At 35.4% G+C, this 66,709-nt stretch overlaps 4 protein-coding genes across 9 annotated transcripts; 2 read left to right on the top strand and 2 right to left on the bottom strand.

Annotated features, from left to right (window-relative positions):
- Positions 1–6,717: 6,717 nt before the first annotated feature.
- On the top strand, positions 6,718–12,585 carry LOC122275009 (transcription factor LHW-like). 4 transcript variants are annotated; one of them, XM_043083908.1, is made up of 10 exons: positions 6,719–7,737; positions 8,351–8,563; positions 8,880–8,973; positions 9,086–9,127; positions 9,293–9,352; positions 9,645–10,871; positions 10,962–11,063; positions 11,812–11,958; positions 12,048–12,173; positions 12,254–12,585. In XM_043083908.1, the coding sequence occupies exons 1-10, from the start codon at positions 7,640–7,642 to the stop codon at positions 12,341–12,343; spliced, it is 2,199 nt and encodes a 732-aa protein (XP_042939842.1). In that variant the 5' UTR covers positions 6,719–7,639; the 3' UTR covers positions 12,344–12,585. The 4 variants fall into 4 exon arrangements, with proteins under 4 accessions (XP_042939843.1, XP_042939844.1, XP_042939845.1 ...); XM_043083909.1 differs by lacking the exon at positions 12,254–12,585 and having other exon boundaries at positions 6,718–7,737; positions 11,774–11,958; XM_043083910.1 differs by lacking the exons at positions 12,048–12,173; positions 12,254–12,585 and having other exon boundaries at positions 6,718–7,737; positions 11,802–11,894.
- On the bottom strand, positions 12,516–17,841 carry LOC122275010 (ultraviolet-B receptor UVR8-like). 3 transcript variants are annotated; one of them, XM_043083912.1, is made up of 11 exons: positions 17,581–17,839; positions 17,016–17,089; positions 16,803–16,887; positions 15,492–15,623; positions 15,173–15,403; positions 14,778–14,993; positions 14,399–14,442; positions 13,766–13,948; positions 13,312–13,402; positions 12,898–12,941; positions 12,516–12,813 (listed from the first exon to the last, which is right to left on the bottom strand). In XM_043083912.1, exons 1-11 carry the CDS (start codon positions 17,780–17,782, stop codon positions 12,691–12,693), a joined length of 1,425 nt encoding a protein of 474 aa, XP_042939846.1. In that variant the 5' UTR covers positions 17,783–17,839; the 3' UTR covers positions 12,516–12,690. The 3 variants fall into 3 exon arrangements, 2 of the variants coding, with proteins under 2 accessions (XP_042939846.1, XP_042939847.1); XR_006228477.1 differs by lacking the exon at positions 12,516–12,813 and having other exon boundaries at positions 12,895–12,941; positions 13,312–13,475; positions 17,581–17,841; XM_043083913.1 differs by lacking the exon at positions 12,516–12,813 and having other exon boundaries at positions 12,899–13,475; positions 17,581–17,841.
- A 5,143-nt stretch (positions 17,842–22,984) lies between these two features.
- LOC122275206 (tropinone reductase homolog) lies at positions 22,985–25,301 on the bottom strand. Its single transcript, XM_043084179.1, has 5 exons — positions 25,132–25,301; positions 24,807–25,014; positions 23,843–24,059; positions 23,602–23,708; positions 22,985–23,420 (listed from the first exon to the last, which is right to left on the bottom strand). Exons 1-5 carry the CDS (start codon positions 25,299–25,301, stop codon positions 23,247–23,249), a joined length of 876 nt encoding a protein of 291 aa, XP_042940113.1. The 3' UTR covers positions 22,985–23,246.
- A 39,293-nt stretch (positions 25,302–64,594) lies between these two features.
- Positions 64,595–66,084, top strand: LOC122275686 (zinc finger protein 10). The gene has a single exon (XM_043084840.1). The coding sequence runs from the start codon at positions 64,855–64,857 to the stop codon at positions 65,761–65,763; it is 909 nt and encodes a 302-aa protein (XP_042940774.1). The 5' UTR covers positions 64,595–64,854; the 3' UTR covers positions 65,764–66,084.
- Positions 66,085–66,709: the final 625 nt, after the last annotated feature.

Here is a 66,709-nt window from a genome sequence, read left to right as displayed (position 1 = left end):
TGTGATGCCCGCCTACAATGCTTTGATGGTTTGGTTAATGGACCATTTTTTGAGAAAATGACGAGATTGGATTTTTGAGCCATTATCCGAGGAAATGTTTGGGCCAAAAATGGAATTTTTGGCGTGTGTTGGAAAATGATTATTTTTCGGATCTCATGCATATTGCATCCTGATCATGTATGTTGTTGAGTTTTAATATATTTTTATCTTGTAGGTGTTTGGATTATTACTTACCTGCGGTACCCTTGTTAGTACCGTAGATTTTGATGCAGAGGTTGAGAAAAAGGAGGTTGAGTCTGAGGAGGCAGCTCCCCTAGAGTATTGAGTTGAAGTTGCTTTTATTATCGGAAATCATTTTACTTACCTTTATTTTTTGTAATTTGGATTTGAGACAATGTTGAAACTTGTAGTATTTTATTACGTTTCTTTTAAGCGAGTTTGTATTTAAACAAAATTTTGGTACTTAGTTGAAGACTATATTTATCCATTGCATGGTTTTATTCTACAAGTGTTGCATGTACACACACTTGGCACTTGACGATAGGAAGTGTGACCCATGTTGTCATCATCTCGATGCCTCGATTTCCACGTGTCCATACATGGAAGTTGGGAGCATCACACGTTGGCCTAGAGTGCCTTTAATGTAGTGAAGAACACAGGTGGCGATTGTCATGTGAGGAATCCAAGGAGCATGCACGAATTGGCTGAGAATATTTAATGCAAAAACTTTATCAGGTCTGGTGATAGTGAGATAAATGAGGAGTCCAACTAACCGTCCGTAAGGGGTGGGATCAGGGAGAAGGTCACCATCAGTGTCATTAAGCTTCAAGTTCTGTTTCATAGGAAATGGAGCAGGACAAGAGCCAAGTTGGCCACTATTAGCAAGAATGTCCCAGGCATATTTTTGCTGAGTAAAAAAAATGCCTAAAGGGGATCGAGCAACTTCAAGTCTAAGAAAATATTTGAGAGGTCAAAGATCCTTGGTTTTGAAGTAAGTGGAAATAACAGACTTGAAGTAAGTGACCTGAGAAAGATCATTGCCAATAACCAAGATGTCTTCAACATAAACAAGAATAACTGTAAAACTGGTAGCAATAATCAAGGTAAATAGAGAGTGACCGGCCTAAGATTGAATAAAACTTGCAGTAAAAAGAACAGATGTTAGTTTAAAAATCAAGTTTCAAGAGGGTTGCTTGTGGCCACAGAGTGATTTCCAGAGGCGGCATACATGTGCCTCTCCCTTAATACAATAGCCGGGTGTGAGATCATGTAAACTTCCTCATCAAGTTCACTATGCAAGAAAGTATTGTGAACGTCCATTTGGTGAATAATCCAATTTTTGTGGCAGCATCGGTTAGAACACAGCGAACTGTGGTCATTTTGGCTATTGGAGCAACAGTTTCATGATAGTCTATACCTTCCACTTTGAGTGTAGCCTTTGGCCACGAGCCGGGACTTGTAGCGCTCAACAGTAACATCTGCTCGGAGTTTGGTCTTGAAAATCCACTTGCAACCGATGGATTTCTTACCAAGAGGAAAAGGTTCAAGTGTGCAAATGGAATTGTCCTCAAGTGCACGAAGTTCAGAGGCCATTGCTTCATTCTAGTAAGATTGGCGAGTGGCTTCTGAGTAGTAGGTAGGTTCAACAGATGCAATAAGGGTAGTTAAAAATGAATAATGAGCAAGGGAAAAATGAGAATATGACAGAAAAGTAAATAAGTGGTGAGAAGTACTTGAGGATTGTGTAGCGGTTGAAGAAGCAATGGACTCCGTGGGTATGTAGGATTCTAGGGGTGTCAAATCGTGTTAACGGGTCGTGTTCGTGTCATGTCAAATCGTGTTAACGGGTCATATAGGTCAACCCTAACCCGACCCATTAAGCTTATCGTGTCAAAATCTCAAACCCTAACACGACCCATTAACATAACGGGTCGTGTCGTGTCAACCTGTTTTGACCCATTAATAAATATTACAAAATATATTTTTTTATAAGTAAACAAATAAATTAAGAAAATATTACGAAATAGGTTAATACGACAATTTACAACTCATTTTAAACAATTTATATAAATGGGTTGAATAGGCCTGAAATTAACCTTTTTAACCTGATTAAATTTAGCATAATTTTATATAAATGTTAAAATTACAATATCTATAAAAATGATAAAACTAATTATAAGTCCAAAACTACAATCCAAATAATAAAAATATCGAAATTGAAATTCTAACAACTTTATTTTTAGATATAAGGGTATAATTGTAACTTTAACTTTCTTAACGTGTCATAACGGGTCAAAACGGGTTAACCTGTTATCAACCCGTTAAGCAATCGTGTCTTAACGGGTCAACCCGTTTTGACCCGAACCCATTAAGGCTAAACTCTAACCCGCTATTATCATGTCGTGTTCGTGTTGGGTTAACGGGTCGTGTGATATATTGCCACCCCTATGTAGGACAAACATAATTAAGAAGATATGCTGGAAGAGTAATGTTGTGATGGGGACTAGAAGAAATAGTGGAAGTGGATGCAAGGTCTAGAGGTATGGTTAGAGAGGCGGTGGAAGGAGGATCGGGTTCTGGAATAGGTAAATGAAGAATGATGGAACTAGGTGTATGTGAAGACACAGGATGTTGGAAAAGAAATTGGTCTTCATGAAATGTGACAACACGAGAATGGAAAATGGTGCGGTGTCGAGGTTAAATAACTTATAAGCTTTATGATTGCTAGCGTAATCGAGAAATACATATCGGGATGCTTTGGGTGAAGATTTATCGCGATGAGTGGTAAGAGTCTAAGCATAGCAAAGGCAACCAAACACATGGAGATGGGTGTAGGTGGGTGAAGTGTTGAGAAGAAGATGAAAAGGAGTTTGATTTTGAAGGGAGCGACTAGGAGTCTTATTGATGAGGTATACAACAGTGACAACGCATTCTCGCCAAAATTTAAGGGGTAAATGTGCCTGATATTGAAGGCTCCGAGCAACATTCAGAATGTGTTGTTGTTTACGCTCTACAACACCATTATGTTGAGGAGTTTCAATACAAGTACGCTCATGAATGAAGCCGTGTTTATGAAATAGGTTTGGAGGTTATGAGAAAGAAATTTCATATATATTTAACTGTGGAATTAAATTGATTTTTAACAAGAGCGAAGAAGTGCATCAAATGACTAAAAATTTCTGATTTAAAACGCATTAAATAAATCTATGTGGTGCGTAAAAAATCATCAACAATAATAAAATAATAATGCGTGCCACAAATGGTTCTATCTCAAATATCACAATAAAAGCAATTAAAAGAAACCGTACTTTTATTAGCATAAATTGGAAAAGGTAAGCGGGGGTGTGGTTCAAACGAGCAAAAATATCACAATAAGAAAGAGTATATGTACTATAAAAATATTAGGAATAGTAAAGCTAGAAGGATGACCTAGACATTGATGCCATTGGGTCTTATGATCAAGATGGTGCACTAAGAATGTAGTGGACTATTGGGGTCAAAAGATATAGAGCCCATTGCAAGCTTCACCCGCTTCAAGCAATCTCTTCAATTGAAGGTCCTGGACAAAATAATTAGATGAGGAAATTGCTATTCAAGATAAATGAGTAGTGAGTTGAGGGACAAATAGGAAATTATAACGAAAAGCGGGGACATAAAGGACATTTGGGAGGGTGAGGGTTGTAGATAAGTGGATTGAGCCTATGCCTTCAACAAGAACAATTGCTCTCGTGGGTAGCCAAATGGTGCGAGCCATGGGTGGCCATCGGAGGCTCAAAAAGAAAAATCGATAGTGGCTAGTATGATCACTAACACCACTATCAATGATTGATCCAGTCTGTCTGTGAGTCGAAAGAGCAGGGGATTGTTGAGGAGTTATCCACAAAATTAGCTGTCAAAGAAGATGGATGAAGAAGATATAGAGAGGAAAGTTGGGAAGCATCGGAAGAGGAAGCCATGGATGCTGTGCAAATGTATGCCAGGGTCAATATCTGGTTGATAACATGTTAAGAAAATAAATTGGTAGAATAATATCTTGTATTTCTCATTGATCTTATATACAAATATATAAACATGAGTAGATGATTTAGACATGGAAAAAGAGGCAAATTAGCTATATAGAAATTATGTAATTGTCAAAAGACTAAATTAGTGAGATTGCTAAAATTAAGTGATTTTGGTGCTGTAATGGATCAACTAACTTCAAATCCGTATTCAAGAAAAATAAGAACATAACAAAAAGAAAATGAGATTGGACTGGCCAAATCTTCAATGGCACACATGGTTGTATCGATGCCTAAAGCTTATGTGTTGGTGGTGAAGTGTTGAGGTGCATCCATTCTTAAAGATTTAGGTTGCGTTTGGATGTTGAGCTTACTTAAGCTTAGTTTTCTATGAATAGAGTTTTGTGGGACCCATTTAAGATGAGTTTAAAGTGTGTTTAGATATTAAAATAAGTTTAAATATATTTATAGAAAGTTATAAAATTATTGGGACCCACTATTGTTCACATCACATTTTTGTCCCCGACACCCCAAATCTGCAAGGAGACTTATGAAAAAAATAGTTTTGTCTCCTACTACTGAGCAGAAAACCGATTTTGTCACGAGAGAGAGAGAGAGAGAGAGAGAGAGAGAGAGAGAGAGAGAGAGAGAGAGAGAGAGAGAGAGAGAGAGAGAGAGAGAAGTTGACAACAACAGAAAGGAGAAAAAAAAAAAGCTCTAGAGGAGATAAGCTTTTGTCAACCAACCTAGTCACGTCCATCTATAGGAAATGAACCCACCGAATTCATGTATAATGCTGCTCACCTGAGGTGTTTGGATGGTAGAATGGGTTTAAAAGTGGTGCAGTCAAGGAACCAAATGGGGCTTTAAGTAGAATCTACCTATAGGACACATGTAGTAGTTAGATGTGTGGATTCATAATGGTGTTTAGATCATATAATAGACTCATGTTTTAGTTCAATCGTAGAGTTTATCGATTATATCGATAATTAATTGATAAATTGTAGATCATATTAGAAAGTAACAAATCAGTTATGTTCCAACTTAGAATCAAATAATTTATGCACAATTAAAGAATGAAAGATTAGAGGAGAGCTCCATCCCGTCTTATAGCTAGGGAGTCTTGATTCTTGGCTCAAAAATGACTTTGGGGTGAGAGAAATTAGGAACAACTTCCTTTGAGGCATAATATTGTACTTGTGCTTCAACTTCATATGTATTGAGACCATGCATACATGTTTTTTTTCAAACTTTACATCCAACCCCCCCCCCCCCCCCCCCCCCGCCGAAAACACATACCATTATTAGCATGCCAATATGAGTCAAGATTCCTCCATGCCAGATACTCTCCACCCTCCCCATTTCAAGACTTAAAGAGCCATTTTTGTAAAGCTTTCTTTATTTCCTTTTTTCCTTTTATGACAAAACAAGACTGATCTATCGCCTTCTAGTAATCTCTAAGCAACGCACGTCCTGCACCACTCAACTACACACTGTTCATCTGCAAAGACAAAAAACACTTCGACTCGATTCAAAGGGTGTGCGCGCCTCAACTGACGCTCATCTCTAGGGCTAGCTTCAAGTGCCACATGTTCTGCTAGCTCAAATTCCTAGTTTAGCTTAGAATATTCAAGTTCTTGTAGAAAGTCTAATTAACCATCGCCCACGAATCATTGTCATCCTCATTATAACCTCCAAACTATTTCGTACCTCCGAAATCTATTAGCACTACCTACCTTTATTTATTTATAATTTAAGCCTCAACACGAAAGCTACACAAGACTAGAATTGGGCGATTTATCGACTACTTTTCCCTTTAAAAGAGCACCCAACGTGGAAACCCACACAAGTCTACAAAGTGTAAAGCTTTATGCCATCTCATAGTCGACTAATTTCATTTTCTCTTTATTAAAGTCCTCTAAATTATATATTCTTTGCCCTATTTAAATGTTAAGCTGAGTTAAAATAAGTTAAATTTTTTATGAATAATAATATGTTAATATGGTAAAATAAATTAAAAAAAGTTACGAGTCTCGCATGTAAAAATATATTAAGTTAAAAAAAATTATAGATCTTATTTGTAAAAAAGTTTTAAATTTAATAATTTAAGAATTTAATATTTAAATATTAAACTCAACTTAAAATTAAATTAAATTAAATTTATCTTAATTAAATCTAAATTCCAAACTAGACATAAAGCTAATGGAGTAAGAGATCATCTACCTAAAGCTAATAAAGTTAATGCAATTTTCTCAATTTTAGACTTGCCTACTTATGGTTGCAGCAAATACTCTTCGTTATTCTGTCATGCGGATTGTCAACTCAAGCACCCTTTGATAGCCTTTTTCTCTTTTCAGGTAAAAAGTTTATTACCAAATTTTTAAATAAAATAAAATAAATAATTTAATTTTTAAATTATAAAAATAATAATATTTATTCCATTTTAATATCAATTCAAATTAAATCTTAATTTATTTATAAAAAGGTCAAAAGAAAAAAAAGGAAAAGGTATTCAGATAGATACGTGGGTTCCTCCGGTTGGATTCGTACTTCGTAGTGCCGATCCAAACTTTCAACTACGTTAGTGGGCCCCCAAACCCACTGGAATCCATTGAGATTTATCAAATCCCACCTTTCACCATTTTCAAATCCGCGACCACTTACGATGTGACGGGTTACCGGTGGCTAGAGTTAGCTATGTTAAAGCTATTTTGATTCGTGTTTATCGTTCGTTGGTTTTATCCGGACGAAACGCCACTGAAAACTGAAAAGCTCTGTCTCACTCTCTCTCCCTCGGCTGGTTTTCTTTTACTCCGATCACATCCGTTTTCTACGGACACGAGAAAGAGACATGGAGTCCAACGAATTTGAACATCTTCTTATATCTCTGATTTGACGTTCTGTCTCAGTACTACTTTCTACTAGGTAAGTAAGAGCCATCAAGTTGTCTGACCTTTTGAACCTTTGTCTGTCTGTTTGCAAGAATTCGACTGGAAAAGTTTAGTGTTACCAAGCCCCACGGTTGTGTTAATTTTCTTGCTTTAGTTTCTCAGCATCCAAACGGAGATTCCTCTTTTTTTTACTTGTGTGTTTTGTGACGGGAGCTGGTTTGACTTGGCTCTTCTCGCTTCGTGAGCAGCCGAGTGAATTGCAAAACAAGCTCCACTCTGCTTGTACCACTGACTTCGTGCTTTACTAGACTCAAAAGTTTAGCTTGTGTAAGGTTCTTATTCCCGGATAATCAGGCTCTGTTGAAGCTCTTCCTGTCCTCCTAAAATACCACCACATAGTGAACCATCCGCGTTCTTTGTAAAAAAGTCTGACAAATTTCATGGCACACTTAGTCCAGAAAGTCAATGAATTTGCTCTTGGCGTTTTCCAACCGTCGTAAAATACCAATCACATAAAGTCTGCAACTTGATCTCTGAGAGCGAGAGGGGAGTTTTCGCGATGGGCCTTTTGCTTATTGGGTCAACGGGGCCTCCAATAAAACGACGGGCAGGTTTGAAGATAAAGCAGGCGGGGCGAGGTTCATACAGTGGCAGCTAGGGGGAAGGTTTTCCCATGTGATAATCTGTCTTGAGTTTTCTGTTGGTATTAATTAACCTTTGTAAATTCCTTGAGAGCCAGCCAAAGTAATGGGGACTACTGCTTTGAGACAGTTGTTGAAGAGTCTCTGCAGCAACTCATATTGGAAATATGCGGTATTTTGGAAGCTTGAGCACCGCGGCCAAATGTAAGTTTCTCTTCATCTACTTATTTCTGACTTGGGGTTTTTGAAATTAGGTTCTCTTTAGATTTATGGGGTCTCATCCACCTATCGTAGTGGAGATATTTAAATTGCACGCAATATTGAAATGGAACGACTAGAAATAGTGAGCATAGATGAGGACTTGAATGCAATGGCTATAATTTAGGCGCATGGGACAAGGGTTCTTATTTTTCACACCTTGAGAACAAATGTAAACAGTTGTGGTTAGTCCACTGGACTTCCATTGATTCAAACCTCTAACAGCCGTAGTCATATGAGCATGTGGTCTTTGCAGGCCCAATTTCTTATTATACGTAATTGATTATTTTGAGTAAAATAAGATCTGTAAGACGTCATTTAAATTGATCTTTTGAAGATGAGGAAATTACATTCGTTCTTTGGTTCTGGTTTGTTTGTTCTTTTCATTCTGATGGTACCATGAATCAAGTAGTAAGTTGTTGCTTACCCGTTGCTCCAACTTTCTGAAAAACTTATATTTACTGGGACATTAAGTTGTTTACTGTATGTTTGTGTATGTTATGAATGTAAGAATCTAGTTGATGTCTCCTGTATGATGTTTGTTTCCTTGATATTTCAGGATTTTGAGCTGGGAAGATGGGTATTGTGCTTCTAAAAAAACAAGAGAACCTCTGGAGAATATCTCAGATGGCATTGACTATGAAAATGTGAATGAGATATATTCAAGATGTGAAATGATCATAGGTGATGATGATGGAATCACTGCAATGGGATATCCATTTGGACTAGCTGTAGCTAGTATGCCATCTCGTCGGTATGCCATGGGAGAAGGGTACTAACTTGAGCTTTTCGCTTGCCAGTAAAGAACTACGTCCTTTTTGCCTTACTCTCCAGTGTAATTTAGTCCATATATTTTTACCAAATGTGTCTTCAGGAATATGATATCAAGCATACCCAAAAATTTTTTTCTTGAGAAATACTTCTTGGGTGAAGGTTTCCAGGATGAAGCCTCATTGGTTTGATCCTTCTCTCAACCTGCCGATACTGGACTGATGCGAGAGGGATCAAACCATTGAGGCCTTTTTTATATCAGATGTTGAGTTTTTAAAGTATTTATAATTTACCCTGAATTTATTAAAATTCATCAGGATTGTTGGTGAAGTTGCATATTCAAGGAGCCATTGCTGGGTTCTCTCCGAAAATACTTATACTAGCGAATTCAACTCTAAGTTAGTTCCTGAGGTAAGTTTCTAATAATAATGGTAAATTTAAGGGGAAAAAAATTTGTTGAAGCTTCTGACAATACCGGATGGAATACCCCACAAATGTGTTTTTTTCTTTTTTTTTTTGATAGTATCCGGATGAATGGCTACTTCAATTTGCAGCAGGTATCAAGGTAACGTCATTCTGAATTTGCCAACAAATATGTTCTATGTTTTTTCACCTGGACGGCCTTGAGTGTGCCACTGCACCCATTAAGCCAACTGGCAATTTGGTGTCTCAAATTTCACATATTATTATTTCCGAATGATTGAAGAGTTGATTATTTACATTTGAGCAGACTATTCTGTTGGTACCTGTACTTCCACATGGAGTTCTACAGCTCGGATCATTGGAGTGGGTGCGTATTTATTTTCAACTCATATATAATGGGAGTTTCCTTCACAAAAAAAGTCACTCTAGTACCAACTTTTGTAGTGTTTTCACGTCGTGTTCTATTTGTTAACCTCCATATGAAGTAGTGATGTAAATAATATATAACTTAAGCCTAAGGGGTTCAACCTCCCCAAAATAAAAAAAGAGAAAAAAATAGCATTTCATATTCCTCGGGTGTCTTTTACTTTGTGTTGGTAAATCTGATGCATACCTATGGCTTTGTCAATTTTCATCTCATGTGGGGCATTCTTCTCCAGGTTCCCGAAGACCTGGCCATGGTCGCTTTTGTCAAAGATAGATTCAGCACCCTTCCCAATGTTGCAGGGATTAATGTACTGCTTACTTCAAAGGGAGACATGCAACCTCAAACTTCATCACCACTAATGTCTGGTGTCCTGGAGAACTTAGGGGAGGCCTCAGACTTAACCGTTAACCCTTTGAAGGCTGAAGATTTTAAAGCTTTTGACCACGCTAGACTCAATAAAAACAAATTGTCAACTTTAAATGTAGCGCCAGTGTCGATGGTTCAAGATGCTGTTCAAGTATCCAAAACAAATATTCCAATAATGGTCAGTGCTGCAAGCCAAAATGTGAGTGGTCTTCCACCAAATAGCATCCTTGGTACATCAACTCCTCCATGCCAATCTACAAATGCTAGCCAGTTAGAAATGTCAGAGGCTAAGCTGTTTGGATTCTCTTGTCTGGAAGAATCGGAGGCTTATCCTCAATTTAACAGCTCCAAGTTGGGAGGTTTTGAAGAACCCTCCTGTGGAATCAATCGTTTACGCAACGGATTAAAGACATTTGGAGACACAAGGGCTACCAATACAGATCATGAAAGTGCTATCAGTTTCACTAGCTGCCCCGTAGATTCTGAGCTACACAAAGCACTTCGGCCAGCTTTCCAGAATCATGCCATTGAACACATGCCAAACACATCTTTCTCATTCAGGGATCCATGTAGAAGCACAAGTTTATCTCGCAAAATAGATCTCTTTGATGGTAGCAATCCATCATGGTTTTCTAAAGGTGATGATGCAGATTATCTCTTGGAAGCTGTAGTTGCTAGTGTGTCTAGCTGTTTAGATGATACTTCAACTAATAGATTCAAAAGTGCTAGCTCATCTGCAACGTTGTTGGGACAAGGTGCCAATTCCTTCCAGTCACAGAATCAATCTGATCCAAGAGTCTTAATGAATGATGATTCAACTCCATGGAGCCATTTTAGATCTTCGTTTGTTTCCAGGGACAGAAGTGGCATTTCTGGTTCAGTTTCTTCCAATAACATGAGGAACAAATTGATTAATAAAGAGCAGCAAGAAAAATGCAAGGGCTCCACACAGCCTATGAGGCAAACCAAGCTGTCCAATGCCATCAAAAGACGAGCTAGAATTGGTGAAAACCAAAGGACAAGACCAAGGGACAGGCAGATGATCCAGGATCGGCTGAAGGAGCTCCGACAACTGGTCCCAAATGGTGCAAAGGTGAGTGCAGTCTCAGGCTGAGCATTTGTCACTTGTATGTTTTCTCATCCTGTCTAATTCAAGTGTGAGCTGTATTTTATGTGCATTCAGTGTAGCATTGACAGTCTCTTAGACCGAGCAGCGAAGCATATGCTGCATTTAAGAAGTGTAACCAGCCAGTCTGAGAAATTGAGGCAATTGGCACATCAAAAGGTATGCAAAAGTCTGCTTGTATCTGTCAAATTGTTTATATCAAGTACCCATCTAAACAGTTATTAAAAAAAAGTGAGTTCCAATTATTATATTCAGATAAAAGATGTCATCTAATGGATTTAGTTCATTGGAATCTATTGGAATTGCATATTTTGGGTGGATAGCAAACAATTTGTACTTCCGTAACATATGCAAGCACTAGGAAAAAGGGTGACTTCTCTGAATATGGATCAACGGATTGCTTTTGGGTGGATCTGTAAGGTGTTTCTTGTTCTGATAATGCTCGTCATAGATTAGAATAAAATTTAGAGTAAATAGGCTATGTTTATACTGTTTAACATAGAATAGGAGAGACTCCATGCTTATTTAGTTGACTATGACTGCATTTGAACATGAATGATTTGACAGAATTCGTATAATCCTCGAGTACAATTTTTAGGGGGGTTGGGGGAATTAGGCTGTGAGACAATGGATTGTCAAATAATTTACACCAGATCGATCACACTTGGAAAAGGAAGCTTAGTTGGGATTTGGACTGATGTTGCATATTGCAAATTATAGTGGTGTTTGCAAGCCTCTTGAAACGTTTATCAATGTACACGTACTTTATTACTTATACAAAAAATATATATATTATTTGTTAATCGTCAGAGATTAGAAATTATAGTTAGTTGAATCAGTTATGTAACCAGCCTACTAAGGTCATGTAGAAGCTGGAAGTAAGAAGCAGAATTGAAGTGCCATGCAGGTGGCTGACCAAGAGAACAGGGGATCATCTGAAACGAAAAATGGGTGTCAAAATGGGACCAGCTGGGCTTTTGAATTTGGCGATGGACTTCAATCTTGTCCCATAGTTGTGGAAGACCTTGAATATCCAGGACACTTGCTGATAGAGGTCTTTACCATCATCAGAATGAATATTAATATACCCAAACTTATTGCTTAGATACGAACTTGATTAAAAACATTTTTTGCCAATTGCAGATGCTATGCAATGAACGTGGGCTCTTCCTGGAGATTGCCCAGGTGATTCGAAGTTTGGAGTTCACCATCTTGAAGGGTGCAGTCGACTACCGTTCAAACAATGCCTGGGCACGTTTCATCGTCGAGGTAATTATCTGTATAAATCAGGTCTTAACGACACGAGTGCCACATATTTTTCTCAAACACTACATCTGTAATGTGCACAGGGTCCGAAAGGCTTTCATAGGATGGATATGTTCTGGCCTCTCATGCATCTTTGGCAGTGCAAAGGGAACCCCATCTCGAGCAAGTTTTGATACAATATTTCTTTGATGTAAATTGTGTGTAATGGTTTTATCTTCTAAAGGCCAAACAGTTGCATTGACGCTAGAAATGCTTCATCTTCCAGAGTCCTTGCATTACATGGCAAGTTAGTAATGACAGGTCTAACTCACCCTGTGAAGTATTAAGTGTAGGGATTATTGTACGTGTATGCAAACAAGACTTTTATTATGCAAATCATACATTTGAAAAATAAAAAATCTAGTGTACAACTAAATGAGAGCTCTGACTGATCTACCATCCAAATAAACTGTTTCTTTTTTAATAAGAACCATCCAAACAAAACTGTCAACCATTTGTCCTCAGTTTACAACTTTGATATTTAAAGGGGTCTCTCAGCCAGCAGAAGTGTGTGCCACCATCCACATGCGACATTTTTCGGCCTATAACCAGTGATTGAAACTTGAAAAGGAGCGTTTCGATCAACGGAGTCGCCAAGGCCGAGCTGCAAGCAAGCAGGAAGATAAAGGTCAATGCAACAATAAGATACTGACAGTTTATATGATTCAATACTTCATGAACAACTTGCCTGGCCATATTTATTCCATCCCCAGCTGAATAGTTGGCCGTCCTCTTCAAGAAACACAAACACATATCACAGTATAAGTCTTTTAATATCGGGCTTTGTTTAACCTCATATTTGGCTAGAGAACTTGCATGAGACTAATCGTTCAGGAATCCAGACAGACACTCCAAGTGAGAGATAGCACGTTTATTTATTTTTGACAAGTAAATCTTATGTTTATTTCCAGCTGTCAGCATGATGCTATTCCTATCACTCATTGTGATAACCTATGCATGCAGGAGGACATGGTAACCTTACAGGATATCAGTCTGATTTCCTCTCTAATTTTATTTTCCACTCGATTTCTTTCTTTTATCGATCAAGCATAATATAACTGACTTGTTCAAGCCACTTTGTTGCAGTTGGAAAAAATCAAACCTGTTAGTACAGCACTGTGTCGAGCGCCACAAGATACTATTTTGGCATGCTTACTCTTGAGACTTAGAGCTTCCAAAAGCTTAGGTAGACTCTGAAGCAGAAGAAGGAATCCTTTAGCTTGTTATATGATAATATCCTCTTAAGTGATTCTCGAGAAAGACAACCTAAGCCATAATCATTGGAAATAGATACGAGTTGGACAACGCCACAGCATAGGCTGCCAATATATTACACACATTGGTGCTAAGATAATATGCATTTTAATGTTACATAAATGAAAATGCAACATGGTGATTGGTGTGAATCATTGAATATCACATGAAAGATAGGAAAGAATATGGGCTTAGCTTCTGCATCATATTGCTAATGACCAAGATGGTTCATCGTAGCAGAACCTGACATTCACCTATTAATTGACACCCAACTCAACTGATTAACTGGTTCTAGGAAGTACCTCGTCCTGGTCACCTTCAGTACCCAACTGTCCAAACTGATTCCCACCGAAGGCATATGCACGACCTTCGGCAGAGATACATATGGTATGCCAGAGTCCAGCAGCAACTCTTTCCACTTGGATACCCGATAAAGAAGAGACATAAGTTGGCCTGAGCTGGTCATCTGTACTTCCTTGCCCACACTGAACAAGAAGAATCCACCCACGATGAAGAATTTATATATATATATATATATATATATATTATAAAAAAAAAAAAAAAGAATCCTATTTAAAGTGTTGACATGAAGCAACAATAGAACAAAGCATGTAAGATTTAAAAAAAAAAAAAATGAAAACTCAAAATCTCTAAATTAAGCTGAAGATGAATGTGCATTCAGCAAAAACAAAAACTAGGATAGCTCTCAAGCTAAACTGCAATGCAAAAAATTCTTCCATCGCAATTTCTGAAGCTCACAATTCTATTGTCTGGTACACGTTTCTAAAACATAAAAAGGCCAACAATGATGGCAGACTGGATTGCCATTAACTAAGCCATATCTGCCAAGCCTAATCTAAATGAAAAACTTTCATCAAATTCTTCCACCCAAGACAGTTCACTCAGTTAGGACTTTGGAGCCATAGAAAGCTCACCTGTCCATGAAGCCCCCAGCCAAATGTAAGTAGTCTCCCAGCATCTATGATTGAAAAAGAGGATGAGCGAAGAGACAAAAAGTAAGTCAAAAGTAGCCAAGAAAAAAATGCTTAGCAAATAGTCAGTTAACATATCGACTTAGTACACTGAATCAATATAGCCAATTAAGAATGCAGATGATAGACTATGTTAATAGCTATGTAATGAGATCAACAAGTCCAACAAAAAAATACTGCCTGATTCTCAACTTGAACCGTGTCTAGAATCCAATGAAATTCATGTAGAGAATTACAGTTGAAGAAGTATCTTTGAGATAGGCCATGGAAAAGATGTAAAGCGATTTGACCACTATAAAAAAACTAACCATGGAATTCTGACCTGTTATCACTGCACTATGCCGACCTCCACAAGCAATTCCTTTCACGCAGCTTCCAAGAACCTTAGAAACCTCTGTTGATGAACTCATGCTTTCTTTCCCTGAAGCAGACTGCTCGATACATTTTATGATGTGAGGAGTAGCCACCGTCTTTACCCGAATGCCCAAACCTAGCTGCCCTTCGCCTCCATAGCCCCAACCCCACACCTGTCCCACATCTGAAAAACTTTGGTAAAAACAGGATGCATCAACTGTCTTGCTTTACATCAAAAATCTTCCATAGCTTCGTGCTTCATACAACCTACAAAACTATGTAGTGTGACCACAAAGAACCGACAACCACACCTGAGACCATAAGCAAACTTGTGCTGGTGATCCAAGACGCAAGTGGATTTACCTGACAGAGCTAATGTGTGGCGCCCACCAGCAGCAACAGTGATGATCCTGACTCCATCACCCAAATTCACCAGGCATGGCGATGCTGTGAAAAAATCATCCCCATAGCTATCAGATTCTTGCTTCACTAGTGATATTTTCCTCCGCTTCCCAATTTCCTCTCCCATCTGTTTCTTATCAACATGAGATATTGTGCCACCAGTCATATTTGAGTGTTGATCCTTTGCACTTGCTGCAAAATAGGGCAATTTCCTTATTTACGCTAAAAAAAGGGAAAGGTCCACCGTTTGTTTTGTTACAGTACAAGTAAAAGAAATCACATTGGTCATTTAGTTGTGAATTCTGTTTCCCAGTAGTATCCTTTTGTAAACTTCCCCCAATAACCAAATCATGCACAAATGTTTCAGAGGGAACACACTCCTTCCAGCCCCAAGTGTATACGCCACCTGTTTCTGTACATCAAGAAAAAAAATTCAGGTTAGTAACGCTGTTTGAATTGAAAATGAGATTGTGGGAGATCTGTTCATCCTTGATATTGTGAGATCGCCAAGCCATTATTAAAGAGTGTAACCATGACTAATTCTAGTTCATGTATATTACATTTTCCCTTTAAATGCCATCCAACAACAAAAAGGGCAGCCATTATCCATGAATTTATCTTCAACGCACCTAATTGTTGTTAGGCACATTACTATTGCTAGGTCTTGCCCATATTGAACAGTCATAGCATTTTCCCTCTATGATTCCTGTTTCTATTTCTCAATCACCACACTGAACCTGGCTTTTCTAGAAATATATCAGACAGCCAGTAGTGATGCCAAATATCATCCATAAGACCAGACCCAGACCCAAGCCAGCTTAATAGACGCCAATGACTCAATTTAAGGCGAATACCCACTACCAACAAGGCAACACTGAGCAGGTGTACCTGAGGCATCACAAAAAGGATAAAGAGGACAATGTCCCATATCATGCCGTACCAGGGACATCCAAACCAGAATAACAGAGGATGCATCTAGTCTCCTGGCCCCTAATCAACTCACACGTTCACTCGAACTGCCTGGGAGAAGCTCGTGCATACCATAAATCTGCTGCTTTCCCCGCTTCCCAAGTCTATTGAAGCTCAATGGCAGAAAGGAATATCCACCAAAAGACAGGATAGACAGTCATTGCCTATACGATATCACCTAGCAAGGTAATGACATCTGGTGTATAGCACCTCATAAGGGAAGCAAAAATAAAGAAGGCATATACGGAGTATTCAGGTATCCACAACTTTGTCATTTTACATTTTCTAGTATTTACACTGAGCTATCTATGGCAAAGAGTAAAGAGAACCTCCTAGATCATTGACTGACAGGACAGTCGGAGGACACCCCTGAAATGCCACCAGGGTCGCCTCTTTCGCTATTTCGCAGGACACATCCCAACTTCAGCCCAAGGTTCGTAGACCCATCAGACCAGAAGATTACTAAGTGTTTAGCCAGAAATAGTTATAGAGCTCCATCAGTGCACAGAGGAAGCCGGCGTATACCTATGTATAGTTGTTTGCAATCTCCTCACAATGAATGTTTAAGATAATTTTCTTCTCTCTATGTGCGAATTCCAAAGTACTGGAAGTAAGAGTGTACCTGTGACTGAAACACAATGGGCCCAACCAGCAGCTGCCTTCACCACAGCAGCCTCAGTGGGGAGAGGAAAAGGCTCTGGAGTTTCCTTCACAAGGTGTTTCAGTAGATATTAGATGAAAAATCAATTCGAGAGGGTAAAAACAACACATAATTTCATTAAGTAGAAGATCACAGCATTACATAATTTCATTAAGTAGAAGATCACAGCATTACCCCATGCTTCCCTGAAGTCAAATAGCTTTGAACTTCATCGTTTGCCGAGCCCCACGTTATGAGCTTCCCCGTCTCTGGTACATAACGACATATCCCCCACAATAAAATTGTGAGAAATCCAAAGTAAAATGCAAAATAAGAGCATCCCATAAAGCAAGCAGAACTCAAAGCCGAGACCTTTGCAATAAACAAAATTACAGATACACAATTATCTCCTTCGATGTAATAAATTATCAAAATCATTACAATAAAAAGCAAAGAAGAGCAAGAGAATAGAACTGGAATAAACGGAATCAAATCTAAGATTCCAGTCGGAAATTGCTAAACCAAAACCATAAGCTCTACTTAGTAGAACAGAAGAACAAAAGAAAAAAAAGTACACTTTCCCAGATGCACTTCGGATCGATTTAGAAATTAATTTAAACTTCGGGGGAAGATTTTAGTGTAATCAGATCGTAATGAGATTGCCATTATTGTGTTTTGTGCTTTGATAATACGAACTTGATAAGCGTAATTAGCAAAAACAAAATGACGATATGAAACTCAACGGAGATGGAGATTCAACCAGAGATGGCCATTGAGAATCCACAACCACCACCACAAACATCCTTCCACGCTTCTACACCGCCTTCCGGAAGCCGAACCGGAACCGGAGAAAGTATCGGAGATTTCTCCGGCGAAGCTCCCGGTATATATCCCCACATATACACCATCGCTTCTTTACATTCCTCCATATCCTGACACTCTTCTCTTACACTTCCATTCATTGTGAGGGCTTCAAATTTTCAATCTCTCTCTCTCTCTCTCTCTCTGCTTTTTCTATGCCGGGAGGGTTTGGGGCGTATCATTTCCGAGGACACAGCGTATGCCACGTAGGACGTCCACGTGGTTCTCTGAACCACGTGGAGCGATCGGAGCCGCGAAGAAGGATTATATTTTTTGAAGCTGGAAGTTTCCGGAAGAACTTTCCTTCCTCGCGTTCGAAGCTTTTACATGAAGTGGTTGACACGTGGTGGGCCTATACTTAGTTTTATATTTGATGGGGTTAAATAAAGTATATAGATTTGTTATATAATTAATATATTAATATTAATTTATTTATATTTAAAATTTAAATTAATATTATTTTTAATAAAATTTATTTTTTAATTAATTATATTATATTAATCAGATTAGTATATAATTATATTTATAATTATATTTTTTTTAATAAAGTAATATTTTGTTTAAATCGGTTCTGCGTGGGTTCACGTTGGACACCGAATCTATCGCAGGCTACCGGCCTACTGCGTTGTTGCGTGGCACCACCGTCAAGATTAACATCCTTTTCATGGACGGTCAGGAACTGCCTTTACTTGCTAATGTCTACTACTTCCCTAGTTTTTTAATCAAAATGAAGTTAAACTTTGTTTTGGAAATTCAATTTTTATATTGTTTGGACATGACACCTGTCAAAATTTCTGTTCATACAATGGAAAAAACTAAACCCTTCGCTCTCAGCTCCTACTAAAGGTTACCGTTGCATTTTTTTTTCTAATTATTAAAAAAATATTTTTTAATAATGTTATAAATTCTTTTTTAAAAGAATATTTAAAAGTTTTAAAAAAAATATATATATATATATATATAAATAGATTAAAAAAAAACACACTAACGGTAGCTTCCATTGAGGGCTAGCAATGGTGACCGTAATGCCATCCTTCTAGAATGGTTTCTTTTTAAAATTATTATATTTATTAGTGGGTATAAATAACACATCTAATAAAATGTTTAGTTTGCATAATCTAATTTAAAAGAAAAATTTTAAAATTTAAATTTTATAAATTAAATTTTACTATTTAATTAATAAAATACTTTATACACAGACTTAAGAATATAAACTTTTTTATTTTTAGCTCTATTTCTTCTAATATTAATTTTATGTATGAATGTGAGACTTTTATCATGTAGTTAGAAAGGAAACGTACCTTACAATATTTAATAAGTCTATTCTCAACGAGAACTAAATCCGAATCTACCCTAATTTTAGCTCTGTATACTTTCAAAGCAAAATACAATTTATTAAGCAGCCTGAGTGCAAGTTTGGAATTCTGTTGAAAAATATAATTTATAATTTTAAAGTTTATAACTTATAGTATAAATAATAAGTTTTGTTATTAAAAAATTATTTATTATTTAGTAATTATATATTTAAAATATTTTCAAACACAATATTTGTTTAGAAATAAATTTAAAAAGTATTTTTCGAACAAATGACTTAAAAAAATCAATTTATTTTTAAAAAATTATAACTATACCTTTAAAAGCTTGAAAGTTGTACTTTAATATGCATTACTTAATCAACCTAATTTTTTCATTAAAGAATATTTAAGCCTAATTAATCACTTTTTAATATTGCTATCCTAACCCCAAATATGATCTAAGTGTATGAGCTAGATACACCATAGGAAATGGCTTATTTAATTGTCTCTCCATTGAACGTCTTATTTAATTAACCACACATGCATCTTTCAAACTCATGACCATTGAATGTTTTTGTTTTGAGTCACCAACTCTGTCGGAATCGCTTTCCTTGAACTCGATTATTCAAACGCCCTCTTTTCTATTTTCTTCGTTGAATGTTACATTCATTCAACCATGACTAACGTGGTTAAACACCCTCTTTTTTATTATCTTCGTTGAATGTTACATTATTCATTCAACCATGACTAACGTGGGATATGATCAACCATGACTTTGTTGCATTTTTTTAGTAATATGGTATCAACTTGTTTATAAATAAAATTATCAGCATAAAATAGTTCATCTAATAATTTGTTCTTCCCCACATGGTGACTAGATTATATATATATATATATATATATATATATATATATATATATATATATATATAAATCCACTGGTCAGGATATCAACAATTTCAGTCTGGCTAAGTTTGTTGTTATAGTAAGCCACATCAACCATAGACATATGATTCAGAGTATTGAGGATTTCTTGCTCAGAGAATCCATTAATATTCCATTTATATATTTGGTCAGCAGATACGGAGAATTGAGAGTGAAATCCTCTCTCTTCGTACTATAAATCAGGAGGAGTGGGTCTAAAATACCAGTTATTCGTGAGACCTATTGGCTTAATGTCTCTCGAGTATATCCTGGCAAGTTCGGATTTTTCAACTTGAAGACCCTAAAATTCTTTTTCAAGTAAGTCAATTTTCTGAACTAAGGAATTATCAGACAAAGAAACATCATCATCAGAATTATTCCAAGTATGCACAGAAAAAGAATCATCGAAATTAACCCCTGGGTTGTTTCTGTCTATAGCTGAAACAGATGATTTTTCTTGCTTAACTTCAGCAAGCATTTGATCAAGTCTAGCCATAATAATGGTCTCTCCAAAATGGATTTTTGACCTATCCTCTAGCAAGACAATCAAAGATTTTTCAATCATTTTTAAACTTGTTGAAACAGGTTTTTCAAAAATAAGTTTTTTAACTTTATCCTCTATACGGTCAAGTTGTTGACCTATTGTATGAAGGGTCTGGTTGACGAAATTGATTTGTTCTATGATCTTTTTTGTTTCAGCTAAAACGTTTTCATTCGGACCTAGATCCGAAATTTTAAAAGGTGAAACTTTCACTTTTTTTTCTTTAACTAAAACAAGGATAGTTTCTAAAGGAATATATATATATATCAATTCTTCTGCGGACAGAAAAGTTTGTGTAGGAAATGCGCACGAATAAGTAAATTTGCCACGTCAAGTATAACTTAAAATAACAAACAAAAAAAAAAAGAAAAGAAACAATTGCCCGCATTGCGCGAACTGAACTGGGAAGGCAAACTCACAAACTTGTTCATAGTTTCCTACCTGTAGAAAAACTTCATTTCCTTTCCATTCACATTCGTCTCCTTCACTCCCTTTTATCTCCAAAATACTGATTTTTGCAACCCCTTTTCGAAACCCATTCAAGTTTGTTTTTTCTCCACTACCCGTTCATTGGCTGGGCTGCGTTGCACTCCTCCGCCACCTACCCCACCGCCATCGGATTTTTTGGATCTACCTCCACCAGTTGTCTGCATTGGCATTATCTTTGGCAGCTTTGAACACTTCACCTCTTCCACCAGTCGTCGGCATCATCTGTGGTAAGTGGGTTCATTTCCCCCAAATTTTGCTTTCATGAAGTTGTTATTACTTCTCTGGGAAGTACCCTGTTAAGCCCAGAGAGTTCAATAAAGGTGAAAAGGATCGGTGATTTTGACGATGATGGGAATATCTGTAGTGAGCAAAAGCAGTGATAGTGGTTGGGTTCAAGCAAACTATACATAGCCCATGTACATCATGGGAATACAATGAAACAGAGCTCTCTCTCTCTCTCTCTCTCTCTATATATATATATATATATATATATATAAAGGTTATAATTGGAGCTTAAAATTTTACAAGCAGGTTAAGGTGATAAACCACATTTTTTTATAATTAAAAAGACAAGGTGATAAACAACATTTTAGGTGAATGTTAATTAGCTGAAGTCCAAAGCTTGATTTTAGGACGCGGGTAGATGATGTCTATTTTGGACATAACTGGTTTTATCTTGCTTTTAGGTGCCTCATTCCGGTCATTTCTTGTTTAAGCAAAGGTTTTCTCTATCACTGCCTTCCTTTTTTCCTTGATGAGTAGGTGAAAAAGTTTTTAATAAAACATCCATGGTTTGGTCCCATGGAATTTATTTATATAGCAGATGCATATCCTGGCAGCCACTTCTAAAAAAAAAAAGTATATCCTGGTAGCCAATGACTACTAAATTATGTTTATTGAATTATGGTCATGCATCTTTTCTCTTCTAATAAATTTAGTCTAGGTGCTTAAATGAGGGGAAGAAAAACTCACACAAAGAAAGATGTATAGCAATGAGCTTATTTTGTGGATGAATAGAATACAACATACAGAGGATAGATTATTCAATAAAAGAGAAACTAGTAATGACGTTTTGGATTTATCGATCTTTTCATGTACTTTCTCTTTCTAAAAATTTCCTTACGCGGCTCAATGGAGCTTACTCACTAATGTGCCTCTGTGTTAGAGTTTTTGGATTCATAAACCCATCTTGGGTCTTGGCTGCACTTCGGAGATGGAGGATAACAGTGAGAATGGAGGAGGGAGATGTGTAAAGGTCAGATTTCATAAACCCATATCGGATCTGGGAATAACTAGAGAATGGAGATGAAGGAGGGAGATAGAGGAGACGGAGATTTGAATGGAGGAGAGAGATGGAGGATGGAAACCTACGTGCGAAATGTACCGTTTTATTTTCCACGTAGATGTCTCCTGCGTGATCCCTGCGCGAAGTCTCCTGCGAATATCGTTTTCCATATATATATATCATCATCATCAATTGACAAGATCATCATTTTTCTGAAGAAAATGTTAAAATTATATTCTCTTCCTATTATGATGATGTAAAACGACCTATCATTACTTGTTCTTTCTATTTATTTATTTATTTTTTAACGAGAACTCATTTAAGAGACTCTCAACAGATTATATAAAACCATTGTTTTTATATAATTTGAAGAACTAAAGTCTAAAAGGGGCATTCAATGGATGTTCTCCTTCATTCATAATTTATAATTGGCTACAGTATTACTGCTACACCTAGCGGTAGATGTTCATAGTTGTAAATAATTTTTAGTCATTTTTCTCTCATATGTGTGTATTTTCTAATTCTCCTCTCATATTGTGTAAAGATTAAATCATTTCTCTATTACTTGTAAATAATAAAGATTAAAAATGTATAATATTTAAATAATATTAAAAAATAGATAAATTGATATATGGTATGTTATAAAAGTCAGTATATAAAATAAAATAAAAAATTATATTTTGGTGATGCATACATAAAGGATAGAATGAAAAATCGATTGTGAGTGTTCTAAAGGCTAGAGGATAGTATTACATCATGAGAGTGAATATGACAGAGGAGAAAGTATATATATATATATATATATAAATAGCATTGGCTTTTTCCAAATACACAGTACTTTAAGTGAACTGAAAGCCGTATATGACATTCAACATAAGACTTATAAGCCTTATTAATTACAACAACAGAAAAATAACCAATAATTATTGCTTGTTTGCCCAGTATAGACTACTACGAGCAACTTATTATTACTTTAACAAAGCAAGTAAAAGCTGGCTGCAAGCTGAGGATGCCTGCATACATTGAATTCGCTAGAAACCAGACACGGTGAATCCTCCATCGACACAAATTACTTGGCCGGTGACGTATGAAGCAGCAGGTAGGCAAAGGAATGCCACCACCGATGAAACCTCATTTGGCTCTCCCATACGAAGAAGAGGAGTTCGAGCAATTAGGCTGTCATATCCACCAGAACGAATAGACTCCTGATGCAAAATGGGATCATTTAACACATTAGTACTCCGACATTTATGCTAATTGGTATGATTTTTATGCTGAAAAAGGATCACCTCAAGTTCATGTTTTAATTTAAACAACTTTAAATAAAAAAGATAAACACAATGAAATTCAAATTGAGATAGGGAATGGATGGGAGAGATTGATTACAGGGGTTATATCCTGGGTCCTGACAGCCCACGGTGCAACAGCGTTCGAGCGAATATGGTCCTTTGCCCATTCACAAGCCAAGTTCTTTGTTAATTGGTTGATTGCTCCTGAAAATTAGCAAGGATATATAATAAAATCAAGAACAATTAGAACAAGAACAAGACATGTTTTCTCATCTTTCTTTTCTTTTTATCTTCTTCGATCCTCAATATATATCAAGCAAATTAAGCAAATAACGTGCCTTTGGATGCTGCATAGCCTGAAAGGTTAGGTAGAGCTGTGACACCAGCGACGGAGGATACGAACACAATACTTGCAGCTCCTGATGCTTTCAGAAGTGGGTGTGAAAGTTGGCAAAGATGGTAGGGAGGCTCAACATTGGTACCCATTACAGCCGAGTAATCTTCTAAAGTATACTGTAGAGCGTCTTTGAGCACCCATGTTCCAGCATTGTTTACCTAACGCATGCATGCATGCAGCAAATTTAAATTAAAGGATGAGTGGGAACACAAATCATAACAAGCTAAACAAGGCTACCTAGGTTTAAAACCTGTTATTAAACCCATTTTTACAAGAAAATTCAATTTTTTTTTTCAAAAAATATATTTGTTATCTTTTCTTTGCCTATCAATCACTTAATACCGTATCAGTCATTCCATGATGAAAAAGATAATAGTTGAAAAAATGATAAATAAAATTTTAACATTTTTAATGAGGTAATTATATTATTATGATAATTAGTTGAAAAATTGAATGATGCTACTTATCCTATACCACACATTTTATATATTTTAAAATTATTTTTATTATTTTTATTTGATTCTTGTTAGACTATTGATGTTGTTCTACTTATCATACATACACCACATATTTGTTATAGAAAAAAAAATTAAAGGATAAGAAAATCAAGAAATTTTTTTATAAAATCTCATCCATAGGTTGTCCTGAGCATGTCTGCAATCTTGGAATCTAATCCGGAATTATCTATTTGCTAGTTATTGGAGGAAGGGTTCAAGTGCAGAAGCTAAGATGCAGGGTAAAGACAGTGTTTGCCTCCTCAGAAAACAATTAATGAATTATGCAGACCCAAAAAAATAAAAGAATAAAATAAAAATAAAAAATAAAGAAAAGACAGAAAAGCAAATAAGAGAAGATGGAAAAAAATATAAAGAAAATCGAGAGAAAAGAAAAGGAGGAAAATTTACCAAGATGTCGAGCTTGCCACCAAAAACAGAGGATACAGTCTCGATGAGCTTCTCCCTCTGGGATCTGGAGGTGAGGTCACAAACTGAACTTGTTACTTTGAACCCTTTAAGTTTCCATTCTTTTACTCTTTCATTGAGCTCTGTTTGGTTACGGGAACAAGTATGCACTGCCGCCCCAAGTCTAGCCAGCTCTTCTACTATGACATATCTGAGTAATTCCATCTCCAGATTCAATCAACATATATAATTCGATTGCAGAATACTGAAAAATACAAAAATCTCAGAGAAGAGAGAGAGAGAGAGAGAGATGAATGGAGAAGCTCACCCAATGCCTTTGGTTCCACCAGTGACAAGGGCGGTCTTGCCCTTGAGACACCATCTCTGGTCTCTGAAACTGGGCTCTGCCTGTGCCATTTTTTTGCTTCTGCTATTCTTCTGAGCCTCTAGCTTTGAAGTAGTCAAGAGGTAAATGCGATGGAGTTGAGAGGTGGTCATGAGTTCAAGTCCATTTATAATGCTTTGGCACCCGAATTTGGGTCCCGACACCTTTATTTATTTATTTATTTATTTTTTCAAAGTCGTCTCACATCACATTAATAAATATATACTATCCATAGGGTGTGGCGAATTCTATAACATGCGTTGAAATTCACCATTTTTTTTATTTTTTATTTTTACCACCGTTTCCTCATTCTCTTATGACGGAGTATAGAAGAAAAATGGAAGCCGGCCAGTTTCAGCTACTTCCCGGCCCCGCGACTTATATCAGCCTGGAAAAATAGCTTGGTTTCGATTAAAAAATCCGTAAGATAAGATTGTTTTTGATTAAAAATAAAAGTTAAATAAAATATTATTATTATTATTATTTTAAAATTTAAAAATATTAAATTATTTATTATATTTTGTGTATAAATTTAAAAAAATTATAATAATAAGATGAAATTAGATGAGTTGAGAGAAGATAAGATTATCTTCCAATCTAAACCAGATCTGAATCTGCCTCACATGGATCAGGAATCCCAAACCATGGATAGAAGCCCCTCCTTGTGCAAGCATAGATGATGATGATGATGAAAATGATAATAATAATAATTAAAAAAAGGGCAAACATTTTTATGCAGAGTTTTGTCATGTACAAGTGAATTTACGTATTAATAATAGTGTTGACTTCATATTCAAAATTTAAATTAACACTATTTTTATTAAAGTTTGACTTTCTGACTAATCATATTGGATGGGCACGCGTATTTTTATTTTTTTGAAACAAACCTCTGTTTATCATTGAACTCAACCTCTTTCAGTACAAGCAATATCTTGACCCAAACAATGTACAATGAAGTCTGGGACTTCTTCCACCCATATTCTTTCACCCCCCATCTGTAAAGCAGTCTTTGCTAATGAATGAGCTACTATATTACTATCCCTATATGCAAATTGTATATGCCAATCACTTCTATTTTTAAAAACCTTTCTTATATCAACAATCAAAGGACCAAAAGAACTCATTACATCTTCATCACTATCTACTGCTGTAATAACAGTTTTGGCATCCCCTTCAAAAATCACCTGCTACAGATTCAGATCTCTGCAAATCTCCATAGCCTTCCATAAAGCACAACATTATGCTATATCTGGTTTCTGGACCCATTTTCTATTGTCACACGCTGCCACCATAGCCTCACCTTGATTATTTCTTATGATTATTCCCATTCCCATCACCCCTTGTTTAACATCTAAGGAAGCATCCCAATTAATTTTCAAAAACCTGCTTTTGGTTTCACCCATTTTGATATTCTTATTCTGATCCCTTTACTCCCCTCTATCACTGGGCTCTGCACTTGTCGAGATTGCCTAAAGTCCTCTAAGCTCTCCTTAGCTCCAGCAATTAACTTCCTTGGACATGATGACCTTTTCTCAAAAACAAATTCATTTCGTCTCATCCACACCCTCCTTAACTGCACTGCTATCCCTTCCAATTGTTCTTGAGAAAATTGTTCCATCAGACCTTCCCATAGTTTCATAAAGCCTTCACCTTTTCTTTTACATTTCTGTACTTTGCTCTGTTTCCCCACACATCATTTGCAGCTGCACATTCCCATAGAGCATGCATAACTGTCTCAGTTTCAGTGCTACATATTGGACAATTGGAGTCTTTAACAATCTTTCTCTTGAACAGATTATATTTTGTAGCCAATAACTCATTTCCTGCCCTCCATAAAAAAACCTTCACTGAGTTTGGTACATTCAGACTCCAAATATTCCTCCATCTTTCATCCATATCCCCATCCTTCGAGCCTCCTCCCTTGTATATTTTCAGTCTATCCAATTGAAGGTAATAAGCACTCTTGACAGTAAACACTCCTTTTGTAGATGGGCCCTAAAACATTCTGTCTTCAAGGTTGCTTCTACTTAGTGGCATGCTCAAGATCATCTCAGCCTCTTCTTTTTCAAATATCTTCATGACCAAGTCTGCTTTCCAACATCCTTGCTGATCACAAATCAGTTCTTCCACCTTAGTTTCTTCCCTTAGTACCGAAATAGGAGATTGCACTAAGAAAGAGGAAGGTTTTGGCATCCATTTATCTCTCCATATCTGAATCTTTTTTCCATTTCCCACCCTCCATCTAAGTCTCTCCTTCAATAAACCACTAGCCTCTTTTATACTCCTCCAAATCAAAGAAGGCCCCACCCTTAGTTTAGAGTTAAAAAAATCAGCATCCTTAAAGTATTTTTCTTTAAACACTACAGCAGCAAGAAAGTGTGGATTTTGAATAAACCTTCACCCTTGTTTTGCTAACAAAGCCAGGTTAAAGTTACTCAAATCTCTAAAACCCATACCTCCCATCCCTTTTTGCCCACCCATCTTATCCCATTTTCTCCAATGGTAGCTTCCCTCTTTGTTCTGCCTCCCTCACCAAAACTTAGAAAACATTGTAGTAATCTCATCACATAGATTCAAAGGGAGTTTGAATACACTCATTGTATAAGTTGGAATGGCCTGTAAAACAGCTTTGATCAACACTTCTCTTCCAGCTTGAGACAAAAAATTATTTTTCCAACTAGAGATTTTCTGCCATATCCTTTCCTTCAAAATCCTGAAAGTGTTATATTTAGACCTTCCAACAAAAGCTGGAAGTCCTAAATATTTCCCATACTTTCCACAGACCACAGCCCCACCAGCCTCCTTAATTCTTTTCTTTTCTGTAGCTTGTGTATTGCTACTAAAAAAAATAGAAGTTTTCTCCTTATTCAAGAATTGTCCTGAGGCTTTCTCATATTTTCCCAACACCCTTTGCAAACTATTCCATTCCTCCAGACTAGTTCTCCCAAATAAGATACAATCATCTGCAAATAATAGATGATTTATGCTTACACCCCCTCGAGCCACTTGAACCCCCTTTGTTTCTTTCTTTCTTTCAGCTTCATTCAGCAAACCACTTAGTCCCTCAGCACACAGAATGAACAGGTAGGGAGACAAAGGATCTCCCAGTCTCAAGCCTCTTGAAGGATAGAACTTCTCTTTAGGTTTCCCATTAATCAACATAGAAAAAGATACTGATGAAATACATTTCATAATCAGATAAACCCATCTCTCATAGAAACCCAACTTCCTCAACATAGCTTCTACATAAGCCCATTCTATTCTATCATAAGCCTTAGACATATCCAGTTTTATGGCCATATTCCCCACCTTCCCTTTCCTCCTATTTTTCATAGAGTGTAACAGTTCATATGCCACCAAGATATTATCTGACATCATCCTCCCAGGTATGAAAGCACTCTGAGTAGGAGCAATGATCACAGATAATATTTTCTTAAACCTATTTGAAATGGTTTTTGAAATCAACTTGTATAGCACATTACAAAGGCTTATTGGCCTATAATCACTCACCAACAAAGGCTCTTTTATCTTAGGAATCAAAGCTATAAAAGTGTAGCTTAGAGAAGGATTCCATGAATTACCATTCAGAGCTGTGAGGACAACTTCACACACTTCATCTGCTACTGTGCTCCAGTGGTGTTGATAAAAATATGCTCCAAAGCCATCTGGTCCAGGTGACTTTAGAGGTGCCATTTGATTAAGAGCCTCTTCCACTTCCACCCTAGTGAAAAGGCTTAGACAATTTCTGATTCATCTCACTTGTTACTTTAGGATCAATACATCTCAAACACTCATCCATGTCTTCACTTGTAGGATTGGTAGATGTAAACAAGTTCTCAAAATAGTTGCTGAATGTCCTTTCGATCTCCTTACTCCCTTGAATCCTTCTGTTTTGATCATTAACCACCTGAGTTATATAGTTTCTCTTTTTCCTTTGATTGGCACAAGCATGAAAATATTTAGTGTTTCTATCCTCTAGCTTGTACCAATTACATTTTGTTCTCTGCCTCCATCTCACCTCCTCTTTCTCCAACAGCATTTGTAGCTCCTTTTTAAACCCCCTTATTTCCTCAACATTATTTTTACTTTCAGCTTCTTGTAACTTTTTTAAACTTTCTGTTTTTTCCTTCAAGGCCTTCATATCCCCTCCATTCTTCTGCCTATTCCATTTTTGAAAAGCCTCCTTACTTCTTAACAACAAAACATCCACCTTATTAAGAGAGTCCCTGCTTGCCACCTCCATTCCCCACACATCCCTCAACACACCTGCACATTCTTCCTCTAGGCCCCAGCAAGCTTCATACTTGAAACCTTTATTCCTTGCCCAATTCCTTTCCTTTCCCTTCAAAGCATGAACAACTATGGGTTTATGATCCGAGGTTCTTGCTGTAAGCACCTCAACCCATACTTCATTATAAACCCCTATCAAACTAGGATTAGCAATAGCTCTATCTAATCTTTCCTTAGTAAAAGAGTCATCAACATGCATGTTGCTCCACGTAAATTTATCTCCCTTCCATCCTAGATCATGAAGGCAACCCTCCTCTAACACTTCCCTGAACATAGCCATCTACCTTTCAGCCCTTGGATTGCCCCCAAACTTTTCATCCTCCCTGAGAATTTCATTAAAGTGCCCAACAGAACACCAGCCAAACTTACTTTCTGGTTTTAGTGATTTTAAAAGCTCCCAAGACTCTTTTCTTTTCCTTACCTCAGGATGCCCATAAAACCCCGTGAGCAACCATTTTAAATTTTCACCCTCATCAACCACCCATGCATTAATATGCCTTTGAGAGTAATTCACAATCTCCACCTTAACCAAATCATCCCAAAGCAACAATAGACCCCCACTTCTGCCAACTGACTGCACTAGAAAATAGCTAGCAAGTTTCAATCTCCTTCTCAACCAATCAAAATTAACACTACTACTTTTAGTTTCCATAATGAAAATTATGTTGGGTTTATTCACCTCTACTAAATTGCAAAGGTCTTGAACTGCCCAAGGACTCCCCAATCCTCGGCAGTTCAAGCTTAAGAGTTTCATAATGATTGGTGGGGCTGAATAACAGCCTCCACCAATTCAACAATCTCCACTAATCCAGTTGTCCCTTCCTTCTTACTTTTTACCTTCTTATTCAGCACCCTTTCTCCTAACTCCCCTCCCTTCCTTTTGTTATTTTCCTCTTTTTCCACTTCTACCTCAACCTTCCTCCCTTTTGCTCGAGCCCTTCTCTTCCACTCACCTCTTTTTTTTACCTTCCCTTCAGAAATGTCACTCTCAGCCTGTAAGGAAATCTCTTTTACTATCTCCACCTCTGAATCCCTTCCTTCTTCACAAATCTCAGTCTCTCATTGTCCAATTTTTTGTTCATTTCCTTTCCCCATCAAAATCTCCCCCTCTCCTACATCCCCTACACCACTCTCTTCCCCTATGACAGAACTGGTACCAAATTCCTGCCTCATTTTTATAGCACTGCCTTCCCTTCCCTCTTCTCTTTCCTTTCCAATTTCTGACAAAAACCCCTCCTCCTCCCTTCTACCACTAACACCCTCCCCTATCATAACCACTCTTTCTTTTTTATATCCTGCAAGACCCCTCTCTCTACCACCCCCTCTCTCCTCATCCATTTTACTATTATTTTTCCTCTCATCTACTGTTTGATTGCCCTTATAAAACCTCCCCCGAAAACCTTGACTAGCTCTTAACCATGTTCCAAACTGCTCTTCCCCCTCCTTATTAATACACACTTTCTCTCCATGAACTATGCAACCACATGAAAAACATAAACGTGGCAACTTATCATAGCTGAATGGAATCCACACCCCCTCCCCTTTCACCATAACTGTTCTGCCTCTCGCCAAAGGCTTAGTGAAATCTAAATTTATTTGAACTCTAAGAAAATTGCCCCACCCACTTCCATCCTCCTGAGTTTCCACTGCCTCCACTCTACCCACAGAACCACCAATTTGTTCTCCCCTTACTTTTGTCATATAGGCTAGTGGAAGGTTATGCATTCTCACCCAAAGCTTTCCCTCTCGAATATCATTTTCTGTGGCGGTGTAAATCTATCAAACACCTTCAGTGCAAGTAAGTGACCATCAAACAACCATGGTCTACCCCCCCACACCCTAAGCTTATCTGCGTGTGTGTTGAAAGTGATAACAAACACATTATCACTCACCTCAGTGAATACCGCAGCCTTGCTCACCCTCCAAACTTTAGCCATTGTTGATCCTAGCACTTCCTTACTAATAGTTTTCATCAAACAGATCTTTCCTACCAGACTTCGATCCTCCTTATAGAGTAAATCATTCATCTCATCATTCTCAAACACTAGATTTTCTGCCTCCCCTTCCGATAATCGGAAGCTCTTCCATTTTTCTTCTAGTAAGTTCATCTCCTCCACCGTACTCCACCGTAACTACCTCTTCCCTCCTTCCCTCCTTTCCAGTCTCTGCCGCTACCCACCGCCAAAAGAATCTTTTCTGTTGAAACTAACCTCACGTGTCTTTCACACACTAACAACTTCACCTTTCTTTTTCTAGAGAGAAAAAGGAAGAGAATAATTTAAGAACACAGAAATCATTGATGGGTACGCGTATTAGTGCACATAATCGCTTACAACTATATTTTTGTTTATAATAAAGCCAAACAGGCTTTTAATTAAGATTTTTAAAATTTAGAATTTTTTTTAATACATATGAAGAATAGAGGTTTTGAACTCCAGACCTCCATTTGAAATGATGGTTTCAAATTAAAATCTTGTTTCAAATCTAAATCTAAATTCTTTTATGCAAAGCTCTTTTTATGTATGAGATGTAAATCTTTTATATTATATTTATCTTTTATGAATTGAATTATCTAATTCGTAAGTGATGTTAATCGTCTAAATTAATCTACATCGACATGCTGATCAACGTGGTACATAAAAAAACAATGTTGAATCTCTTTAATTAAATCAGAAAAGATGAGAATTCAAACTATTTGGCTAGACAGGTATGTTCACTTGTTATTATATATAATATATACATATTTATATGTGTTAAGGCATCAGAATTATTAGCACACCTAAGGATTGCTCTGGAGTATTGGAGAACATGGCTGCCGAATCTTCTTACTTGTAACAAATTACTATGACTAGGCTACAATATTGTCAAAAGCTAAATGGTTGTTCTTTGACAATTCTGTTACGTAAAAGTCTATATTTTGTACTGTTATACATTGGGAATGTAACCGGAAAATATTCCGTTGAAATGAGATTATTTAAGAGTAAAATATTCTTTGTTCAAAAAAACAAAAAGAGTAAAATATTCTCAAAGACTTTTTGACAAACGTGCATTTGAATTCTCTTGGTTTTAATAGTATGGTGGTTTGAAGACCTGGTCAACCGATTCTTCGTCCGCTTCCAGATTATCATGCTATATTAGAATATTACAAATCAATTATAATTTTGAGTAACGGTATTTATAATATAAATATTGTATAATTATTTAAAAAAAAAAAGTAAATACGAAACATATATCAAAAGAGAGCAATGTTATATAAGACACCATTATCACACTTACATTCTATTATATATGATGTGACGTATTTATCACTATTTAATAATAAAAAAATATGTAGTAAATGATCTTTCGATAATGATAAATATGTCATATCTAACTTAATGGAATGCAAATAAGATGGTAGTATAGTGTATATAATTTTCCATAAAAAAAACATTACAACTTTTTCAAATTTTCAAACAAAACATAAAAAATAATTTAACTTTTTGAAATACTAAAACAAAAATAATATTAAAAAATTATATTCTAATAATCTTTTAACTTTATAATAATTTTATTTAATTTTTTTCTCTTATTTTTTAAAATTTTAAAAAAATTATAACTCAAACTATTTCATTACAGTTTATAAATCATTTTACTATTATTAATGAATTTATCATCTCATTTTATTTCCTAAACATCCCAGTTGTATTAGATGCTAGGGAGAAATAACGTATTAGTTACAAGTCAAGGTAACTTGAGAATTACAACACCAACATCAATAAATCCAAAAAACATGTAAATAAAAAGTTATTAAAATGCATACTAATCAAAATAAATAGCAATGATTTGTATAAATTTTGAATATACAAATTCAACGTAGTCATTTTGTAAAAAAATAAGTTTTATCATAAAAACAACATAATAAAAAAAATAAAAAATAAAAAAACTACTTTTCTTAATATAAAAAAGTGATGCGAGGGCTACCGAAAATTCTACACATTTTTTCTACCAAATAGTGTAAACTTTTGTTTCTTGAAAGTTTTCAAACATTTTTTAAATCCATTTAAATATATTTTTTTAAAAATTATAAAATTATTAAAATATAATTCCTTAATTATTAGATAAAAAGAAATTTTAAAAAAATTCATACAAAGTAAGTGTATACCCTTTTTAATGACTCTATCATTTCTATTATAAAAAATTAGTTTTAAACTTATATTTAGCATTCCTACTGAAATAAATTATAACGAAAAGGTGGGGAACGTGCACAAGGCTTTGTCTCATCCAAAATGGCCTTAAGTGGGTTAGATGCTGGCAGCTGTGTGTGGCATCAATGATGCGGCCCGCCGGCCACAAACGGGCTGAATCTAACGGATGTCCTTTTCTTTATAATTAAAAATAGATATATTATTGTTCATGTATCGGTTACCTATGATTTGAGCAGTTCTAAATCATGATTGGATTAAGGTGTCCTATTTAAAAAAAGTCACTCTGTCGAAGTTTTATTAGTTTAATAACAAAAAGTTGTAACCAATAGAAAAAAACGCATGTCGTATGGTTAGTTTTAAAACAAAATATACAATTAATATATCACATCAGCATAGAAATTAAATATAGAAAATAATACATGACATGGTAGTCATATAAATTACATGAAAAAAAACCTTGTTCATATATTATTTCCTTTACTTCTCTATGAATTCATAAAAGAGAAATGCTATTCCCACATCAAGATTATCCTGACTCAGTCTCATGCCTGATGTGGCATGCCCACGTGACAGCCACTTTAAAATTTTTTTAAACAAAACCGTCTTCCAAAATCAGTCTCCCACCTTCTTCTTTGTCTCCCAAATAACATCATGGCCAAAGACACTGTCTTCCTTCATCTCTTCCACATCGTTACTTGGAGCAGTTTTCGCCTGTGTTCGCCTGAATTTGATTTCTTTTCTTGATTTGTGCATGTTCGATGTTTAGCTCATATATTGCAAGCCAATAATAATGTCGCATGTCTATAATTTAAAACACTAAAAAATAGGTCCTTTTTTGGATCTTCTGAATTCCTGCCCTTGATTGTGCTATTTCTTCATTTGTGTGGTATATTCGTATTCTAGATTGCTTCTGTATCCGTTGGAGTCAGATATGTTTGTATCAAAAGAACCTAAAAAACCCTAACATTTTGTAGATCGAACATATCAAAATAAAAATCACACAATTTATAGATAAAAAATCTTAAGAGGAAAATATGGAATGTTAATGGAAAATATACCCACGTAAATAAGAGTCTCAGATTTTTTATAGTAAATGCCAAAAATGGATCTATGTGCCAGAAGATGACGTCGGAAATGTTGTAGGTCGGTGCTAGACTGTCACAAAGCATCGAGGTGAAGCAAAAGCCACCTCTTTTGAAGAAGGCGAATGGTCTGAAGACTCTGAACGTTTTCTACCTTTTTTTTTTTTTGTCTTCTTTGAGTTTTGTTTGGTTAGGGCCCCACCTCCAATGCAATTCTTACTTTTTAACTTTTTAATTATGTGTAATGACACATTAGGCGGGAATGAAAATCGGGACAAGCCGTATGTGGCTGTAGAAGAACTCTTCAGAAAATTCTACTTAAAATTGCCTTCTAAGGCCAATCTTCAAAATCCATATTCAAATGCCATCAACAGATTGGTGTGTATGTGACGATGGACATATTAGGATTATCCCAATGGCTAACTAAGCAACGAAAGCTAGGCATTGTAAGATAGTGGAATTCTGCTGACAGAATGACTTTGTTATAATGGATTATGCTGATACTTGGCACTTTATCTTCTTAGCAGTAGTACTTTCCCATTCAAACTAGTTGTTGAATAAGATCAAAACTCTTGAAACTCAACTTCTATACTTTTGATTTAACTAAAACACTTTCTAACAATCTCTAGATAAAATCAAAATAATTTTAGATAAACTCAAAGTTTTTTTATATTAATCCAAAATACAGAGCTCAACAAAATATGAAGTATATCATTTTAGTCACCTAATCCTAGCCAAACTCTTACATCTTCAATCTCTCAATTTTTCGGATTGGTGACAAAATCAATTTTTGATGAATGTAATATAAATATGTCAAAACACAACTAACAAACTAAGAAACTAAGTAGAAAATTGTCACACGTCAATTTACTTCAACAGTTATGGACCAAGCCCATAGTGGGCTTAGCTTGGGTAATAAGAAATTAGTAGTTTGGGCTCAGCATATGGGTTAAGTGTTGACATGTGGCCATCTCTGTTATTTGCATATTATTGTTGATTCGGGCCATAGCCTATTTATTGTTATTAGGATTGTATTAGATACTTTATTTTTATTGTCTGGTTAAGTTGGTCATTGGCCTAGGAAATAGATAGAGGAGGTGGGTATATGTAGTGGAAAAATTTATCTGGATAGTTATGAAGAAATTTAATCCTATTTTCTCACAATCTCATCATCTTCTTCCCATCTTCTTTAGAGGTGCTCCCCTTGAAGTGAGCGATTTTGGTATATTTTCTTTTAAGTAATTAGAGGTATGTTATAAGTTGGTATCAGAGAGACATCAATCTCTATGCTATCAAAATATATGGAAGAAATTCTTGCATCCTTACTCAAAATCAAGGAGATGGTTGAACAAAATCAGCAATGCTACGAAGTTATCTTGTAGAAATTAAGGAACTGCTAGAACAATTTCCATGAAAACTTAAGCTATATGAAGCATGAGTTTTGTGAGACATAGTAAGAAGAATGAATAGAGGCAGATTCCTGGTCCATTGACCAAGCTTGGCTCTCTCAAATCTAGATTTCTGATGGTGAAACTATCAAAGTTCACCTCGACATTTCCAAACCCAGTCTCAAAACTAGCATTTCCAAAACCAAGGGTAGATCCAGAAGAAAGAGAGATAGAGCACAAGAAAGGCGAAAGAGAAAAATGAGATGAGGTGCGGTTTTGAGGGTTTCTCATAGCAGGAACATAGCACCACTGCTACTCCAGCCTCAAAATTCAAGCTCATATTCCTAGATTTGCAAGTTTGTCCTTGGTGGACTTCACTTCTCACCCTCACATTTCTTCTTTTTTTTGCCTTTGTCTATCCAATTAGAAACAGCCCCTAAGCACTATGAGTTTGTTGCTCCAGGAGGACCTGTAAGCAGTAGTACCCATCGGCTCGCCAACCACAACCCCACATCCCTGTCCTTGATGATTGGCTCGGCAACTACAACCTTGCGTGGCTCTCTCTCTCTTTAGGCTCAGCTGAAACTCGGTGGCGGTGGCTCCACCTTTCTTGTCTCGATTTATGTGAACCTAGGTGCCTTTGCTTTCAACCTTGTTATCCTCTAGTTTATTTCTACGGCTTGTGTCTTGTCGTTTTGATGTATGAGTATAGGGTAGTAAGGTGTATAAAATTTCCATTGGTCAAACAATGATTTTTGAGTATTGAAGTGTGGGATTTTTGTTTGAACAATAACCAAGCAACCATTGACAATGGAGGGATCTTGATTTAGTTACTTGTGTGGTATTTTTGATCAGGCAAAGATAGAAGGTATGATGCCGTAGTTGTTTGATGAAATTCCTAAACGCCAATTGGAACTCAATGCTAGAGGTGGAGGGTTCAAATAGAAAAACTTTCAAATCTGATATCTATCCTTTTATTCTACATGGTATCAACTTGAGCCATTTGACCTATGGCCTTTCATGTCCTCTCATTCATCAACTATGTTAGACACCTCTTTCGCTGCTGTTCTGTCCCCTATTACCCCACCAACCATCAATGTTACAAAGCTTTCTTGTGACAATTATGTCTAGAAAGCTCAGCTCCTCCATTTCTTCCGTGGCCAAGGTCTCTTCAGCTACATTGACGGCACCACCAAAACCCCTTCTAAGGAGATTAAAGTTCTCAATCTTGAATCTAATGTTGTTTCTACTATCTCTAACCCTCTCTATGAAAATTGGCTAAGGCAAGATGCTATTGTTCTTGTTGTTCTTTTCTCTACAATTATTGAGACCATCTTGGTTTAAGTTGTTTCTCACACAACTTTAGCTAGTGTTTGGCAAGCACTAGAAACGTCATTCTCGTCTCAATAACGAGCTCGTGTTATTCGGTTGCGTATTGATATTGCTAATGCTCGCAAAGGTACCCTTTTTGTTTTATTTTATGCAGATTAAACGTTACACTGATGAACTGGCCATTGTTGGCCAATCCCTTACATGTGATGAGATACTCACATACCTTCTTACTGGTCTCAATCATGACTACGACCCCTTTGTCACTACTATTTCTACTCGCAAGGATCATGTTACTTTAGAGAAGGTGTACTCTCTTTTTCTCACTACAGAGTCATGCCTGTCTCATAATAATTAGCCATTACCACAGGCATTCATCAATGTTGCTACCTGACAGCCTCAACAAAATTCTTTTCATGGTCGTGGTGGATATAGAGGTAGGGAGCGCGGTTTCCATGAAGGGTTCTCAGCAGTTTAATTCTTTTGGTCACGATTAGTTTATTCGTGATGCTATTATCTATAAAGTTTGTGGTAAGCTAGGCCACACAATGAAGAATGCTTCCATAGGTATGAAATAACCTATGCTGCAAATTTTGATTAGCACAATCCATTAGAATTGGTTGCTTCGAGCTCTTCACCATCTGAACCTAATTGGCACCTTGACACTGGCGCCACCCATCACCTCACTAACGATATATCCAACCTTAATCTGTGGAGTGAAGAGTATGATGGTGCTTATCAAATTCATGTAGGCAATGGTGCAGGTTTGCAAATTTTCAAAATTTGTTCTACTTCTGTTTCTAATTCTGCTAAACCGTTCATCTTAAATCAAGTTTGTAAGGATAATAACATTTCTTTTGAGTTTCACCATGATTTTGTTGTTGTTAAGGATTAGTTAGGGAGACTCCTTCATCGCGGGGTGTTTAGAGACAGATTGTATTCATTCTCTTGCTCTGTGGCCTTCTTCATCCTCGCTATTTTTTGCATTTTGTGCTTTCTACCAGTTGTGGCATCAACATCTCGGTCATGCCTCTCCTCCTATCGTCAAAGGAGCTATGTCTGCTTTCACTTTTCTTGTTGCCAATAAAGGACATCTAGTGTGCTTGAATTGCCAAAATGCTAAGAGCTGTTCACTACCATTTAGATCACATCATCACAACTCAAAGTTCCCTCTTGATTTAGTTTATAGCGATGATTTAGTTTCCAATTCTAGTTGAAGTTGTTATGTCTCTTGTTTAGATGATTACACTAAATTTTTGTGGCCTTTTCCACTCAAATTAAAATTTGATGTTGAATATATTTTTCTTCAGTTTTAGTCTTATTTTGAATGCCTCTTTGAGCGCAAAATCAAAATGTTCCAATCCGATTTGGGTAGTGAGTTTCAAAAATTAACGACTCATTTCAAGAGCACTGATATTCAACATCACATAGCTTGTCCACATACTCATCAACAAATGGGTGCAATTGAACAAAGACATAAACAAATTGTAGAAGTTGGTTTATCAATGCTATACATTTGCGTCTACCCCAACAATTCTGGGAAGATGCCTTTTTATAGCTATTTATTTGATAAATCGGCTTCCTACGCCTATCTTACAAAATAAATCACCTTATAAAATCGTTGATCAACATAAATCAGACTTTCAATTTCTTAAAGTATTTGGATGTGTGTGCTAGCCTTACTTATATCCTTTTAATAAACGCAAAATCGATTTTTGATAAATAAAAAAAAAAAAACATGCATTTTTATAGGTTACAATCTTAATCATCATGGCTATAAGTGTCTAAACCTCGCAATAGGGAAGATCTATGTCTCCCGTCATGTTATCTTTGATGAACAATCATTTCCGTATGAAAAACCACCCACAATTGAGTCCAATAACGCTTCTAATACAGTTGCATTATCAATTTCCATCATAGCCACCTCTCCTATTTGTCCTCCTATTTTGACATATGTCGGTACCTTGCAAACTGCACTACCACCTTTAACAGTTTGTGAGGCACCATCAGTATTGGATCATCCCCACGATTAGGCTCTTTCATCCAGTTCACTTGATGTTCCTCAAAATGCCAATTAGCTAGTGACCCACGAGTCCTTCAATACAATACAACCTAGATGCAAGAATACACATGCCATGACTAATAGATCCAAAAATAACATTTGGAAACCTAAGCAGGTACTAGATGGCAGTATTGTGCATCATCTTCCTAAAGCACTACTTGTTGTAGTCACAAAAGATAGTAGCGAATCCTCCTACTATACTGAAGTAGCAAAGCATAGTCATTGGCGTACTGCTATGAATTCTGGAGTTTGATGCTTTACTTAAAAACCAGACATGAGACTTAGTTCCTCTTTATCCTCATGCTAATGTCGTTGGCTACAAGTGGATCTTTAAGATCAAGCAACGTGCAGATGGTGCTGTCGAGCACTACAAAGCGTGACTGGTGGCCAAGGGCTACCATTAATAACACGGCATTGAATATCATGAAACTTATAGTCCCGTAATCAAACCTGCAACTGCACGTCTTGTACTCTCCATTGTAGTTTCTAAAGGATGGTGCCTTCACCAGATTGATATACAAAACACATTTCTACATGGTTCACTACAAGAAGAGATTTACATGGTTTAACCTCCAGGGTTCCACCACCAGTAGTATTCTAATTATCTGTGTAAACTTAAGCGTTTATTGCATGGCTGCATCAGGCCCCCAAATAGTGGTTTTCTCGCCTAGCATATGCTCTACTGTAGCTTGGCTTTGTTGACAGTAAGGCTGATTCCTCCTTATTCATCTATCGTTCTAAATCTCATGTTATATTTTTCTTCATCTATGTAAATGATATAATAATTATTGGATCGGATGCTCAACTTGTCAATAATCTGATTACTACCTTACACAAAGAGTTCGTAGTCAAAGATTTGAAGATTTTATCTTCTCTCTCTCTCTCTCTCTCTCTCTCTCTCTCTCTCTCTCTTTTATTTTTATTTTTTTTCTGGGAGTTGAAGCCCTACATTCTACTAATGGTCTTTACTTAACACAGCGCAAATATGTAGTAGATCTATTGAAGCGGTCTAAAATGGATCGTTTCAAATCATGTATAACTCCTATATCCACTACATCGCACCTCTCAGCCAATGATGAGGGTGACTTTGAGGATCCATTTTTGTATAGGAGTATAGTTGGAGGATTGCAATATTTATCATTCACTAGGCCTGATATTGCTTACTCAGTTCATAGGGCAAGCAAATTTATGCATAATCCGAAAGAGTCCCATTGGAAGACAATGAAATGAATTTTGAGGTTTTTAAAATACACAGTTTCGCATGGTCTTTTTATTTCACGTCACAACTCACCTCAGTTTCAGGCATTTTTGGATCCCGACTAGGCAGGTAACCATGATGATAGACGATCTGTGGGTGCTTATTACATCTTTCTTAGACAGAATCTAGTTTCTTGGCACTGCAAACACCAAATCAAGGTGACACAAAGTAGTATTGAGGCAAAGTATAAAACTCTTGCAAATGCAGTTGTTGAGCTTCTATGGTTGCTAATCCCTCACGATGGAACTTGGACTTCATATGGTCAGTCCGCCAATGTTGTGGTGTGATAACATCGAGGCAATTTATTTGAGTGCCAATCCTATATTCCACGCAAGGACAAAGTACATTGAAATAGATTTCCACTTCGTCCGTGATCTTGTCGCAAACAAAAAGATCCTAGTTCGGTTCATCTCTAGCCGAGATCAACTAGCGGATCTCCTCACCAAACCAATAGCAGCTACTTGGTTCAGATTGTTGTGTTTCAATTTCAATGTCTGAGAGCTTCCCCTGAGATTGAGGGGGTGTATTGAAGACCAACTCTTGCAAAACTCAACAGCTATTGACTCAACGCCTATTGAAAAAGTCCCTGCAATGTGGAAGTAGGATATGGTGATCTTGTGATAAATGTTTGAATTTTAAATATTAAAGTTAGCTCTTGTAATCAAGTATTTGAATTTTAAATACTTGATGATAGCTTAATGGCAGCAATTTATCAGGCCTTCTGTTTTACCAGTATTATATATTAACACTGCCATGTATACTTTCAAGAAAAGAAAATAGAAAACTTTCAAATCTGATATCTATCCTTTTATTCTACACGAGCTAGCTTATGGCGAGTCTGGTTCTCTTCTCACTACTTCAGAAATGGGTCTTGAATTAGGATGGACCACGAAATTGTTAGTAGGTGAAACATATTGGACTCTGGAGTTTTCATTCTTCAAAGTAGTGATTCATCTTACGGATGCTGGTCATGAGTGCATGCAAGGTGTTGTTGGGTATATTCGCCTTTCACAACAGTCCGACATTTGCAAATGGATAATTGAGAAGCTTTCATCTGCCAGTGAGACAAAATTCCATTATCAAGACAAAATTATTCCTATTAATTATACAGTCTAGCTTGCATGCAATATGCTGGTATATTCGCTGAGAGATAGGTTGGTGGGGTCTATTCAGATGGCACTAGAGGAGCTCTCTGTTGACAATCTTTGAAACTTGTGGGAATTAAAAGAATTCAAAGGTCATATAGACAAGGTTGCGCCATTGTATGGAACTGCTGCTATGGAGAAAGTTACTCCCTCCACGTTTGAGGATTGGATGCTATGTGTCATTAATCAAAATCTACATCTACTTGCACCCTAAGTTTGCATCCCTACTAACTTGTCACTTAAGGGGGTTTAAGAGATGGTCAAATTTCCAGCTTCGTTAAGAAAGTCATCATGTTCAAGATTATGGTACAAGCTTGATACAATGTTTTGATTGTTTTCTACTCCAAGGCATATGATATATTAAGATAGATTTTAATTGTCCTCATGCTGCAAACTCCCTTAAAGTAGACATTTTAAATAATATGTTTAGGCGGTTATTAATGGATTACTTGAATGAATATGCATATTATACAAAGGTTGCTAGTCCATACTATGGTATAAACCACAATGATTGTGGTTTTTAGGTGACTCAAATTGGTTTCAATGAGAAACTAAGGATTTTATTGGAAACTGTACTGGAAAAAATTGCAAGATTTGAAGTAAAGTGAAAAGATTTTACTAAAATGGACGAATTTTTATATGAAGAAAGCTGGCTATGAGGAACAAGTCACGAACTTCTCTTTTGACATCAAGGAATGAAAGGCATATGCATACTTGCTTATTGTGCCGAAACACTCAGGCCCTGCTGCCTTGGACACAAAAAATCCTACAAAAAGAGCAAAGATGGTCCTCTCATAGGTAGAGAAATTTGATTGCAAAAAATACCTCATTCCTAAGGACGTTGTTGAGGGTTCCCCAAATTTGAATCTTGCCTTTGTTACACAAATATTCCAGCACAAGAATGGTTCGATTGTTGCTAGGAAAAAAATGTCTTTTGCTGAGATGATGACAAATGATGCACGAACTCCGGGAGGAAGGATACTTCCGATTGTGGATTAATAGTCTTGGAAGTGCTAACCATGTCAATAACTTTTTTTAGGATGTTAGAAATGGATGGGTTCTTCTAGAAATTTGGAAAAGGTTTCACCAGAATCAGTTACTTGGAAGCAAGCAGGGGAGCTTCCAATAATAAAGATGCCATTTAGAAAAATTTAGAATTGCAATCAAGTTATACAAATTGGGAAGCAATTTCTCGCTTGTTAAGTTAGCATTTTTGTGGCAACTCATGAGACTCACCCTGCTCCAACTCCTAAAAAACTTGAGATTGCACTCCCAAGGTCAAGAAGGCAAGGGGCTAATAGATGTTGGGATTCTAAAATTGGCAAAGAACAAGGTGAAAAATGTCACAATTGATTATGAGCCTTTCAGGCCCATTAAGGCGCCTCTTTTCCTCTGTGACAACAAATTTTACAAAGAAGTTCTAAAAGGACTTTTAGAATCTGATGGCAAGAAATTTGTTCCAACTAAAAAGGAAGGGTTGAAGCATAACCGCTCATTGTGGGCAAGGTGTTTTGAAGGGAGAGGGTTTATCACACGTCGGTTTACTTCAACAATTATGCACCAAACCCATAGTGGGCTTAGGTTGGGTAATAAGAAATTTGTAGTTTGAGCTTAGCTTCTGGTAAAGTGTTGGCATGTAGCCATCTCTTTTATTTGCATATTATTGTCGATTCAGGCCATGGCCCATTTATTGTTATTAGGATTGTGTTAGATACTTTATTTTTATTATTTGGTTAAGTTGGCCTCTGACCCAAGAAATAGAAAGAGGAGGTGGGTATATGTAGTGGAAAAATAAATTTGGATAATTATGTAGAAACTTAATCAAAATCTTATTTTCTTTTAATCTTATCATCTTCTTCCTATCTTCTCTGGAGGTGCTCCTCTTGAAGTGAGCAATATTAGTGTATTTTCCTTTAAGTAATTAGAGGCATGTTACAAAAATCCAAGACAATAATCATGAAACAAAAATACTGACATAGAGCATTGACTAAGATTAGTTTCATCAACATCATAAGTTTAAAAATAATCTAAGTTTAACAATGTTCTAGTCGCCCATTAAAACATGTTCAACAAACCCAACATAAATAAAACCAACAAAAAAACATTGTTTAGATTACAATCTACCTTAAAATTAAAAATATTGAATCAAACATAAAAAAAAATAATAAAAATTTGCTGCTGCTCTCGATCACGCTACTCCCCCTTTTTGTCATCAAGCTGACAAATGATTGCCTGCTTAGTATTTGAGTCCATCACACTTTCCATTACTTGTTGCATATCCAATGAGAGTTGAACCATCATGTCGTTTACTTGCACACAATTTGATCGTACTGTAGCAATTTGTTGCTCCATCTTGAACTAGTTGGTTTCCAACTTTGCAACAATTAAATCAATCTTTAGTAGAGAAAATTAATTTGTTCCAGCACTTGAGAAGTGGGGACCGATAGCTCTGGAGGACAAGAAGTAAACTCTGTGGTGTGGGGTCCCTTTTTTGACAACATAGCTTTAGACTTAACCATGGTGACTTCTGAAATAGACTCATTGTCATTAAAATGGACCTTAGTGGGTTGGGTTTGAATGTTGAGAAGTGTTGAGGTATGTTGTGAATAGTAGTGAAAAAGTAGGTGAAAAGTAATAATAGAATATTGAATATTAGTAAAAAGTAATAATAGTAGTAAAAAATAGGTGAAAAGTAATAATAAAGTAATAAATAGTAGTGGATGTTGAGAAGTTTTGATGTATGCTCAACACCCAAACACAACATTAATTACCAATTTCGTGATTAAGCTCCCAAATGGCAAATTAAGTTCCTTATCCATTTGTAAATGGTGGATAATATCAATAACATGCCTAGGATAATCTATAGAGACACCAATAGCCAATGCATACATGAAGTAAGCACGCTTGAGGGGAAGCTCGGTCTGACGGCTAATGGGTCAAAAATTTGACAAAACTATTTTGGGCAAGAGTCTGAACTAAGGGAGCATAACATTAATAGGAAGTCGATGGACTTGAGATCCCATTTTGGGCCTTGAGATCGAATAAAAAAATTGTGCATGGAAGTCTTTATTGGAGCTCCCATATCCTACTATGGATACAAGGGTGAGTCCACTACAGGTAAATCAAACAAATCCCTAAGAATAGCAAGGGAAATCTCAATCGTGATTCCCCTAACAACAAAAATTATAATGTGGTCATCCAAGTTAAAATGAGCAATTTTGGAGTAAAACTCTCTCACAACGTCAACACATAGATTGGGTGACGAGTGAGTGAGTTTTTCCCAATGCCTCTCAACAAAAATACGACTTATAATCTCATATTCAACATATGGAATGTCATAAAGAATATCTCTCACCTAGAACCGGCCTGTGCGAGAAAATATTTCTATAAACATCTTTAGTTACAAGTTAAGTAAAATGCTCATATGCTAAACCAGGCCATGATGGTTTAGAATGAGTGGCTAGAGTGGCAGCATGTGGTTCTTCCTCCTTTAGAGGATCTACCTCACTTAAGGAATTTTCGGGTAAGGGAACATTAGTGGCCTTCCTTCTGTTGGCACGTTCTCTGAATCAAAATCCCTAATTTTACATGGCTAAAACACCCTCTGACCTCAAATATCATGCATTTAGACAAAATTAATGTATGAATATGAATGCATGTAAAACCATTGACAAATGATTGAAAAAGTTTGGTTGAGACAAAAAATCAAATACATGGTAAGTGTATATTGCACCAATCACCAAAAAATCTTTTTAAATTCATTAACAAAGCAGATCCACTTCACAAAATACATATCTTCACACCCCAAGCATAAAAATCCTAAATCTTAAGTCACAAATAAAACCAAATACCGCAAATTTTCAAATAGGTGTGTGTTGAGCCCTAGAACTAGAAAGGAGAAGGAAATGGATAAAGCACTTACTGTGACTAATACTTGAGTAGATGAAGTTTGTGCAGCAATTTCTAATTAATGAGGTGATCTAAATCACTTAGAAAACTGAGACTTAGACCTTGTGTTTGGCTCGGGCACGACGAGACTAAGAAAGACATGGTTGTGTGTGAGAGGAAGTATCGAGGGGTAGGGGCGGTCATAGCTTATTTCCAATTAAGTCTGAGACTTAGTTAAAGCACATGGCACGCACATGGCTTAGCCATCACGGCTCAAACTCCCACTGGTACTTAAACACTTAGACTCCATATGCATGACCATGGAAAAAAAATGAGGAAAAAAAAAAACCAGAAATAATAATAAAAAGAATTAAATTTGAGCCAAAAATTCAAATTCAATTAAATCACGGCTTGCCGAAGTGCACCACATGTCCAAGCACAATATTACTCATACAAAATAAAAAATAAAAAATTACTCTTTCATTTGCAACAAATCACAATGGATGTCGACAACTCATAAATTTATCATGATCAAAGTCCATGTGAATGTGCAAGTGAGGCTACTTACTTCAGAAATAAAAAATTCATATTTATATATATCTATATATTTTTTCTTCTTTTTTCTTATTTTCTATTTATCATAGATACTCCCAAAAGGTTTATATCTTATCTTAAAAGTCAAAATTTATGCCAGACCTAAATACTTTGAAACAGTATCTCCTCCGAACATAAGGTTGCTAAATCCTTGTTAAGTCCATTTTATTGCTAATCTTTTTCTACAATGACTTGAGCAATGGTTTTTTCTATAAGGACATAAAGAACAGATCCATGTAGGGTGCTTCTCTTTTTTCACAATAAAAAAATACTGACTTTTTTATATATGAATCAAACCTTTATATCTGGCAATGGGAGACCTCTTGCTTTTTAGTACTATGTTCAACTAGTATTAGTCAATTTAAGATATAGACTCCCCCTTTGAATATCTATAACACTACTTAATAGTATTAATTGAAACTTAATATATAGTTAATAGTTTCTATTTGTATAATTTATTTTTTGTTTTTAATTTTTAAATATATTTACTTTTGTAGTTAAATTCTCCAAAATGACTTAAAACAAGTTTGATTATGTTTCTGCACCATTTTGAGCCCAGATAATTGAATTGGGCCAAAGGCCCAATTGGGGACTGGGGGGGCGAACAGGTGGAAGTTCATTCCTGTGCAATGGATGAGGTACCCTGCCCTCGTATGGACAGTGGCGAATTGCAGGGAAAAAACCTCCACCCCCGCCCATGATGGGGCGAGGGGTGGGGAAAGGGTGGCCCCGCTCGTAGGGGATGGGTAGCACCCCTACCTTCAACAATTATGAAACACTGTTGACTATAGTTCTCTCTTTCCAAATATGAACCACAAACCCATTTAGCGAATTAACTAGATCAAAGAAGACGTGTGTGTGTAATTTGTTGGACTCATTGCTTGTTCTATTCGGTGTCCTGCATTGCATGATATTTTTTTTATTGATTTTCCCCAACCATCATCTTATATTCTTCTATTTATTTTATGCATAATGATGCACCATCAACTATAGTATAGCTCAACAACTACACATTAAAATATTGATATTTTTTACTTTAATTCAAAATTTGCAGTTAAAATAAAATAAAATATATATTTTTTATATTTAATTATAAACATATTGTAGTATAGTTGTTATTATATAATTTTTTTTTAATTTTAAAAATAAGAAATGATAGTTGCAGTAGTGAGTATATAAGCGTTGTGTAATAAAGACGAAATCTATATAAATAAAGACGAAATTTATATAAAAAAATTTATTTTTTTTAATAATATACTTTACTCTCTTTTAAGATTACTATATAATTTTTGTACATTTTACGATAGTATATAACTTACCCCTCGAAAGACATCTTGCTTAGTGAGGAAAAAATTCAACACCTGCAAGAAAAGTAAATGCCGCAGGCACGTAGAGCCCCGAGGGCTTTCAAGCCCGTGTAGTGTGCAACTGGGCTTCTCTGCTGACTTTTTTTCAAAACAGAATACGAACACTCATTCGCCAAGTATATGACTCTTCCTCGCATCTTTGTAATGGCCCTATATGTCAGAAATAGGCTTAGCCCTTCCAGCTTTCATAATTTCATTTCCGAAAGTAGTTGCATCGCTCCTATTTTTTTTTTTAATTTATTTTTTATAAGGAGAAATTATTTGTACAAAATTTTAAATGGATAAGTGTGACGTTTGTTTATTTGACATCTAATTATTACTTAATTATTATAATTTTTTCAAACTTTAAAATAAAATATAAAAATTAATATAATTTTTTTAAAATTTTAAAACAAAAATAATATTAAAAATTATATTCTAACAATATCTTAACCCTATAATATTTTTATTCAATTTTCTCTTTTATTTAGTAAAATCCAATAAAACATATTAACTTAAACTATTTTATTACTTTTTACAAACTATTTTACTACTATTCATTAATTTTTTATCTCATCTTATTCTCCAAACATTCCCTTATTCTCTTCCCGTGATTAATTAGTTTAATAATGATTTCCTTCTCCATTGGCTTTACACGGATATTTTGGATGATACATTACATTTTACGAGTGTATTTCCAGTAATATTCAATGGAAAATGCTATTTAGCCCCCTTAATATTACCGCTCAAAGTTACTACTTGAGTATTTAAATTTTTTAAATTTTTATTTAGTGATTAAGGAAGTGACTATTAATGAAATTGTATATTTTTTTAATTTTTTTTTAATGATTAAGGATGTTAAAAAAATATTAAAGAGAAAATAGAAAAAAAATAGAAGAACAAATTTGAACTAGCAGTACGCCCAGTGTTTACTGGGTAGCTTGCTAGCATCGTCCATATTCAATATATCTATAAAGTAGGGGTGGCAATATGTGATACAACCTTTGAATCTTACAAAAACACGACACGAAATTAGTAAGTTTGGATTTGATTTAAATGAGTTTGGATTAAAATGGGTTGACCTACTAAGACAATTAATAAATAGGTCAACCCGGTCACCCCAAAATCAACATACAATAACCAGTTCAAAGTTTTTTTTCAAAATTATAATTTTATTATTATTGGGTTGTAATATTAGTATTTCTCAATATGTTTATGTTTTTATTGTTGAAATTGTAATTTTGGATCTATGCTCATATTTGTTATTGTTGGGTCTGTAGCATTGATTTTTATTATAGGTTAAAATCTAAAAAATATTGATATTTTTTTGTTAGTAGATAGTTTTATTGTTTTTTTTTAATTTTTTTTATAAATATTGTGATTATTAATAAATATAGATTTTAACTTTTATGTGAAATTATGTTAATCAAGTCAAATGTGTTATACAGGTTAGTTAAAATCATTTAAATGAAATGAAATTAGTCATGCCGTATTGACTAATTTTTAATTAATTATTAAATAGATCAACACAATGAGACAATACTAACACGACCTGTGGACAGTAATTGTCACCTTTTTTTTTTTTTTTTTTTTTCCTAAGCAAGTTGTTTCATTGATATAAACTAAATGATACATGATATAAGATTTTGTGAAGTGAGAGTCTCCAACAAATATTCTAAAATAAACAAAATGCAACACCAGTAAAAATAAAAAGGGATATCTGTTGTCAAAAATTGGCTCCACCCAGTAATTGTCACCCTTATTACCGAGAAGATAATTCTCTAGTTGATAGCCTTGCTACATATGACGCTTTGGAATATACCGGATGTTTCTCAAATTATCTTTTACAACTTTCTAAGCATAAGATTGATTTGTTTATTTTAGATTGTGTAGGCATCCTTCTCTTCGGCATTGGTTTTCTTATTATTCCTTAGTCATTATTTTCCTTTTCATAATAAGTTTTTAACTTTTTAAGAACTTGGTTTTGAGACTTTATTTATTCATTATTGTAATTTTCACGTTTTTCTTTAATATAAAGTATTCATCCATACCATAAGTAAGAGCTTTTAATAAAAATTATGGTACAACTGTCCTCTTCCTAATTAAATAATTAATAAATTAACATGATAATTACAAGATATGTACGAATTTTTTATACCATGACTGTATATATGTTCAGTTTTTAGCTAGGTTAGTTTATTTTTGTATAATTCCTATGTAGTTAAAGTATTTTCCTATATATATGTATATGTAGATTTGGTTCCCAAAATTAAAATAGAGGCGTGACAACTTGTTTCATAACCACATACATGAATCATGAAATTAAATAATTGATCAAAAACTGGAATATATATGACAAAGTAGTACAAAATCCTTGAAACAAGTGGCCGGTTTTTTCTTTTTTGAACAAGAGTCGGGGTCCCTTAACAGGAGACCTCTCCCCAATATATTAAGCTTAAGCAAAAAAACTTTGTGCATGGGATTACAACCTCCTTCCCAGCCACAAACAACCTGCTAAAATTACCAGAAAAAACATTGATCCCTGCAGGCCGGTTCTTCTTGAAGAATACTTGAAAATAGTACTTGATCCCTTCCTAATTACAGCATTACTTGTTATCTCTGTGGACTGTTAATTACTCCAAACAATTATCAATCACTGTCTATCGAACTCGATCGTGTTGTAACCTTCGATCACACCGGCCAGAGATCGGAGGGCCCTCCCTTTCTAATATAATAATGTGACCATATATATAATTAATTAATTATAAGTATTTATTCATCAGAATAAAATATTGTTTTGTACGACAATATTGATAGCGATATTCAACCAAATTCTTCCCAACACCCTCATATATATATGTGTGTGTATATATATGTTATTTTATTATTATTAACGACCGATCTTTCGTTTCTGGTCTCTAAACGTAATCTACAAGTAATTAAACCTGATCAAGGCCAGTCAAACAGTTGAACCAAACGTTTTCATGAAGACATTTAAGCAAAGAACAAATTAAAGGATACAATATATTAATTTTCGAGTTCTACTGCATATAGTTATTTTTATATATTTTTTTATATATTTTACTGATGTGATTATTAAAATAATTATTTTATATTAAAAAAAGTGACGTAACTAATCACATTAATAGAGTGTGTAAAGAATACATAAAACTGACTGTATATAGAAGTTTTGTTAATTTTCTTAGCTAGTTAATTCTGTGAAATGTGCTTGATTGGTACTACTCCTATATATTTTAAGAAAAGAAAATCACTAATATATATAAATACGTACACACCGTTTTGTTTTCTTCTAAAAGCACACGTTATATAACAAGCAAAAGTCTTAAATAGAAAGCAATAGTAAGGAATTATATATTCGTGAAAAATGTCGAATTCCTAGCAAGCTAGCTAACCCCAACCTACTTTATATAATATATATATATATATATATAATAAAATAAAAATAGAGAATTAGCGGTACTATGTACGTAGCAACATCAGATTAATTTATTGATAAGAGAGAGAAAAATTTGCTGTGTGTTAGAACTATTATCGTAGTAGCATTAAAAGATATATATATATATATTAAAGTAGGAATAATTATGATCTGGTCAGGTAGTAATTTGTAGTATTCGTACGATCGAGACAATTAAAAATATTGCATGTGTATGTCTCATAGTCGCATTAAAATTATAAATAATTTCCACATGCACTTGCACCTAACTTTGTCCTTTATCTTGTCTAAAAAAATCGATAACTTTGGAAGATAATGACAATACCGACAATTTCCACCAGCACGACTATACATTTTTTTCCCCTTAAAAATGTTACTAAATGTAACTGGTAAGATGAGTACAAGGTCATTATCGATACTTGATTTTTTTACTAACCAGAAAGCTTCGTTAATTTACGCGCGGTTTGAAAAATATTTTATTTCTTGGTAACGAGCTGGCCGGGAAGCTCCGAAGAAACTGATGCTGATGTTGAATTCCTACATATCAGACATTTATAACATAAATATTCTGATTGATGTGCGAAGAAAAAAAAAAAGAATTAAATAAGCAATGGATGACTGGGATAATTAAGTAATTAATCAATTACAGGTGGGTATTTTTAATTTTTAATTTTTAATTTTATTTATTTGCACAGAACAGTATTAGTATTAATTGTACAGATCGCGTCCACTACTTTCTTTTCTTTATTTAATTTTAAAATTTTACTATTTATAAATACAATCGCGTATTAATTTATATATCAATACTGATTTATTCATATTTAAAATTTAAATTAATATTATTTTTAATAAAATCTACTTTTTAATTAATTACATCACATTAATTAATACACAGATTTATATATAATTGTATTTATAATTATATTTTTCCTTAATTTTATTCTTGTGTGGATCGAGTTAATATTTATATATATATATATATATATATATATATGACGATATTTTACATTTTATGTTTGTAAAGGTGTGCCCTAATGATCTCAAATGCCATATATATGTAATATTTAGGATCATTTAAATATTAAAAAATCATTAGAAACATAATAATTAATGAATAAAGACGCAGTCATCATGAATTTAAACAAGCAAATGGATCAACGCACTGTCAGAAAAATGGATTCTTACATTAAAATTTTGTAATAAAAAAATCTATTTCCGACGATTTTTTTTTTCGAAATAGATTTTAATTCAATTTATGAATAAAGGAAGTTATAACTGTGACTAATAAGTCCGAGTATAAACTTCGATTACAAACCAACTAATCATCAGTTATAAGCTCCCCGCATACAACTTTTATTGTGCCGGATACTGTATAAAAAATTTCAATAAAACTCTTTATTGACATAATCCTTTTTGAGATATGAGACTTTGTAAAAACAAAGATGTCTATCTCGACTTGTCAGTAAAAAACAAACATATTTCATATTTCACCCCACCCTCCAAAAGAGGAGATGATTTTTCACCCTCATCCTCTAAAGAAGGATAGAGACTCATTATCCTCCTCTTCCAATAGAGGGAAGAGAATTGTCTATTTCAAAAATTCTTATTAACCTAATAGAAAAAGCAAAAATTAAAATACCAAACAACCCTAATTGAAAAGCAACAAACAAACATTGTGCTCACCACGCCGTATGCCCATACCATATGCCCACTCTGTATGCCCAACCACAATCTGCTTTGATACTTTACAGACCACTCCACCTCAAAACTCACTCTACATACTTGTTTTCTTCTGAAATAGTATTTTGCTTACAAAATTTTAATTACAAAAAATTATTTCTTTTTTAGTGACGTCTATATACGCTATAATTATTACTAGTATGATAATGAGTCATATATATTGTTATTCATAATCTTTTGTACCATCATTTCTTAATGTAACATTAATTTCATTTTCAATCATTTGATGAAATATTAAGATATGATAATTAAAAGGATAATAAACTACTACTTCTCATTCGTTTAACGTTGATCATCGATCCTTATATTGAAGAATCAACATTAATTAAGACAATATTGTGAGCTAGCCGTGAGTGGTCTTAATGATCCCGATTCCCAACATCATGTGATCATTTTATCATGTTTTACACTGGACGTACGTACACTACTTTTCCCGAACGGCGTACGTATCTTAAATGCTAGCTGTTCCATCAAAGCAAAGGACTCAAATAGGTTGCGGCTCTTGATGCACGCAAGGGTGCATAATATATATATGTATATATATATAGAGTACATTAACTAGATGTAGATTTGATCTTTTTCTAATGAGTTATTATGTTTGTGCAAGTTGACGTAGAACTCAAACCCTCCCACCAGTAATTACATTTATAAATTCTTCGTCGACTTGCAAATATAAATTTTCCTTTATAATTATCATTATTTTATTCTCACATTTCTAATGTCTAACACGTCAAAAGAAGTGTACGTTATTAACTTAGTGCCAATGCAAGTATACATTTATATAAAGCATTTTCATGACTTACATACCCCTTTTATTCATGATCTTATGATCATGCTGATACTTGAAAGTTTTTTCTTTGCCTTCAAAACTCTTAGCAAAAATCTTCTCGATCTTCATCTGCAAGCTGCTGGCCGGCGGGCTTCATTCCTTAAGAGTTTACTAAAAGAATGAAATTATATAGAATATTATAAGCTAGAGTTTTTGTTTTTTGGTATTATTTTTAGCCCTTCTCAATTAATCTAATTCCTAATTAGCTATAGTTCCTGATCATGATGACAAATATCAGTACAAGGGTTGAGAAATTTAAGATCGAAGTAGCTAGCTAGCTATGACATCAACAGATTCTCATAAGTTGCAAGTTATGCAAAATGCATGCACTACAACAGAAAGCACTTTTTCCATGCTTATAAATTGCCGAGAAATCAACAAAAATTGCTGCTATATATCTATCCCAGTGATTACAGACTCGCCGCATAATCGTCAGAACTATTCAGCCATTTCTTCTATACAGCAGCGGACATAAAAACTCGCCGTCTTATATACCCTATTTGCTGGCGATTTCCTAATCGCTGGAACACAATTTCAAAAACCTAAAATTAGATGCCGGAGAGTTACAAATCGCTGGTAAACTAATAAACAGCGATTTATTTATCGCCGGTAAATAAATTATAAAACGAGAATTTATTAACCGGCGTTTTAGAAATTGCTGGTAATTTATTACCCGACATTTGAGAAATCGCTGGTAAATTATTAATCGGCATTTGTTAATCGCTGGTAATTCATTATCCGGCTTTTCAGAAATCGCCGGTAACATATTTTCCGGTATTTGAAAAATCGTTGATAATTTATTATCCGGCGTTTTAGAAATTGCTAGAAATTAATTATCCGGCGTTTCATGAATCACTGGTAAATATAAATACTGGCGATTTTTGAAACGCTGGCTAAGAAATTAAAGACGGATAATTAGTTGCCGGCGTTTAAGAAATCACCGGTATTTATATTTACCAGCGATTCCTGAAACGCTGGCATACATGTTACAATTTAAAATTTATATGCCGGCGTTTAAGAAATCGCTGGTAAATATAGGAAAGCTGCTTATTTTATTAGATGCTGCTAAATTGAATTGAAACCATATGAGTTTTTCTAGATTTTTGTTAGTGTCTTGTCTATGTTCTCAAATTGAAAATGGTTTTCCATTTAGGTGTTGCGAAGTTTAGGTAATCTTGCAAGTAGGTTTTAAGGGGCATGCCGCATGGTGAAGGTCCAAAGCTTGTTGAACGTGAGGATGGATTTTATTACACTGGAAAGGTTTCAGTTTCACGAAAATGAAGACTTGAGAAATATGGCAAATGGTCTAGTTGACACATACTTTGGGGATGACTATGGGCTTGATGACTAGGGCAAGTAATGCAAGCATCTCCAGTGATTCCCCACCATCTCCATCCTTGCATGAGACATGTCCTTTGCATTTCCTTTGCCAATCCTCTGTACAACAATAATTCATTGTCCGTGGTGAATGGAGTAAGATCTGAGCAGGTTTGGTTTGAACATATAACATATGGGGTGTCAGCTGTATGGCCTCAGTTGAGCACTGTTGTAAGTTTTTTATTAAAAATTTTCGAGGTGTTTTTCTTTTTTATCTGAATGTAGGAAAAGTATTGTGGATAGGCAGAGTAAAGCTAATTATTGTTCAACCCGGGTGCAAGTGTCATCTCTCCAAAATAGGTAAATGTTTGTTAAACAAAAAGTATCTATCTCATCTCAACTATATACTAAGTGAAAACAAGGCATTTATTAATCCATCTTTATATTTTTCTATAGGAACATAGGATGCGTCTTGGACAGAAAGCCATATTTCACATTGAAGGTACTTGACTGTTGTAACTGTTTGAAATAATGAAGCCACACAAAAGCATAGACAATCTTTTAATTGCTTGTTCCACTTTTATGCTCTGTTATGTACTTCGCAAATTCTATAAACAAAATGACTTAAAGATGCTAAAATTTATGCTCCAATTTCTTGTGGGTTTCATTTTCTATTCTGAACATTATAGTTCAGCTTAATAAAATTGTTAGAAAAAATATCTTTAGAGGTTTCATCCTCACTATATAGATTGAAGCCAAGTTGAAGCCCAAGTTATTTTCATATAACCTTTGTAAATTCAGTACATATACATGCAGAACAGTCCTACTTCCCTTTTAGCCCTTTTTTTTTTCTAAACTAAAACCCCTTTTTTGCATTTAATTATATGACTTGTGCTGAATGTTCACAATTGTTCCAATTTTTTGTCCTTAGACATTATTTTAAAATCTCTTTTTGCTATCTACAAGTTATTTGTGGAGTTTTACAAAGTGAAATCTCTACTTTGTTGCAGTTATATTATTTTATGTTGAGTTATCTATCTCGAATTCTTGATTTCTGTACCTCATATGTACCACAACATATCTTGATTACACTGTTTTACATCCTGAAGGTGATATTTTCAGTCTAATAGAAACATGACTATTATATGAGCCATGCTAATGTGTTAATTTTGATAGAAAATGGTTGTATTGAGATAAATGAAAAGATATGGTAGATAGAGAACAAAGAGATGATAAATACGGAGGTGGCAGGTAGTATAACTATACAATGGCACGAAAGATGCTTTCAGCTGATACCCTTTGTGTGGAAGAGAATCCTGACCCCAATTAAGTAGGATTTTTTAGGCCTAGTAACTTGAGGTGCTTGCATGTCACGCTTGTAGAAGTTTTTCTAGTTGGAGGAAGTAGATTTAATTCAACCAGAGGTTTTCTATTGTACTTGTTTTACTTGGGGAAAAAAACTTGTTTCTTGATATATTTCAAATTGAGTGAAGAACTCATGCTAGAATTATTTGACATGCACATAGATCTATTTATTTAGTCTATGTTTATATTTAATCATGGGGTATATTTCTCAAACTCGACAATTCTGTGGAGTCCCATGTCTAGAGATTGAGAAAATGAAGGGTCATGTGACTAATCATGCCAATAAGCATGATTAACACTCAAATCCAACTTGAGTGAGTGCCTACGGCTTCCAGCCATTTAGGTCCCTCCTATTCAATTTTCAGTAGATAGGATTCAGACTATGGTCATGCTCAAATAGAGAGGTGGTTGCATCCGATTGCCCTCCTCTTCTATCTTAGAAAAAAGGTAAATTTAATTGTATGACATGATAATGATAATTGATAGGATACAAGTGACATCAATTGAACACTGTTATTTGTCATAATTAATATCATTCCCAGAAAGTGTAAAATTTGACTAGCCCATGAATTTGTGCCTATCAATATTAAGATGGTAATCTAAATAAACAAAAACACAAAGGGTTAACTGTTTCAATAATTTATTATTGTTACTATTATTAGCTATCTACAATAATGAGTTTAGACCTTACTAAGTAGGAATTTATGTGATGACTTGAACTAAATGCTCCTCAATAGATCTCACATTGGACTAAAATACCCATGTTATAGATACTGATCAGGCTAAAATGTCCTTGCTATAGATATAAACGGCTAAAATAACCCAACAACATAGCAAATTAGAGAGAAATACCACCGATAGAAATCAAACCAGTTGAATTTAACACTTAATTATGCAATAAATTATAAACTGGAGTCAATTGTTAAATCATGATATTTTGCCCTTAAAAAGTTTGTAATGAAGCTGGCACACTCACATATCTTCATCCACCAAAGTTAATCTTCCCATCTTACCAAACGTAAAGTAAATGAAAATAAAATCAGCTGCCGAACCCTGAGGTCTGGAACCATCTTCCCAAAACTAAAACTAGAAGTGAAATTAAAAACTAGAGAGAGCCTAAGGTCTACCAACTAAAAGTACAAAAACACCAGAAAACAAGAAAAGGAATTGCAAACCCTAAAAGAAGTGGCAGTGATCACAAGTACAAAGAAGAAGCCACAACTAAAAAATGGCTAACCTTTCATCTGTTGTGAGGAGAAACGACTGGCCTTCTTCCTCTGCAGTCGGCGTGTGCAAACTGGGGACTGAAATGTCAGTGGAATTTTGGAGACAGTGAAACAAGGGAAGTTTTAGAACGGGAAGGAGAACACCGGTGTTGGTCAACGAGGAGTGAAAAATGGGCACCAATGAGGTGGGGTTTCAGTCGGGGGAGGTTGCCGGGGGGGATTTTGGTCACTGGTTCCTCCACCTCGATCTTCCGAAGATGGTCATGCGATGATCAGGGTGGGGGAAATAATTTGGGGGGAAAGAGTTTTGGCGCCCTGGGTTTGTATCCCGACACTAAATGAAAATATCGATGTTGCGGCGTAGAATGTCGTTGTAATATAGTTTTTTAGTCGCCGATGAAAAGGTTTAATTAGATGGAATCAGGCCATTTGTAGAATTCTCCGGCGAGTTTCTAATCGCAGGCGAAAACCTATTTATAGCAGCGTTTGATATTACAGCGATTATAAAATCGCCGGTAAAACTACGATTTCTTATAGTGATGGTAGATACACATGCATCCTGATTTCCCAGAAAGACTAACTCTTTGGCAATAATAGTTAATTTGTACGTTGACATGTACAATATTGATGCAATTAATCATGATGCTATGATCCTCAGCTTAAGTTGAATATATGTTTCACATGATCGATGATCATACGTACACGACATATATATATGTTTAATTCAATGATGGATGTTTTTAGTATGTACATTCCTAATGAAATTCAATGTCAGGTTCCATATATAATTCAAGGCTTTAAAATAAAAGCGCTCTCTCCCTTATCTACCTGATCATCATCATTTTCCAAAATACTCACAAATCTATATATATATGGAGTGCTTCTCACTTCGTGTGTCTTTCATATCAGTCGATTCCAGTCATGCATGTGCAGCCAACATGCATGGCCAAAATCTGATAACCCCATTATATATTATCTCTTAACCATAGAGTTGAATATATTATGCAAGATATATATATATATATATATTAATTATCCATTGTAGGCAGAGCCAAGGTACATAAATTTTGTATAAAAAGTATGACACAACTCTTATATATAATAAAAAAATACATGTTTTCTAAGTACAAGCTGCTTGAAAGCATAAAATAAAATAAAATATAAGCAGTCATGCTAAATGATCGAGCAGCTCGTCGCTCTTTCATCGATAAGATTTCTCAATTATGACACTCGTATTAAGTCTTTCAACAATTTCCAATTGATTCCCAGTTAAAAAATACTGAGCAATGATCTTAATGTAATAAAAAAAGTGCGAACAAAAAATATTGAGGCACTGGGGCATGGGCACTTGTTGCTATTTTTATATTTTTTTTCCGGGTACTTGTTTTTTAAATTTCGTAGGTAAAATTTTGACCCATTTTTTAAATTTTGTATGTAAAAGTTGGACCCCATTCTATTTTTGAAAACTACGTTCAACGTTGAGTGCAACGTGTCATATGTCAAACAAAGGACAGTGCTAGGGATCCCGCTGCCTCGTCCCGTTAGTGCATTTTTTTTTTAATTTTTTTAACACTCTTAAATATTTTTTTAAAAAAAGAAAAAAAATTAACAATATTATTAAACAATATTTTCTTAATTACTAAATAAATAAAATAAAATAAAATAAAAAAATGGAGCAGGAGCTCCAAACGGGATCCCAAGCATTTTTCGTCAAACAAATGATTTTTAAACACTCCATTCTACTTGTGGGCCCATGTAAGACATCATTTCACACAGAAATATTATTACTTACTGTCCAAAGAGAGTTTTCAACCCCATTCAAACCTTCATCATTGGCGGCGGGCCTCCGCTTCTAGCACATCTGCACCACACCATTTTGGCCCTCACTTAGGTCTGATGGGTGGGTGCCTACTGCCTACACGCCTTTGGGTGCTGGGGCTTTGGACTCAAGGTGGACCCAAGCCCATCCAAGGTTTTCCTTGTCATCCTGGCTCAAATTATATATATATATATATATTAAACAATGTCGTTTTAGTGTTTGAGTAACGAAAAATACAAAACCCTAATTCATTTTCTCCTCTCTTTTCTCTCTTCCTTCGCCATTCTGTTCTACCTTCCCTTATCTCTTTTACTGTTCATCTCCTACTCTTCTTGTTCTTCTTCCTCTTCTCTTCCCCTCTTCTTTTTCATATTGAAGGTTGTTAATTACAGTGAGACACACCTGGGCGATGCCATGACCTTGGGACGTTTGAGGTCATGAATGGTTGTGGGTTTGCAAAGAGACCCGTGACCATTCATGGCCGTGGTTCTTTGTTCAGATCCAAGACCATGATTGGCCATGATTCTTTGCCTTGAGCCATAGGCCACAAGCCATGGCATGACCGTGGGTTTGCTTAGAGAAACACGGCCACGATTGGCCGTTGTTTTGGTTCAGACCCATGGCCACGCCGTGGTCTTTCTATTTGCATCATAGCAATTTTTTTGTTTAAGATGATATTTATTAGATTTGTGTTTGTATACTTGTTGTTTGATGATTGATTTGTGGCTTTGAGGGCTAAATCTGTGAATTTGGTGAAGAGATTTGTGAAATTTGGATTGTTTGGCGGATTCCACATGGCTTGCAAGGCATATTTGCCGCCCAACATCCGAACAGGGGCACCTGCCCACCGAGAGTGGGGCCAAGGGGTGTGGATAGTACCCCTAATCTATTCTACAATGATCTTGTGCATGATGCATGTGTGCAATGAAACTTAAGAAAAATTTACATTAACTTTTAAGAAAAATATACGTTAACTTAAGAAAAACTTACTTCATTAAATTTATGTTAAGGCATAATTAAAGACATACGCAATACAATGACGTTAGTTCTAATTAGCTTGTGATCAGTTGGTGTCCGAAACATTACTACTCTAACGAATTTGAAATTAAATTTAGACTAAGTTGTTGGACTTGGTGACTTTTATTTTAGAGTTTAGATTCTTTGAATGTTGGAATTCTGTCAACCGTCGAGCATGAGATTTGGATTCAATAGCTTCGAACATGATAGTTAATTTGTGAGTTACTCAAAAATATTGTTTCAAGCAGACCATCAGGACTACGAACAGAGCCTCAAATGGAGTTAATTAACTTTAGGGTACTGTGGAATCGAATGTAGGCGGACAGAACGCTTCGAATAGAGTATCGTATGCAGCTAGAAAATCTAGCTACATGCATTACATGAAAAATCAAGGAAGTTTACCATTTTGAGACATCTCAAAAATTTACCATTTTGAGACATCTAAAAAATTTACCATTTTGAGAGTTCCATGTTCTTTATGCAGAGTTCTACACCTTGTCCAATCTATTTAAGGTTCTCTAATAAGCACATATTCTAGAAGACAGTTTAGGACATTGCATGTGTATTGTGTTAGGAGGGAGTTTTTTATATATCCGGGAAATCAAAAGCAATCATCTCTTACTTTCTTAAGATCTTGATCTAGAAGTTCTCAAGGGCGACAATCAAATCAATGTTAAGAGGATAAACATGAAACCGTCCGATATATATACATATACATATATATATATATATGTATATATGACCAATAACAGAACCAACGCCTTTTCCACAGAGAAAAAGCCTCACACACACACACACACAAAGCCTCACACACACACACACACACACACACACACACACACACATATATATATATATATGTGGTCAAACTTGTAGGACATGACATGAATTGGACTACGTATATATATGCGATTGTAAATATGTCCTTGTTCATCTTATATTTGTTTGAGATTGTCCAATATTGCTGTAACATAGCATTGATTTTTCTTCTCCTCTTTCTTTTTAGTAATGGTGGGGTCATGGCCACTTAATTAACAGGGCTAGTTCTTCATGTACAGTTGCAGCCAGCCTGCCAGCTTCTATTTGCATGCATCAGAACGCATGCGAGATCGACCGATGTTAATTTATTTATTTATACAGTACTCTGATCACCCGTTTTCTGCTCTTTTTTTAAGTCATATATATGGGTGGCCTGTTTATATTTTTGTTTTGTTTTTCATTTGTCTTTTACCTCTATATATTTTTTTCTCTTTTTTCTTTTCTTTATTAGCATATATAATGTTGAACATTATATCCTCATCTTTGTGTCAGAATGTTCTTGACAAGCTCCTATATGGAATCAACAATATTATAAGAGGAAATCTACAATTAATGGTACAGTTTTTCCAGCAAACTAGCTAGGGACTTAAGGCGCAATAACTAATATTTAAACTATTTGTTTCTACATATATATATATATATATATATATATATATATATATATATATATATATATATTAACTAATATTGGTACGTGAGTTGCAACTTTCGAAGCTACTGCTTATGCAAGTTACCTTGTGTGGCAGAGGGAAAGAAAAAGAGCAGAGGTAGCACAAGCTCGGTTTTGAGAAGAGCAAGAAGAGCAATTTTTATTATTATTATTTTTTCATTAATTTTTTTATATTCTTAAATATTTTAAAAAAATTTACAATATCATTAAAAAATACTTCCTTAATCACTATGTAAAAATATAAGTGATTCGAGACACAGTATTTGAACCCATTCTCAGTGGGTTTAGTATATCTCAAAGAAAAAAGAGCTACATACGTACGTACTTCCCAAATAGAAATCATATTTAAGGGACTCCTTTCATCGCGCACAGGCAGGCTTAGGGTTGGCTAATCTGATTTGAGTTAATTTATAAATAGTAGTAAAAAATAATAAATATATTGCGAATAGTATAGAATTGTTTGTAAATTATAGTGAAGCCTCAGAAAGCCATTAACAAGAAGAAAATGTTATTTACAATCGTAAAATATGTAAGTATCCTGCAATCTTTTTAAAAAAAGTGAATAAATATGGAACCTATATCATGAAAAAAGTTTAATCATGAGAAATGAGTAGTCCACCAATGCAATCTGATGGTTTTTATTTTTATTTATTATTATTATTTTTAACTGATGCTTTTTTATTATTTTTTATTATGTTTTACTTAATGATTAAGTAAATATTTTTTAATAATATTGTGAATTTTATTTTAAATGTTGAACAGTATAAAAGAAATATAAAAAAAATCAAAATAAAGAAAAGGCCATTTGGCCAGCTTGTTGGTAGCATCTATGAGTGGATTCCACTGGTGGATGTAGCATCACTCATTAATTATTTAATAATGAATTTCACTATTTTTTAAAAAAATTACGTGGTACTTAAGTACTCAACAACTATATATAGTATTACTCTAACGAGAATTTGGAATAATAGCTAGTGCCAGTACTACTTAAGCTGGTGAGGATGGAGGAGGGTGGTGCGTGGAACTTGACTATGGTTGGCAATGAAAAAGTATGAAGAGAGAAATAAAGAGAAAATAAAAAGATCTCCTACATGCATGGAATTAGGAGGAAAACTAGTAGGAGAAGAGGAGAAATCAGGAGATGATCTACACCAAGCCCCCATCCCTAGAGCGCTAGGCCGATCTGATGTCAAATTAACTCTAAGGGTAGGTTTGGGGGCAAGAAATCTCATCTCAAATTTAAAATTCTCATCTCATTATTATAATTTTCTCAAATTTTCACACAAAATATAATTATAAGCAATTCAACTTTTTCAAATCTAAATACAACTTTTTTAAATCGCAAAATAATAATAATACTAAAAATAATAATTTAAACTCTCATCTCAAACTCAACATTCTCATCTCTATCCCAAAACCTCCCTTAAGAAACGGATCAGTTCTACAATTTAAAAGTTGTTGAATTGAGTTTCACATTGACATCGCGAAGACTCAATTGCACTGCCAGAGAACAAAACCATGTAATCAGAATGAGATCAGAAGGTTCCACAAGACTGTTTTTGGGGATTCCGACCTTCTTCTGTCGTGTGGTTGATCAATGAATTAAGGATAAATGAGACCCAAGAAGTTCTCTTCATATAAGGCCAAAGTTTTTGGCTCTTTCTTCAATTAATGGCCTAATTAGAGTAAATGTTTGTAAAAAAATTTACCTGAACATGAACAATGTGCAGCTAGCTAGCAAAAAAAATAAATATCTGTGTGCTCATTTACTACAAGAAAGTTGGGTAGTTATTGCCACTTATTTCTTACGAAAGTAATTATTTCTTGTTAAAATAGAATCATTTTAGCAACAAATAGTCATTTTTCCAAAAATTAAGTGGCAACAACTATCTAATTTTTTTGTAGTAATTCCACATTGATTTCTGCCTCGTATGCAAAGCAGAACTTGAGGAATTTGTCCCATGTACTATATTATAAATTCTAGGTGTTGTGGTTGTGACTAGCTACCTAGGGTGTCAATTGTCCAAAAGTAAGTACTCCTAGCATTATGAATAATCTTTCTGGGATCAAAGACAAGATCAAGTGAGTTTATAATATTTATAGCGGGACGACATGTTTTGTAGTACTAAATGCTTTATTAATATAATCTGAATACGTACAGTAGTAATGTTGAACTCATGGATTAACTTATTATATCTTCAAAATAAACTTGGTTTAATTATCTGCATAGATAAATGATAGTACTATGTGTGTGTGTGTGTATATATATATATTAACTCTTACAACGTCGTGACATGTGATCATGCAAAATGGTAAAATGGCCATCTATGCTTTCATGCCACTTACTTTGCAGGATTTGCCCGGGGCCGAGCAGATTTCAGTCAGATTAGTTTGTCTTTAATCACTCCTAATCCCCCAAGTTGACAGACTGATCGTCAGGACCCACTCCAGCCATTTTCTAAACTGTTTGCTGCCCAGTACTCTCGCAGAAAATTTTTATGGAAAAAAATAAAAAATAAAGAAGAATTTGAACTACCCAATTCAGTGACTGATTGACTGCGTTGGAAGCCAACCACAAAATCCCAAGAGGTAGCTACACTCAGACAGCCAAAAGGAAGAGTACCCACCACTTCACCTTCCAAACAACTCCCTAAGCAACCCATCTAAGCCCCCCTCTACCTCCTAGACTACTTCATGTAGCTTTCAATCTCCAATTTACTTCAATATAGACTGACTTCCTTAGGTCTGTATTCATCTTTTTCTCCTGCTCATCGATTTTGACGGGCTGGTACATACCACCGTTGTAATATTCCTTGAAGCTTGGCTGCAGATTATAGAAAAATGGAACAAGCGCAATATCGGATGTGGGCGGCGAAGAGGAAGCACTGTTGGAATTCTCACATTCAGGCATCGACGAGCCCTTTTTACAATAATAATTCATGGGAAGAGCAAGCTTTTGCGGAAGATGCAGCGGGTCCTTTAGGAGGGTGCATATGGCCTCCGCGTTCTTATTCTTGCAGTTTTTGCAGAAGAGAATTTCGGTCAGCTCAAGCTTTAGGGGGTCACATGAATGTTCACAGGAGGGACAGAGCTAGACTAAAGCAGTCTCCAAGTTCTTACAATGAAACTCTCAATCAAAACCACCATAACAACTCCATCCAGAATTCCATTACATACCCATCCCAAGTTTGTACCCTGGTTTATAACCCTAACCCTAATTTTGCTGATGCTGGTATTATGGTATCCCCATCCTCACCTTCTAGGGTTTCAGCTCCACCAACTCATGAAAATTGTAGTGCAGAAGCCTTCATCCTCCCTCATGCTTCTGCTGCTGTCCAGGAACACCAAAAGAGGCCCCGTACTTCTTCCCCTCCTTCATGGTCAAATTTGGTTGCCGACAAATATAGCTATTGTATTTCCGATCCGAAAACTGAAGAAGATAAAAGTTCAAGATTTCTAGATCAATCAGGGTATAGGGCTAAGGGGGATTATGTCACAACTGATTTGTCTGTGAGCATGAATTTGTTTATCTGTCGAGCTCACCCGACAGTGCCGGGGGGTATGGAGGAGATCAGTACTGTCGGTTTTAAGAGAAAGAGAACTGATCAGGCGTCGACGTTACCTTTCTTCCTAAAGCCAAGATCAGTTGATAGACAATATCTACACTCGAAGGAGCTCGGAGTAAGCCCTAACTCCATAGAAGACTTAGATCTTGAGCTCAGGCTTGGTGACCCGCCTCAGGTAAAGTAGAATTTCTGAACCCGAGTGCTAAGAGGGACGAGTTTCTGTTGTTTGATTGCCTCCTCATTTTCTTTTCTGTTCTCCCTTTGATCTAAAGGCCAAGGCCAGCCACTATGCTTGGAGTTTGATCAACGGACCCTCTTTATATTTTATGAATTTGCAGGGTGTAAAAATAACAAGATGTATATCTCATAAAGCGTGAAAACTTCATCAAGAGATCAAGGATGATAACCATATATACCTATATATCAGCTTGTGCTTAATCATACTAATGATAACATCATGCATGTTGTTTATTCCATCTTTGAAAGGTAGTTTGGTAAGTCTGAAGTATGGATCCATAATCTTTACGCAATATTCTCACACTTAATTCAGTACCGTACTCGCTTACGATTTTATTGATAGTATCATACTTGAGAAGGTTTTAATTATATTTTCATGAATTGGCAAGCAAGCGCTACTATGTGATCTTACTTTTATCACATGTAATATATGATCTCTCCGTTCCAATCAATTAATAGTTATTTCCGTTGTTAAGTTCTATTAATCCGATTGAGAACTAATTCGTAGGAAAGTTATACTTTCACCATGAAACGAGAATCTCGGGTCTAGAAAGGATCATATGACTCCTTTCTTAGAAAATCTACCGTGTTGTATGCAGTGGTACAACTGTTAAACTGTCACAGATGCGAGCATGTCCAAAAATTAGGTTAAGATATATGGAATGTCTGAGCGGTGTCTGCGTGCTTGCTATATGCGAGAGAAGAGGAGTGATAGAGATTGAGGCAGAGCTAGCTAGTTAATTTGGAAGTTTAGGTAGGGTAAGTCTAGGCTGTGTGCATGTGGTGTTGAAGGGGAGAAGGAACTGACTAAAAACTGCATGGAATCTCGTGAACTCCTTTCGCATTCACTACCTCACTGACATTCCATCAGACACACAAAATTAATACTAAAC

This window comes from Carya illinoinensis, chromosome 9, assembly GCF_018687715.1.
Source record: "Carya illinoinensis cultivar Pawnee chromosome 9, C.illinoinensisPawnee_v1, whole genome shotgun sequence".
In the NCBI taxonomy this organism is placed as follows: domain Eukaryota; kingdom Viridiplantae; phylum Streptophyta; class Magnoliopsida; order Fagales; family Juglandaceae; genus Carya; species Carya illinoinensis.
The sequence above is the reverse complement of the archived record's forward strand: the minus strand, read 5'-3'. Positions and strand labels throughout refer to the sequence as shown.

Coding starts and splice junctions, on each gene's coding strand:
- LOC122275009 (XM_043083908.1), top strand. CDS start 7,640: ATGGGGACTACTGCTTTGAGACAGTTGTTGAAGAGTCTCTGCAGCAAC. Junction 7,738..8,350: donor CTTGAGCACCGCGGCCAAAT/GTAAGTTTCTCT, acceptor TTGATATTTCAG/GATTTTGAGCTGGGAAGATG. Junction 9,128..9,292: donor AATTTGCAGCAGGTATCAAG/GTAACGTCATTC, acceptor ACATTTGAGCAG/ACTATTCTGTTGGTACCTGT.
- LOC122275010 (XM_043083912.1), bottom strand. CDS start 17,782: ATGAATGGAAGTGTAAGAGAAGAGTGTCAGGATATGGAGGAATGTAAA. Junction 15,624..16,802: donor CCATTGTGTTTCAGTCACAG/GTACACTCTTAC, acceptor CTTGATGTACAG/AAACAGGTGGCGTATACACT. Junction 12,814..12,897: donor GATGGAATAAATATGGCCAG/GCAAGTTGTTCA, acceptor GCTTGCTTGCAG/CTCGGCCTTGGCGACTCCGT.
- LOC122275206 (XM_043084179.1), bottom strand. CDS start 25,301: ATGACCACCTCTCAACTCCATCGCATTTACCTCTTGACTACTTCAAAG. Junction 24,060..24,806: donor GTGGCAAGCTCGACATCTTG/GTAAATTTTCCT, acceptor TGCATGCGTTAG/GTAAACAATGCTGGAACATG. Junction 23,709..23,842: donor AGGCTATGCAGCATCCAAAG/GCACGTTATTTG, acceptor GCTAATTTTCAG/GAGCAATCAACCAATTAACA.
- LOC122275686 (XM_043084840.1), top strand. CDS start 64,855: ATGGAACAAGCGCAATATCGGATGTGGGCGGCGAAGAGGAAGCACTGT.